The sequence below is a fragment of the Chenopodium album genome, chromosome 14 (assembly GCF_948465745.1).
Source record: "Chenopodium album chromosome 14, dcCheAlbu1.1, whole genome shotgun sequence".
Classification (NCBI taxonomy): Eukaryota; Viridiplantae; Streptophyta; class Magnoliopsida; order Caryophyllales; family Amaranthaceae; genus Chenopodium; species Chenopodium album.
The window spans coordinates 44109655-44181743 of NC_137847.1; the positions used below are offsets into that span (position 1 = coordinate 44109655).

Consider the following 72089-nt stretch of genomic DNA (forward strand, 5'->3'; position numbering starts at 1 on the left):
TCTAAGGCGGGATTTGGGCTCTGGACAACGTCGATCCTAACCATAACCTACTTGGGATCTCATTGATTTAGATAATCTACTATTATTATAATTATTTTTGAAAATTTATTAACTTACTAATTAAGTAATAATTAAGAAAAAAAATTGGGTTTCGGTTTAGTGGAAAGCTTTGAAGCACGGTTGTAAGATCTTTCTTATCTTTATCTTGTTATTATTAATATTATTTTAATTGTTGTTTACTTGTTAATTTGTTATTAATATTGTTATTAATTTGTTAGTATTACTAGTTATACTTATACTTGTTAATTGTTATAATTTGTTATAATTTGTTACTTTGTTAGTGTTATAAACTTATAATTGTTAATTGTTATAATTTGTTATAATTTGTTACTTTGTTAGTGTTATAAACTTATAATTGTTAATTTGTTATAATTGTTAATATTGTTGTTAATTATTATTTATTAGTTAATAATCTTAATTAATCATGACATCAAACCCGAACCAATCCTCCTCTAAAAAAGCTAAATCTAAACGATCATTGGAAGGCTCTTCTATGCCCCTCCCTACAATGCAAATCCCTACTATGCAAATCCCTACAATGGCCAATCCCACCCACCCCGGGTTTTCTACCGGTTTTTCCACCGGATTAGATCAACAAGGGGCATTCCAACCATGGCAAAGGACCCAATCTCCACCTTATTATGCTTCCGCACATGATATGCCTTTTGAATTTAACTATCAAACAACTCAAGCAAGCAACACACAACCTGCCGGCTCTAGTGACCCATCCGTCCAAAATACTATTCCCCCATCTGATAACCCATTCATTGAATGGTACACCGAAGAAGAAATGACCCTTTTGAAAAACCGAAAGAGTAAATGTTGGCAATATTTCTTGTTAAGTAAAGATGGTGAAAAAGCCAAGTGTAAAACTTGTGGTAATGTTTATTCGGCTCCAGCCAAAGGCGGTACGGGGCACCTAAACCGACACAGTGAAAAATGTGGTGCCCCTAGTACTGACCCAACTCAACCAAAAATTTCTCAATTCCATCCTTATGGCTTCACTTACAATTATGAGAGGGATAGGGATGAACTTGGGAGAATGATAGTCCAAGCCGAACAACCTTTTCTTTTTGCTGAAAGTGATCCGTTTAACAATTACATTAAACGAGCACTACAACCCCAACACAAAAAAATCTCCCGAAAAACCGTTAAAACAGCTGCCATGAAAACTTACTTAGAATACAAAATGAAATTAATTGAAGAACTTAAAACTCTTACTTCAAGAGTTTCTATAACTTCTGATGCATGGGATGGTGGTTATGGTTTACATTATTTGTGTGTTACTTGTCATTGGGTTGATAGTGAATGGTTATTGCAAAAACGTATTATTTATTTCAAAATGCTTGAATACCCCCATACGGCCTTTAATATTTCTAATTGTATTATGAGTGCTCTTGATGAATATTGTCTTAGGGACAAAATCATGTCCATGACGTTTGATAATGCAACATCCATGACAGCTAGTGCTAATCTAATTAAACCAAACTTGCATAATGTCATAATGGATGGAGATGCATTACATATTAGATGCATTTGTCATGTTTTAAACTTGTGTGTTAAGGATGGACAAGAAGCAATTGGTCCATACTATTCCAAAATTCGAAATGCTGTTTTGTCTATTATGTCTTCTAGCAGTAGGTATCAGGAATGGAGGCGATATCTTAAGCAAAATAAGATAAAGCCTATTAGAATAAAAACGGATTGTCCAACTAGGTGGAACTCCACCTATGACATGTTGAGTCAGGCACTTTCGTATAGAGTTCCATTTTCATTGTTTTACAATAATAAGTATCCACAATTCATGATAGCAGACTCCGATTGGGATAATTGTGAAAAATATATGCAATTTTTACAATTATTATATAGTATGACTCACTGTTTTTCTTCTGTTTATGTTCCTTGCATTCATTCTTTCCTTCAAAATGCATGTTTATTTGCTCAACTTCTTTATGAACATCGATCACAACAAGATTACAATGATTATGTTCCACAAATGGAGGCTAAATGGCGTAAATATTACACTAAGCTTCCTATGGTTTATATGTTTGCTTCTATTTTAGATCCTAGATCAAAGTATGATGGCACATTTATGCTAATTGATATTTACTATGAATGCATGCAATTCGGTGATGGTGTCGAAGAATATAAAAATCATGTGAAAGATAAATTTTTTGAGTTATATAGAGTTTATGAATCTAAATATGGAACCGTCACTCATTTTGCCCCTTCTCAAACATCCAAAAGCGTAAGTAAAACGGGCAAAAGTTTGGCGGCCCAAGCTGCTAACATGTTATCTAAGTTTTCAGGTAGTGGATCATCATCAAGGCGAACACAAAGCGATGTTTCGGAGTTGCAAATGTACTTAAACTACGACTTCATGAAAGGCTTGGACGAAGATTCGAGGTTGGGGATGGACATCCTAGATTGATGGAAATCCCAAAGCACAAAGCATCCAATTTTGGCGGCAATGGCACGTGATATTTTCAGCATCCAAGCCTCCTCCGTTGCCTCCGAACGAGCTTTTAGTGCTTCGGGAAGGGTTCTAGACGATAGAAGTACAAGTTTGTTGCCCGAAACACTAGAAATGTGTGTTTGCTTGAAGGATTGGATGGATGCCCAAGAACGCATCCAAGATCGTACTTTTACGGCCAAGGACAACATCGATGGTTCCGATCGTTCTGGTTCAACTAGCTCCTCCGCATTAGCTAGTGAACATGAAGCCGAAGATGAAGACGAAGAAGATAATGAAGACCTTGATTGAAGATTACCAACAACTCGAGAATTAATATTAATTAGCGAAAATTCTAGTATTTCCTATGTACTCTATTAATTAGTGAAAATGTTAGTATTTCCTATGTTGGCTATGTACTCTATTAACATTAGCCGTATAATAAAATAACAAAATAAGTTATTCATCAATTATTGTTAGTTGTACACTTGTACTTCATATTATCTTTTACTTAATAAATTTTTATGAATGAATTTTTTCAACTTTTAATTTTATGGAATATGTTATATTGTTATTTAATTTTTGTCTAATACTTATATAGTTATATGAATAATATGATATATAGTAAATTATGAATGAACAATAAATATTAATATAATTTAAACAATATTTAATATAACTTAACTCCATAAAAAATTTAATAATTATTAAATTCAAATATTAAATTGTATAATTATTCAATTCAATTTTTTCTTTCATAAAAAAAATTCAAGTTTTTTTAAAGTTTTTTTTTTTTTTTTTAAAAAAAAAGAAAAAGAAAAAAGGGTAAGCCGTGGGCCGGCACGGTGGCCGGCACGACGGCCGGCCCGGCACGGCACGACCGGCACGGTGGGCCGTGCCGTGCCATGGACACGGAAGCTTGAAGGCAGGCACGGCACGGCACGGCCCGCCTCCACCGTGGGCCGGCACGGCCCGGCACGACACTGTTCATGGCCCGCCTAGGCACGGCCCACGGCAGGCCCGGCACGGCCCATGCCCACCATTAGTTTCACCCCATTTTCTGGCATAAAGGTATGGTTTTGAAAAAAAAAATTGATTAAAGTGTGTTTTTGCAAAAAAAAAATTATAATGTGGTTTGTTGCAAAAAATTGCTTATAAAAGGTGGTTTTTTTTACAAAATTTCCTTTTTTAAAAAAAGTTTTATTTTTGGACCTATCACGTGTTGACACGTTCTGGTAATTTGCTATTACAAGTTGGATGACCATTGGGAGTGATAAAAATTAATAGGGTATAAAGTTGGGAGTGATAATAAATAAACGAAAGTGATTAATAACAGCGGATGAAGCAAAGTTGGGATTAATGGTTGCAATTTTTCTTTGCCGAAAACCACATGTCAAAACCCCTTTGCAGCCGACCCACTTTACTTAAAAACAACCACCTCAAAACCTTAAAACCCCAAAACCGAAACCCAAGGCTTGTTTTCCATCATTTTTAGTTTTTAGTTTTTTGTTTTTTGAAAATAATCCAAAAAACCAAAAACAGGAAACAAGAAAAAGATATTTCGTCTTTTTTGTTATCAGTTTTCAAAATTATCATGATTTTAATAATTTTGACTAATTTTTGATTCATTATATGACATATATCATATGGTTTTAGAAAAACAAAAAACCAAAAAATAGAAAATCACAATAATGCCAAACGAAGATTCTTGTTTTAGGGTTTCAAGGTGGTGATTCGGGGGGAAGAAGGTGGAGATGGCAGGGAGGAGACAAATAAAGTTTGCCCGCGCGAGAAAAGGGGTTTGGGTGGCCGGCGGATCGGGAGGGAGGGTTTTTCGGGGGAGGAAGGGGGTTTTAGGGTGAGAGGAGGGTGGTTCAAGGGAAGGGGAGGCCGTCGACGAGAAGGCCAGGGTTAGGGTGGTGCCGCCGCGAGGTTCAAGGCAGGAAGTACCGGGGTAGGGTGGTCGGGGGTTGGAGTTATGGTGGTTGGCTGGGCTGCGATGTGTGGGTGGGTGAATTTTTTTTTATAAATAATTAATTTTTTAAAAATTAAGATTAGTTTAACAAGAATCAATCATATGTTGTCATGTGGCATAATTAGTCTTAATAACTAACAAAGTTAATGTTAGTTATTAGTCATATGGCCATTATTGGCATTTTTTGTTAAACTCAGTGATATATGGTGAATTTGAAAATTTTGATGGTTATACAGTGACTAAAGTGAAAACTCAGGAGTATATGGTAAAAAAAAAAAAAAAAAAAAAAACTATCAAATGAGATTATATTAATAATTTGTACTTTCCAAACATGAAAAATTTATGATTATTTTAATTACAATTATATATACACAAGGACACATTAACATAAATTTTTTAAAAAATGTAATCTATTCTAATCTTGACTGGTATGATCATTTGTGAAGTAAACAAATTTTGCTTAATGAAATGAACCAAGTAGTTTCTATACTTATAGTGTATATAAACCAATCGTAATCTTAATCATAAACATAAGTTAAACCTTTTGGTTGATATAGTCATTTAACATGGTATGTTATCAAAGTCATGTTAGTACACATCCTTATAACCTGATTCAATAATTAACATCATCGTTGGCTAGTGCTTTGAGAGGAAGGGCATGAGTAGCATAATTTTTATGATCAACTAACCGAACAAATTAGTACAAATTGTGTTTCAGTTGAAAACAATAGGACCTTACCGAAGGTCTAGAGAAGTGGTGAAGACTGGGCTCGGTCCAAGTAATGTTGGGCCGAGGGTTTCCTGCACAGCAAACACACATAAACTAGGCTCGGGGGTGTTGCCGAGGAAGGCCCCTCCGATGCTAAAGTCAGTACAATGTGTAGAGAGAGAAGCTATGCAAGAGAATTAATTGCTTGAGGCTTTGTGTGAATCAATGTACAAATGTGATATTGATGGCTTTTATACCTTTGCATATATGGGAGAAGCGGGCCTTGGCCCAATTGACTTGTCTTGTGGACTGATCTTGACTTTAGCTTAAATGGAGAGTTGAACCTTGACCTTGGGCTTTTAATTGGATCATTTAATGACTAGGCCCAATTGGACTAAATTGGACCCAAACAACTTGCCCCCCGGACCCGATTTGGAAGTATGATGGGTCGGGTTTAATTAATCAGAAAAAGGAGGGAAGTAAATGATTTAATTAATCCAAAAAATTTGAATTTAAACCGCAATTAATGAGATAACGGCGGCTGGATGGATAATGGCAAAAGTTGGACGGATAATGGGCAGTTAATCAAGAGGGAACGTGTTTAACGGTTACTTAGTGGGGTATTTAAGAGAAATTAAAGCGCGGACTCCCAGAATTCCCATTTCTGGAAATATAATCGAAAGGCGCACTATCTCTCCTCACTTCTTCACAAACACTAACCCAGAACTCTCGAGAAAACCCAAGAACCCGCATCGAAACTTCACAAATTCCCCGAGCATTAAGCTTAGAAACTGAAATTCGTCATTACCAACTTGTAGATCGGCAAATTCCGCTTCAGATTAAGGTAATTTCCTTTGATTTTAGTTTGTTTTTTTTCAAATTCGAACTCTTTTCCCCCTTTTTCGACTTTTTCTTCGAAATTCAACAATGGTGAGAGGAGTTAGAGGTAGAGCCCGTGCTCCAAGAAGAGCAAGGCAAATTCCCGATCCCAGGAACAGGACTGGGACATGGAATGGACAAAGAGTGGGGCCTGACTCTGCTGAAGGGATCAGGGCGACTCCAATTTCTTCGGCGTCTCCTGAGGGAACGGAGGGGCCGAGCACCTCTGGGCAGGACGAGGGTGTCCCTGCTGCTCTTTGGGATTTCCTCCCTGGACTTACTGAGTGGGAGGATGCTGAGGTGGCCTCAGCTATGATAAAGAACAGTCCCTACCCATGGTGGGTAGAACATGCTGAAGAATATCGGTTTGCCGAGCAGATTGAGCTGCAATACAGCATTATGGAAGCCGATGGGTATTGGTGCCGAATGCTCGTGGCATCGGATAGGATTCATCGTCCACCCCCGGGGTACGTGGGGGTGTACACGAGACAACTTCAGTATGGGCTGAGGTTCCCCTTGGATGAGTTCATCCGAGACATGCTCATCCATTACAAGATCTCCCTTTGCCAGCTAACACCAGTCAGCATCCGAAGGGTGATGACTTACTTGTGGGTCTGTAAGTTTTTCAGATATACCCCAAACATGCACTGCTTCAAGAAAATTCATCGGCTGGTGCCGAATACTCAAAGTGGGCATGGACATCATGGTCCTGGGTGGTATCGGATTGAGTCCCGCCCCCAGTACCTCACAATGTGGCCGAATGACTCTTCGGACAAAGACTGGAGAGGTAAATGGATCTAGGTTAGGGCGCCCACAGATCCAAACCACCCTTACGTCTTCAGCGCCCCCCGATACCTCTCCAACCCTGACCCAGAGATGCTCAGCCTGGGTCCCTTAGAAAACGATGGCCAAGGAGACTTCAATCTCCATCAGGCCAGTATTTTTGGGAAGATGGATAACCCAGGGGAGATTGGCCGAATGAAGACCGTTCCTGCAACTTGGCTCCCTGACAACCATTACGTCTTTAAGGAGCATATGCTTGCTGCAGTCGGCCTCAGCCGAAAGTTTAAAGATGGTAAGCTCCTTCGGCTGGGGCCGAAGCCTTTTCTTTTTATATATTATTATTTTTTTTTTGCTTTCGCGTTTATAATTTATCCAGCATCTTGACGTTGCTGAACTAACTTTTACTCATTTTCTGTGTTCAGAGCTGAACGAGGTCACTGCCAGAATAGACTACGAGCGTCTCGGCGTTGACCAAGGGAGGACCATTCTGACTCGGCCCCCCTCCATCACTGAGCCGAAGGATCAAGACGTTCATCTGGACTCGGCTCACTTTCAAATCGAAGCTTCTGCCCCCTATCAGCGGCAGAAACCTTGGTGGAAAAAGCGAGATCCTTGGTGCCAGCTGTTGGACGAGGAGCTCGAAGCTGCTCGTACAGCCGAAGAGGTTGCACGGGCTATCGAAGCTTGTGAAGGAGGAGAAGGATCCTCCAGGGCAGCTGAAGAAGCAGCAGCAGCAGCTAGGGCCGCTGAGGAAGAAGACGAGGCTTTGCTGAAGACCTCGGTGAGTTTTTAGACTTAGCTTTTCAGCTTCTTTTTCTTCTTTTTTTCACATTCTTCTGCCCCCCTGTCTTTTGCAGTCTGAAGAGAGCAAAAGACAAAGAGAAGGGAAAGCCCCTGCTCGTCCCGAAGATCAAATACAAGAAGAATCTGAAGAATCAGACATGGACGAGCAACCTCTTCTCAAAAAAAGACGAAGGATGGCCATCATTGGCCCTCACGATTTTCAGACGAGGCCGAGGCCCGTCGGCATCAAAATAAGGGAACCTGAGGAAGGCGGTGGATCGCCGAGGGTTCCTCAGCCACCACCTCAATCACCACCGAAGACCCCTTCACCACCTCCTGAGATGGAGGTGGATTAGAAAACTCCCGATCCGAAGGGAGGGGTCCAAGAGGAGGTTCAAGAGAGTGCTGTTGAGCACAATGCTGAAGATGCTGTGAAGCCCGATGCTGAGGGTTTCACAGCTGATATTGCAAGAGAGGTTATGGCTTTCGTCCTCACCCCTGAAGAAGAAGCAGAGGTCAAAATAATTGACTCTGCTGAGAAGAAGGAAGAAGCTGAGCCATCTAAGACTCAGGAAGCTCCATCGTCCTTCTTTCCTTCTTTCCAGATGCTGCAGTCTGGAGAAATAGGTTTCTCAGCCCCCCGAATTCCAATTCCAGATCACATCTGGGACCTCATATGGGGCCAGAACCGAGAAGGTGCTGCAGCCTACTTCGGCAATTTTACTGGCCTATCCGAAGTAGATAGGGCGAGGATCTGGTCGCTGAAGGCCATTGCTGGGATGGGCGAATCCAGCAGATCAGTTCCAGACCCAGCCAGGTCTAATCAACTGCTGATGATGCAGGTAAATCTCCTTCCTTGCCTTTATCTCTTTTTCAGTTCAGCTCTTCACTTCAGTTTTTTTTTTTTTTTTTTTTTTTTTTTGCTGACTTGTGCCTCTGTTTCCAGTTTGTGCACAATCAGACTCTCACTGTAGAGCTGATAGATTCCCTACAAGATAGGGTAGATGCCGCTGAGTATGACAAGAAAGTGGCAGAGGAGGAGCTGAAGCTTGCTAAGCTGAAGCAAGCAGCAGCTGAAGAGAAGCAATAGAAGGGTGAAGAATATGAGAAAAAAGCTGCTGAGGCCCTTCAAACCTTCTGCGCGGCCATGGAGAAGGAAGTTTTTCCCCCACTGATAGAAGGGGAGAAATTCCTTCGGGAGCATATGGGAGTGGACATCTCCAAATTCAAGGCTGCTATTGAGAGCAGAATCAGAGAAGGAGTTGCTGCGCAAGTTGAAGTGCAGCAAAAGTTGGAAGCTCTTGAAGCCAGTAGAATGGCTGCTGAAGAGGTGTTCCAAACTCAAAATGTCCAACTCTTAGAGGCTGTTACTGCTGCTGAAGCTCAAAGAGTTAAGCTCCAAGAGGTTGAGGATCAGCTGAGGGTCAAAAAGGATGAACTGACCCAGGCTCAGACTGAAGCTTCCCAAGTTCAGCAAGAGTTGAACGAGCAGAAAGACTCCTCCTCCAAGCTCGCTGATGAGCTGAAAAAATCCAAGGAAGACTTGGAGGAGACAAAGAAGAAGTTGGCTGATGCTGAGGCTCTACTCAAGGTCCGTATCTACACCCAAGAAGAGTACGACATGGGTTTCAGAAACGGGTTCAGAGTGTGCCGAAGAGTCTGCCTACATGCTGAGCCGAAGCTGGACTGGTCCAAATGTGCTGAATGGATCCAGGATCCCGAAGACCCTCACATGAAGTATCCAACTCCAATCGAAGCTGAGATCCTTGAGGCTGAAGAAGCCGAAGAAGAAGCTGAAAGAAAGGAGATGAAGGCTGAACGAAGGGAAAGGGAGGCTCAGCAGAGTGCAAAGCCTGCTTCTTCCGCTGCTGGGACTGAGGCCACCATGGGACCCAGTGATGCTGATCAGTCTGATCCTCGGGCTGAAGCATAGGAACTCGGGCAATCGTCTTCAGAATCTTGCGGTTCATCGTGCGCTTAACTTTAGACTTGCCGCTTTCTGAATTTTTGCCTTGTTTTTTGCTTCAGCTTGCCTTGATGTACAAACTGCTTTCTTGTTTTTGTATGTACCTCAGCAGCTGTAATTTTCCGCTTGTGGGCGGCTGCCGATGCTTTATTATGTCCTTTGAACATTTGAACTTGTAGCTCGTTTTCCGAGTATTAATCTCATTTATCTAATGCATTTTCCTCGATTGCTTTGCCTTATTTTGAATGCTTTACTGTTTCTGAACTTGAAAGGTTTTCGCAAAAATTTGCTAAGTACAAAGCTTTCATCTTGAAGAATTCTGCTGAAGATAAACTTGCACTGATAGTGCCTCTTGCCCCCCCCCCAGTAATCTGAAGACTCAAGTCTTTGGATTGCTGAGTTGGGTTTTGTTTCTTTAACTTTCAGACGAAGCTGAATAAAAAATTTCTAACAGTTGCTGTTACCCTTGATTTTCTGTCTATCTTTAAAAATGGATATCTGAAACACAAGGCCAACTGAAGGCAATGTTTCAGATAATGGCTTTCTGGGATACAAGGCTCAGTTAAGGCAATATCCCAGACTTGTCCATGGACTCATGTCTTTGGAGAACAAGTCTTACTGAAGTTTGACTTCAGCTGAAAGACCAGAGTTCTTTAAAAAGACGATTTTGTCAGCAACCTGAAACCCAGTTACCCGAAGGCGAAGGTTTCAGACGAGGCTGAATAAAAACCCTTAAAGAGTAGATAGCATAAAGAAAACTTGAGAGAATAAAAAGTTGCAAATAATTATAGAAATAGTGGCTCTGAGGCCTTTCATTAATAATTCAAAATGTACTTACAAAGATTGTTCTGCCCCGAAGGGTTTACACATGATATTTCTTAAGTACATCAGCATTCCAATGATTTTTCAGCTCAGTTCCATCTAACTGACGAAGTCGGTATGTCCCTGGCTGAAGCTCATCATAAACTTCGTAGGGTCCCTCCCATGCAGCTGAGAGTTTCCCATGGATTCGATTTTTCTGAACTGCAGCAGCATTCCGAAGGACAAGGTCTCCAATTCTGAGAGGCCTTGCATGGACCCTTCGGTTGTAAAATTTACTGATTCTCTGCTTATAAGCAGCCATTCTGTCTCGGGCTGAGTCTCTTACTTCATCGAGGAAATCGAGGGATTCCTTCATAAGTTGCTCATTCTCAGCCGAGAAGTGGTGCACTCGTAAACTTTCAGAACCGATTTCCACTGGAAGAACGGCTTCGGCACCATACACCAGCTCAAAAGGTGAATAGCCCGTTGCCTCCTTTTCAGTTGTCCGAAGTGACCAGAGGGTTCCTGGAAGTTCCTCTATCCACTTGGACTTTTGATCTTCAACCCTTTTCTTCAAAGCATTGAGGATTTGTTTATTTACAGCTTCGGCTTGGCCATTACTTTGTGGATGACATACTGCTGAATATGCCAATTTGATGCCGAACTGATCTGTGTACCGCCTCAGCGGCAGATTATCAAATTGCCTCCCATGATCGAAGACAAAAACCTTCGGAATACCAAAGCGAGTAATAATGTTCTGCCAAATAAATTTCCTGACAGTTTGCTCTGTGATATTCGAAGCTGCTTCAGCCTCAATCCATTTGCTGAAATAGTCAATGCCGACTATTAACCATCTTTTTTGGTAAGGTGCATCTGGAAAGGGTCCCAAAATATCCAGCCCCCATTGGGCAAATGGGAGTGGATTAACGATCGGCTGAAGGTCTCTAGCTCGCTGATGGATGACTGGTGCAAATTTTTGACATTTTTTACATTTTCGGACCAGCTCCTTAGCATCTGAGATCATGGTGGGCCAGTAATATCCGGCCCTCAATGCCTTGTGGGCTAGGGTCCTTCCCCCAATGTGATTTCCACAGATGCCGAGGTGAATCTCCCGAAGGATGTAATCTGCATCTGTTGGTCCCACGCACTTCAGCAATGGGGCTGAGAAGGACTTTTTCAGAAGCTCCCCTCTGAAGACGATGAACCTTGAGCTGGTTCTCTTCAGTTTGGAGGCCAAAATTCTGTCTTCGGGAATTTCTCCCCGAAGCTTGAAAGCTAGGATGGGGCCCATCCAGCTGGGTTCTGGGTCAGCGCAGCACACTTCAGGTGCTTCGTCGACACTTCTTTCTCGGCGCACTTCCAAATATACAGACCTGTTCAGCTCGGTGAGAGTTGAACTGGCAAGTTTGGAGAGTGCGTCGGCTTGAGCATTCTGACCCCTTGGGATCAGCTGAACTTCAAAAGTTCTCAGCTTTGCAATGACTGATTTGATCTTGGCAAGATAAGCTATCATGGAGGGCTCTTTGGCCTCGTAGCTGCCACCGATCTGATATGCAACTAGCTGAGAGTCTATTTTTAGGCAGACATGCCCGGCTTCCAAAGAGATGCACAATTCTAGGCCAGCGATTGCTGCCTCATATTCAGCTTCGTTGTTCGAAGCCTTGAAAGAAAATTTGAGTGCATACTCAGAGGATTTGCCTTCGGGAGAGGTTATCACTACCCCTGCCCCCAAACCATTTACGGTGGAGGATCCATCCGTAAATACGGTCCAGATTTTCTTTTCATCGTCTAGCGTCTCTTGGTACGAGCATTCGGCCAAGAAATATGCTAGAGCTTGAGCCTTGATGGCTGCTCTCGGCTGGTAGCTGATGCTGAATTCGGTGAGCTCAAAAGCCCACTTGGCCAGCCTGCCAGATTTTTCAACTTTGCCGAGAACTTTTTCCAGCGGCTGATCAGTTAAGACCACTATATGATGGCAATCAAAATATGGCCTCAGCTTCCGAGCAGCTACCACTACTGCAAAGGCGACTTTTTCGAGTAGAGGGTAGCGAGTCTCGGCATCCGTCAGAGTGTGACTGACGAAGTAGATCGATTGCTGAATTTTATTTTCTTCCCTCAGCAGCACTGCACTGATGGTGGCTGGGCTGATAGCCACGTACAGATACAAAGTTTCTCCCTCTACTGGGCAGGCCAGTGTTGGGAGCTGAGTCAGATGCTCCCGAAGCTGCTTGAAGGATCCTTTTTGCTCTTCTTCCCAAACGAGCTCTTTTGTTTTTGGGAGCTTCAGGGCTTTGAAGAAAGGTAACCCCTTGTCCGAAGCTCTGGAAATGAACCTCGAGAGGGCTGCCATTCTTCCGGTGAGCCGCTGAACATCCCTCTTTGTTTTTGGCTCAGGAAGATCGAGCGCTGCTTGCACTTTGGAGGGGTTGGCATCAATCCCCCTCTTGCTGACCATGAACCCAAGGAATTTCCCTGACTTCACGCCGAAGACACACTTCTTCGGATTCAGCTTCAATTGGTGTTTTCTTAATTGTACACCCCGGCATTCGTGACGAATGACGTCTTTGCTCGGTCGTCGGGGTGCATGAAGATCTGATGATACCCCAAGAATACGTCCATGAAACTAAGCAAGGCATGGCCACTTGTCGAGTCAACTAGCTGATCGATCCTCGGCAAGGGATAGAAATCCTTCGGACAAGCCTTATTTAGGTCCGTGAAGTCAACGCACATTCTCCAGGTACCATTGGCCTTCTGAACCATCACCACATTTGCCAGCCACTCCGGATATTGGCAGGGTTCGATGAAGTCTGCATCCAGCAACTTTTTTACCTCGGCTGCGATGTCTCGGTTCTTATTTGCGGAGTAATTCCGCTTCTTTTGCTAAACTGGCCGACACGTTGGGTCGACGTTAAGCTTATGGGAGATGAGGTCTGGACTTATCCCAGGCATATCAGCTGCCGAGAAAGCAAACACATCTCTGTTGTCCCGAAGGAGTTGAATAAGTTCACAACGGGTGCTCGGATCGAGGTCCATCCCGATTGTTACACATTTCTCAGCATCTCCTTTGGTCAACTTAACCGTTTCAGCCTGCTGGTCCAGGTCCATTGTTGATGGGCCGGACTCTTCACAATCTGGCCTGCTGTCTATGTCAGCAGGCGTCCCAGACTTTTTCTTCTTCGGCTGGCTCTCTGAGTCTTTCGACTTAGATGAGGAGCTAGCCTTTTCTTTTTCTGGCCCTTTTTCTTTGGGCACAACACCTTGGGGCGAAGCACTTAGGCCTTTCGGCTTTTTTGTGCTCGGCTCTCTTTCTTTTTCTTTCTCCTCCTCATCCTCCTCGTCGTCGTCTGGGCGACTAGTGGATGGCTTGAGGTAGTTGCACCTTCGGGCCTCCTTTTGGCTGCCCTGGATCCTTTCGGGGAAGCCGGCGTCTGAAACGTAGATCATCAGCTGATGATAAGTTGAGACGACCCCTTGGATCTCGTGAATTATGGGTCTCCCCAGAATCACGTTGTATACTGAAGGAGCGTCGATGACCAAAAATTCAGTCATGACGTTCCTAGCTGCTTCATCGCAGCCGATGGTGACAGGAAGCAGAACCTTCCCATCAGGATAAGTTGAAGCCCCATTGAATCCGGATACTGGATAGGATACCGGCGTGAGGTGTTTGGGCTTCAGCTTGATTTGATTGTAGGCCTTTTGGAACAAAATATTTGCTCCGCTACCACCGTCAATTAGAACTTTGCTGACGTCGTGGTTGGACACCGTGGCGATGATCACCAACGGGTCCTCGTGAGGGTACGTCACCCCCCGGCAGTCAGTGGCTGTGAACGTCATGTTCGGCACCGGTGAATGGGGTGGCTGGATGTCAGCATGGTTCACCTGATGGGTCAGAGCCCTGAGGTGACGCTTGTGCTCCCTTCGAGAGCATGCTCCTCCCGAAATAACATGAATTGGAGGGAATTTTCCCTCCGCAGTTTTGCTGTTCTTTCGGGGGAAGTCGATTTCCTGCCGAGAGTCCTTTTCAGACTTCTCAGCCTCTTTTTTCTCGCGGTGATCCGCGATATATTTTTTCAAGTACCCCTTCCGGACCATATCCTCGATTCGGTCCTTCAGCTGGATACACTCTTCAGTGTTGTGTCCCGGTGATTCATGGAACTCAAACCATTGATTTTTATTTTTCCGCTGATACCACTCTGGGAGTGGTCTCGGCTTTCTGTAACTCTGCTCCTCCTTCGTCACACTGTAAATCTTAGCGCACGGAAGATAGAGCGGAGTGTAAGATTCGTATCTGCCCGCAAAAGGAGCAGATTTTTCCTTCTTCGACTCGTTGGCCGAAGATTGCTCCGAGGCTTTCGCCTTTCCCTTTGCCTTCTGGCCTTGGCCTTCAGACGAGGGTGCTTGTTTTTGTTTCCCTCCCCCAGATTGAGGTTGGGTTTTTGTTTTGTTCCACTCTTTAGCTCGGATGAACTTATCCGAAGCATTAAGCGCCTCCTCCAAGATCCTGGGTGAATTCATGACCATGAAGTCGGAGAACGGTCCAGTTCTGAGACCGTGCTGAAAGGCGAAAACTGCCAGCCCTTGGTCCAGCTGAGAGATGCTGGACGACTCGTTGCTGAAGCAAGTCAGATAGTCTCGGAGGCTTTCAGGCTCCCCTTGCTGCAGACCCATAAATTCTGCAGTAGTCCTCTCTCGGCAGTTTGCCGTGGAAAACTTGCTCTTAAACTTGGAGGACAGATCGTCCCACCCGGTGATTGAGCCTTCTTTCACTCCCTTGGAGATCCACGCTTGCGCGACCCCCTTGAGAGTGGTTGGAAAATATTTGCACCAGGTCGCTTCGGATCTGGGGCAAAGATGCATGTGTGCCTCGTAAGAGGCGATATGGTCCTTCGGATCCGAAGTTCCATCATAAGTAATGTGCGACGGAATTTTAAACGTCGGCACATGGGCTTCCAGTATCCATTGCTCGAATGGAGAGTTGGAAGGCAACATCACAGCCTTACCCTTATTCCCAGCCGAAGGGACCGCGCTCCGCCCTCTTAGAGAGGTAGAAGTGGTTTTCGTCCCTGGCTGGGAGGTCTGGGCCTTGGCTACAGGGTAGGAGAGGCGGTTGTGCACGCTCCGTTCCCTGTCGCCGAGACGGTCATGAACGCTTCGACGAACAGTTTCTGGCCGAGAGGCAAAACTGCTGCTTTTGTGGGTCCTGCTCGCAGTGAGCTGAGTGGAAGGTTCCCTGAAGAAGTGAGAGTTCCTGTTTCTCTCCCTCTCGGTTCTTCTGGTGTCCTCCTCCCATTCGCCGAGCTCCTTGAAAGAGGAGGGTTTCCCCCCCTCCTGGCCGAGGTTTCTCCGCTGATTCCTGGTTTGCGGAGGAGTTCGGTCGCGTGGAGGCGGCATGTTCTGGGCCTTCATGGCTTCCATGAGGGCCGCTAGGGCTCTCACTAGCTCCTCCGAGTTGGGCCCCGTCAAAGGTGTCCTCGGCTGAGAGCGAGAGTGAGTGTGAATGCTCCGGGATTGACTTCGAGCATGAGATTGAGTCCTTTGAAAGGACCGGTTATCCTCATTCGACCGAGGGGGACTCGGCGGATGATTGGATTGAATTAAAGGAGATTCGGATCTCTCCCTAGGCTCTCCTTGAGAGTCGGGTCCCGCGGAAGGGCTCCGATCCCGAGGAGGAGATGGACTAGGAGTAGGGCGTTCTAAGGGACCCCCTCCTAGTGATTTTCGGCGTTTTCTCAAAGGAGAAGCACCGTTGCTCTTGTTCTTGAGATTCTTAGCCATTGGAACTAAGATTGAGGTAGAACTAATGAAATTAGCTTAAAGATTTTTTGAAAGTCTTCCCCACAGACGGCGCCAAATTGTTTCGGTTGAAAACAATAGGACCTTACCGAAGGTCCAGAGAAGTGGTGAAGAATGGGCTTGGTCCAAGTAATGTTGGGCCGAGGGTTTCCTACACAGCAAACACACATAAACTAGCCTCGGGGGTAATGCCGAGGAAGGCCCCTCCGATGCTAAAGTCAGTACAATGTGTAGAGAGAGAAGCTATGCAAGAGAATTAATTGCTTGAGGCTTTGTGTGAATCAATGTACAAATGTGATATTGATGGCTTTTATACCTTTGCATATATGGGAGAAGTGGGCCTTGGCCCAATTGACTTGTCTTGTGGACTGATCTTGACTTTAGCTTAAATGGAGAGTTGAACCTTGACCTTGGGCTTTTAATTGGATCATTTAATGACTAGGCCCAATTGGACTAAATTGGACCCAAACAAATTGTAAAGCAAAAAATCATAGGCTAACAAACATCCTATAAAATGGATTTAATATTTTCAACTAAATGACTACTTAGATTTGACAAACTAGCTATTCGGATTTGGTTGAGTCGATTCTCACTAACCGATTTTACTAATTGTTTTTGTTGGCGCTAAAAACGTTAATTCTTGTTGTGCATCAAGATTCAAGATGGCCTTTTGTCTTTTTTTTTTTCCTCTCTCTCTCTTATTTAGAATAATATTTAATACTCTTTTTTTTTAAAACAAAATATTTTACAAATTTTTATATGTAGGTAGCCTATATTGTCTTACCAGTGTTACTTATTCATGGTTTACTTATTTTGGGGAACTTATTCAGGGATTTACTCGATTAGTTAGGAGTTACTTGGTCATGGGTGACTTATTCAGGGGTTACTCAGTCAGTCAGGAGTTACTCTCACACAAAAAACCGCGCAAACCGACTTAGTAACCCCATGATAAGTAACCCTTAATCAACTGAGCTATCCTATATAAGTAACCCTTGAATAAGTAACCCCCGGCGAAAACGTGTTAACCGACTGAGTATCCCCGAAATAAATAACCCTTGACCGACTGGGTAAACCCTGAATAATTAACTCCGCCCACACAGTGTGGTCAGCTACACAGAAAAAGTACCAAATACTTTATATTATTCTTTCTTTTTTTTTTGAAAAAATATTTAATATTTCTAAGCTAATATAAATTTAGATAACTAATATTTTAAAAAAGACCTCAAAAAAATATTTTAAAAAAACATATACAAGTAGGTTCTTGTTTATTTTGTCTTGAAAAGTAAATTCTAGATATCATTATTTAGATTTTAACATGTTATCAGCTCCCAACGTGACACAAAGGCCACGGCTAGAGGTGGGCAACGTGTTGTGCTGGGCGCCACATGTCGTGTCTTACCGTGCCTAGAGGTGGCTCGTGTCGTGCCTGCATCTAGGTGTGGCGTGCCAGGCCACCATTTAGCACACTCTTGCCCACGGCACGGCATGGCCCACGTGCTTGCCGTGCCGGGCACCCAACCGCCCATAGTATTTTTAATTTTTTTTTAGCAACATTTAAAATGGATATACTATTTAAATAAGTTTATTAATTTATGTTTATATTTTTTTTATTATTATATTATTATTGTTCTTTTCATTACTCTTATTTTTATTATTATAGTTCTTTATTATTATTATGTTATTTTATGGTCGTGCCTGGCGTGCCGTGCTAGCGGGCCAAACTACTGTGCCGCCCATTGGTTCGTGTCGTGCTCGTGCCGGATTCTTGAAATTCTGTTTATGGCACGGCCCACGGCCCACTCCTCAATCACCGTGTCGTGCCTGGCCAATCTCGTGTCAAGCTCGTGCCACCCGCGGGCCGGCACGGCCCGTGCCCACCTCTAGTCATGGCTTTGAATCTCATCCCACCTCATCCTTTCAAAATCAAATATAATCGTTGGGAATATTAATTGGTGTTGAGTATGATCGGTCACATATTCCATCTACACTTCAAACCCAATGAGATTTCATGTAAAAAAGCATAATATAGTATTTAAACCAATGATGTGTTTCAATGTCATAACTTTAATACTTCCTCTGATTCGTACTTTTTTACTTGATCCACTTTGGCTTTTACACTATTTACCACCTCTTCTTTGACCGTCTTTTATGAATTATACGTAAGGAAAAACATATATACTCCCTGACATTGTTTTTAATTAAAATCCCGATTTAAATCTTAGAATCTTATGATTTTACGATTTACGTATATCATATGATTTGATTTACGATTCTACTCGGCGATTCTACATATTTCTCTTAACTAGCGAAAACCTTACAAGTTTAAAACACGCATACAACGTTATTTAGAAATATATATTGTCAATTAATGGCTGCTTAGTGGATAAACAACAATTTTCTATTAATAATTAGGTTTTAAACTTAAACTTAGTGGAACGTTTTTTAATATATAAGTATAGATTACTAATTTTTGGCCCGAGCAATGCCCCTGGTCTTTTTATGTGTATTATAAATAAGCTTTTATAATAAAAAGATTATGTGATAATAGATTAAATTAATTAGTTACTTCAATACTCGTACTATTTAAATATATTTTTCCAATCATTGTTGAACATCAAAATATATTACGGTGTATCTAATATCTAGTATCTAATTTAAAATTATTAATTTGCTTTGTTCGACTTCAAGTTTATGAATATGATCAACTATTTTTAACAAAACATTGTAGCTAGCCATGAGATGTGTCATTGGAATAGTGGCTGAAATTAAATTATAATAAGCATGAGGTCATAAATTCGAACATTAATGCTAACAATTCAATATTTTTGTTTAATAAATTTATAATAATTGTATGGCATGGCGCCACATCATATGCCTAGTCATGATGACACGTGGCGAGTTCATATCTTCCCATTGAGTTTTAATAATATACTTCCTCCGTTTCTTTTTAGTTGACACGTTTCTTTAGTCAAGTTTGCCAATATTCAATCGTTAAATTATTGAAAATCAAAAATTATAAAAAGTTGATATTTTGAAATTATATATCGTGACGAATCTAACAAGACCCCACATGACTATATTTTTCATTACGTATAAATCACAAAACACGGTCAAAGGGAAGTGTGTGAATAGTGCTAAAGTCAAAATGTGTCAACTAAAAAAAACGAAGGTAGTATATATTTTTTTTAATATTTTCAATTAAATTTGGATATGACGTCTTGATTATGCATGTCCGTAGCATCTTACAATTCTATGATTTGATTTTACGATTCGATTATGAGAGGTCCTTCCGATTCAAAGTAGAATCCCGATTTTAATAACCTTCACTCCTTCCGTTCCATAATACTTGACACACATTACTAAATAAGGAAGGGAACCACTAATAAAATAATATTTTCTTACATTTCTCTGTCCTTACTACCCCACCTAATCCCCACTTGTTATAATACAAAAGATAATTTTTTATATAAAAAAAACAGATGTTTTAAATAGACCCACTTGTACTTTTCTTAAACTACGTATCCACCTCAACGTTTCAACTATTATAGGACTGAATGAGTATATAAAATGTTATCGGAATCGTCTCAATAAGTAAAATCATAATATATAACTTTTATAATTATTACTTATGAATAATTAAAGTCATTGATGATTAATGTTTAATATTAACAAACGCCATAAATAAAACAACTCAACTAAAAAAGAATTAAGTAAGTTTTTGGTTGAGATAACTTTAACGTAAACAATTCATGAATTCAAGGAGACGAGACTCATGACTCATGAGATTATTAGAAAGTCAATAAGTTTTTACAAGTTTTATTTACAGTGACACCTGTCATTGTAGAAGAGACATTCAATCCACTTGGCCATCAACACTAGTATTTTCACATTTGGAAGCAACATGTTCATCACTTCATAAAATTTCTGTTTTATAGGATTCATGCATTTTGTTGTTACTTTTACTTTATATAATAAGTTCACTTTTTTGCTCCTGAATACTTGCAAAATATATGGTAAAGTATATATTTTTATTAAATAGAAATTGATTTTTTTGAAATTAATTAGAAAATAATGCTCTAACAATAATTTTTTACAAATGGAGGTGTAGTGAATCATTGACCAATGGGGTGATTAAAAGGTAGGAAATGTGGCAGAAAGAGAGTGTTGGCGTGGCAGGAGTAAAGAGTGGTGGTATGCCATGTGGATTGACAAGGTGACTCGTGGCTTAGAATGGGTTTCAAGGGTCAACCCATTTACATAGTTTTTGTACCCTTTTTGTTTTGTTTTAATAAAAAGTTGGTGTTTTTCATTGGCTAGCTTCATGCTATGACTCACTATACTCTTGATTCCGGTGGGCTAGTGATTAAAGGCCGGTCAGATTCATCTTGTATTAACTAACTAGTTAGTCCCTTGCGATATACGGTTTTAATAATAAAAATTTACTCGTAAGTATGAAACATAAGTTTTTAAGAAACTCCTCTCGTTAAATATATTAAGCTAAAATGAAAGACATAAATATTCTAATTAACTTCATAGGTATAAAAATTTTTTAAAAATGTTAGCTTTACCTTAAAAAAGGAATAAATGATGTCAACAATAATTTTGTAGGGGAAATTTTTTATAAGAAGTTGTCACGTGAATAGTTATGTTGTCAGTTGTAATTACTTTAGTTTTTTTTTTTTTTTTTTTTTTTTGGTGTTTAGAGAGCCACAAGGGCGGGGTGAGAATCAATCCTAGGATCTCCTGGAACTGGGAGGGAAGCTCTCACCAGTTGAGCTATCCCTCAATCTCGGTAATTACTTTAGTACGAAGTATTAGTTATAGATTTTGACTTATTTCAAATATATTTTCTGTTTTTTAAAGTGTATTATTATAGTTTGACTATACATCTGTCAATACAAAATTTTAATTAATAATGTTTTGAATTTACTAATAAATATAAATCATCAAAGTTGATGTTCGAAAACTATGCATTGAGACGGCTCTAACAAGTATTCATATAATGTATTTGATTTTATATATAAACTACAAATATATTAGTCAAAGTGGTGTATTTGAATAGTACAAAGTTAAACCAGACACTTAAAAAAGATGGAGGGAATAATAATTTTTTTCCAACAATTTTGAAAATAATCATACAAAAATAAAACAATTTTATTAGAAAAATAAAAGTACTTTTAAATAAAATCATTTCAAACAAAATATCATGAATCAACCAAGACCTAAATTTGAATTGGATCAATGTCCATGTCCAGTTTAAGTGACATGATCAACCTATTTAATTTCCTTATTGGGTTTGATTCGGATTAGGTTGAGTTAGAGATTATTTTAACTTGGGCAATATTTTTCTATTGAGACCCTCTAATCCCTCTGCTAACATGACTACGGAGGCGCAGATTTTTAGCTAAAGTTGTGCCGTGGGTGGAGTCGTGCAACACAAATGAACATTTACTAGAAGAAAAAAAATGAATATTTAGTAGGAAAAAAAAATGAACATTTATTTCTGAACATTGCAATATATAAAAATGAACATTTATAATATAAGAGTAAAATAAAGAGACTATGAAACTGAAATGAAAGGATTGTACATCTAATATTACATAACTGAACATTTCACTTGTAAATAAAAATGAACATATAATGTTATTGCTTATTCATCAACATTTTTTTAAGCTTCAAGTGAAATACCTTGATTTATTCAATTCTCTTGAATGGGTATCTTGCAATTCGCTGAACTATATAATTTAATACCAAATAAATAAATCAGCAATGTGTTTTTTTTTAATAATGAACAAAATGCTAATCTAACATTATTAATGCTAATGTCAATTGAAAATCCTTTACTGTAAAAATGAACATTTTATACAACTGATGAACAAACACAAAAATTTGTATGTATTAATTAAAAAAAAATTGAACATTTATTTTATAATAATGAACATCATACGGCATAAGAATGAACATTAACTCTATAAGAATGAACATTATATGGCATAAAAATGAACATTTGATTTTTGAAAAATACAAAATTATTGTAAAATATGTTCAAATAGAAAATGTCTATTTTTGTTATAGTAAATGTTTATTATGGTAGCGACTTCATATATACGTAGCCGAGCTCGACCTCAGCTATTAATGATTGCTACAAAAGTGGCCATATTAATTGCTGGGCTGGGTTTCAAAGCAAGTTGAACGAGAGAATCTGAATACATGCCCAGACAGTCTCCCCAGGCCGCTCGAACTTGTGCTGGGTCACTGAATAGGTTAGGCTCCATATAGGTCATAAATTTGTCAGTTTTTTTTGGAATGTATGTAATAAAACCTACTAAGGGTCTGTTCACATTTACTTAATTTCAGTTCAGTTCAGTTCAGTTCCAATCAGTTCAGTTCAGTTCAATTCAGTTCAGCTCTTAATTTCCCTCTCACATAAAATATTCATTTCAGCTCAATTCAGTTCAGTTCAGTTCAGTTCCAATCAGTTCAGTTCAGTTCAGTTCAGCTCCAATCAGTTCAGTTTAGTTCAGTTCAGCTCAGTTTAGTAAATATGAACAGGCCCTAAATCAGTTTAAAACTTTGAACAAGGTATCTAGTGAGTTCAACCCACAACCCTTCTGCTAGGTGGATCAATCCAAGGGAAATTGTGCAAGGGCCAAAATCAAGGCTAACTCTCTCAGCTTGGTTGGTGCCTGGCCGAGTGTGACAAGCTTGGATCAGTCAACCTAGCCCATAGGTGACCTTTTTGTTACAAGACCCATGAGGACAAGATACATGCCTCCCATCAAACAAGGGCATAGAATGTACCAGTAAGAGGAGATGAATGAAAAAATAAAAAAATAATCACAAGAAATTAAAGAGCTAAAAGGTAGAACCGCGCATATCCTCTTGTACTTCAGTTGGGGGGTGGGTCTATTTCTCTTGCATATGATTACAATACAACAAGCAAGGCACATCTTGGAAGCATACAAAGAGAAAAGTAAAGGACAGAAAATTAAGATGCCTCTACAGACAGGATTTCTAGTTCAGCCCACCAAAGGGGAGAGAGCCGGGGTACTGCAGCATCAGGTGTAATAGGAATGGCTTGCCTCAATTTCGTGGTGACTTCCTTAATCGTGGGTCTACATGAGGGTTCAGGTTTAATGCACTGCAAAATAACATCGCATATGACATCTAGCTCATTAGTCTTGACGGACTTGAGAATTGGATCGATCAGGTCCTTGTTATTTTCCCTGTCATTCAAGTACTTCAAAGCCTGCAAGACCCAATAGATATAATGTGAGCAACAGCGAGTCTAACCATAGTCCATTATTTAAATTGTATGGATATAAAAACGGATTGGTGATGCAGACAAAGCAATATAAAATCCGAGGTATTGAACAGAAATATAAGTCTCACCTTTCATAACAAGGATGATATGGAAAATCAAGAATATACAAATAGTGTAAAAATATTATCTTAACAAGCACGCCATATAAAAATAAAATTTAAAAAAACTCATGCAAAAATGACTCCTAGCTATTCCGAGGCATGATAGTGTGAATATGTATGATATGCATCATCATTCTAAAATTGTCAGTTATACCAATGTTAAAAATAAGGTGATTGGAGATAGTAGTAGACGATGATTAGATTTGGATCAGAACTATACCCAGTCTACCAAATAACCCTGCTCTTCCGAGTATGGAAGCCTTCCTGTGATGGTTTCAAGCAACAATATGCCAAACTCATACACATTTTGCCGTAGATCAGCAGTTTTAGTCGATACAGAGGGCTTTGAACCATCTTCACCTGACACCTTAGCTTCAGGTAAAACATCAAATGGCTTCTCCACAAGCTGGATCAACAAAAGGAATGACATAAAAAAATAAAAAAAAAAAAATAAAAAAAAAAAAAAAAACCAGTGAGAAAAGGGAGACAGAAAGCATGGCATACGTGCAAGCAGATTCATTTTTACATGTAAAAGGCAGGTGTACCTTGGCTGCATAATCATCAGTCAAATAGATTATAGAGGACCATAAGTTCATATGGGCCACTGGAGGATTTAGGTCATGATGCATGTATTGGAGACAATAGGCTGCTCCCATAATTACCCTCATTCTAGCATTCCAGTCAAGATGCTCAACTTCTTTAACTACACACACGCACAAACAAAAAAAAAAAAAAAAAAAAAAAAAACACAGAGTGAGAGTAATAAAAATGAGGCCCAAATTCTAAACCTTTCACAAAGTATCACAGGAGAGACAGGACAACATTCAAATTTTGGCATAGAAGGAAAGTTACCGTGGAGATGCTCAAAAAAGCTACCACTTGGGGCATATTCAAGCACCATCATTCGAGTGAAAGGTTCATTTTCTTCACAATAACCAAGAAGATTGACATAGTTCTTGTGATTCACTCGTGACAATGTTTCAATCTGTAACAAGACAGTGTCAGACGATGAACACTATTGACAAACATAGTCCCTCCATCCCATTTGTTGTTTTTCATTCCTTTTTATGATGTCTAATTCTTCTGCATAATTTCTTCAGTTACATTAATTATTTTCCCATCATAATTGTAGGTATCAGTTAATTTAAGAGTGCAATAGTGGATTTCTAGTTCAAAAGATTGCATCAAGTTGAGGTACTTGTTAATTACAAGAAGAAGAGATTCAATAAGCATGTTTTGTCAAATCACGCACACAATTCGCAACCAAGGAATTAGATAATAAGCCTAGAGCTTCAGCATTTTCTGACAACAAACCTTCTTCCGGTATGCCAATTCTGCAGCATCTGACCAATCAGTTGAAGATTTGACAAGAGTTGATGCAACAGCAATTTCAACTCCACTTGATAAGGTTCCTTTGTATATTGTGAAAGCATCGAAAGTAGCGATTATATTGCTGAAGTCCTCACATGCTGTTTCCAGTTCCGATCTATTTAACTTAGGGACACCTGTAGCAAGATAGCCATCCCCAGATAATCTTTTCAGAATACAACCAAAAAAAAAAAGTGATGAAAGATGCAAGAGGTTCAGCAGATTAAAGGCCATATAACTGAATGTAAGCTTGACAGAGGGGAAAAGTGGAAAACTTTGTAATAAGTTCCTTGGACATACAAGTACTTGATCATTATCATATCATATGTAGTCAAGAGAATTATCAGCTTCCTTTTTTTTGAGGGAAGAGAATCATTAACTTTAATATATATTACTCTGAGAAAAAGTAGGATTATTTTCATTCCTTTCTGTCATTAGTTCACCATTTTTTTGATGATATGTAAGATTTTGAGTTTGCAAATAACATTATGCCTACACTAGAGACCAGACTCGGTCAGCTGCCTCATACTGTAATCTCCATTTGATGGTGATGCAGCTGATGCTAATTAGACCCTTAAAAACAAAGCCATGTATTTTAGTACAAATGCCCATGAAAAGAATAGAAAAGTTCACCTGTAACAAATGCCTTTTGTAATTGCCCACTAATGCCAGTCTTAAAGGGGCCTATAGGCCTTGCACCTCGACTTCTCCACATGAAATACAAAGCAGCAGCAACGGCAAGCAAAAATAACACTCCAAGACCAATAGCAACGAAAACCCAAACCTTTTGAGAAGGCTTTTCTGTGTTGGCATGGGATTGGGCAGTTTGAGCAGGTGTTTTCTCCTGCTGTGAGTTAGGATCAGAAGGCACTGAAGAGGGTGGTCGAGACTGGCTCTTCTCCTTGACTAAGGCTGGAAAAGATCCACTACTACTTAGAATTGGTTGAGAGGTTACTTGAGAAACGGGGCTGTTTTTAGCCGGTAAAGCTTCAACATTTGACTGATCAATTAATTTACGACGAGTAACAGTAGGTAGCACCTGTACATTTTGAAGCATGTTTGGCTCATATGAAGCTGATAAACACAAGAGAAAAAACCTTGTCAGCAATTTAATGTATATAAATTAGATCAGGACTGAGGAGCTTACGTTGACTTACTTTCCAGATTACCAATTTGGTTACTTCCATGACCAAGCCGAGACTCCATCACAACTTTTGGCCTTGAAATCAGGGGAAAAATATAAGGTCAGTTCGATAAATATAGTGTTCAGTTACTGCAGAATGCAATCCTTATGATAGCATGAAATTGCAAGACTGAGAATAAAGAAAATTGCTCACAAAGGCAAGGAACCAAATGGTAACACGGCAAATATCTAGAATGAAAATGGGACGGGTGTGTGTTAAAAGGAACTGAAAATTTATACATCAAAACAAATGGGGGCCTCAAAGTAAATAAAAGTGCCAAAAGGTACAGAAAGGAAAGGAGGCAATACACTGATGCAGAAATTATACATAGTACATTTTTAGTTAGAATCAGCTAGTGCGCACATTGGAGATTAGGCAACAAATTAAGCGCATGCCAGCAAATAAGAGATTGTACAATGGAAACCATGTAAACAAAGTAAGAAACCCTATTTCTAAATTACCCAGTTTATCAAAATACGAAACAAGTCATTTGATGACTACTTTAGAGATGTGCAAAGTATTAATAATTCACCACAGAGAATCTTGATCTGTATGTAATTCTTACCGGAGGCCAAATTTTCTGTTGGTAACAGATGCAAGGTGTTCATCAAATTGCAGCACAGACAAGCTATGCTCCTTGAGCTCAGGAGGGATGGTTCCTTCAAAGTTATTGTCAATAAGCAATCTGTAGCAATAAAAAAGAGTATGGTTATTTACACTTCAAGCCAAAAACTTATCTCTAGAACATTTCATTAAGGCACTTACAATCGTTTCAGTGACACCGAGTTGGCAATCTCTGCTGGAACCACTCCAGTCAAATAATTCCCACTCAAATCCAATACTTCAAGCTTGGTAAGACATCCAAACTCCGCTGGAATGGCACCTGAGAGGCGGTTTCCTCGGAGTATTCTATTCAACAAGGCAAACAAAATTACAAATCTTCCAATAGAATATAAATAAACCAGCCCTTAAAAAATGGTGACAACTGGAAATCATTCTGAAGTTTTTGATCATTTGAACCTTAATACAAGGATTAAACTACTCACAGAGATCTTAAATTGTCAAGGTACCCAAGCTCAGGCGTCAGAGTTCCTTCCAGAGAAAGTCCACTCAGGTCACTGCAAGGGAAAACAATTCATTCAATAATAAAAATACTTTCCTCCCTACTAACACTAATAATGTCGGTTGAATACATCACTTCAAACTCTAAGGCAATAAATCAGACATATAGCATCGATATAAGCCAAAATGATAATAGTAAATACAACTGGAACTTACAGCATATGCACTTTACCGTCGACACAGCAGACACCCTTCCATTTACATGGGTGATCATCTTCAGAATTCCAACTTGCAAGGGAATTATAGGGATCTGAGTCTATTCTAGAACGGAATTTTAACAAAGTTGATCCTACAACAAAATCATCAATTTTAAACCTAAAGCCAGATTTCGAACTTTGCAAAATACGTAGTAGAGATCATAAAGCATCTTAAGCTTACCTTCAAGATTGAGAGATGAGGAGCCACGAAACCCCAAACTGAGAATCAAGACCACAAAACAGGTATAATGAAGCTTAAAAGTCCTCCATCTTCCGCCCATCGCTTGTTCAACACAACGCTGGAGCGGTGGGGCTACAAATAACATCCCCCAACAGCCAGCACCTATCCAAAATGCTATTGTACAAAATCGCCAGATTTCACTTCAATGACCAAGAACTGGTCAGAAAACAAAAACTAACTAAAGAATTATACAAAATCTACAACCGGCTGCCACGACTAGTACAAATGCTACAATGAGTTGCAATTACAAAGTATGAACAGGCTAAAGAGCTGCAATATGAATTCGGAACACCGGCCTCTTCTTGAACTTAACAAGTATGTCTGTGCCCCTCATTTTTGCAGTCTAGGTTAGACAAAGAACCATTACTCGGTGAACAATACGACCAGCAACTCGACCGATTTCACCCCTAAGACAACCACCAATATATGCATGATCAGAGTAAAATTATGCATAACAAGCATCAAAAACAAAATTAAACCCTTATCAAATTGAACAAAAGGGTATCACAAAATAGCTAATAAACCACATTCTAGGATCAAGTTAGGAAATTGACCACATTTGGGCACATTCTGCAAACAAGGTAGGGAAAAATGTGCAAGAAAAACAGATTAAAAAATAAACCCTTTTCAAATTTATCAAATGGGTACCACAAAATAGCATCAAAACCACATTTCAACATGAAAGCAAGGAATCATAGAATAAACCCATGAACAAGCAATCCTTTAAAAGGCAATAAAAAAAAAAAGACAGAATTTTTAGGGTATACCTGAATTCAGGGGGCCACAAGGATAACCAAGATTGAAACTTTTAGCTGCTTCCTTCAATGGGCATGTCTCAATTTTTCTGGGGTTATCATAAATTAATGAAATTTTGGAAAATTTACGAAGAATAATTTTATTTAGATATTGTAAAAATTGAAAAAAAAATAAATTAAAAAATTAAAGAATCTGGTAATACTGCCCTTTGATGAAGACTCAAAATAAAGAAAATGAGCCTTCAAAAAGGCTAAATTTTTTCCTCAATTTTGTTCTTATTTCTCTCTCTAACTCCCTTGATTTTCTCTCTCATCCTCTAACAATCTCAGGTCGCTAACATGATTTTCCCTTATTTTCCCATTTTTTTTATTTTTCATTTTTTTAAAATTTAATTTAATTTTATATTTCCCTTTATGCCAACTACTTATATTTTTAAAATATTAAATTTGGCGGTCCAAAATTCCAAATGGCAACCTTTTATCAAAAAATATATTAAAAATCCATTATTTGAGTAGTAAGGTGGGTCCTACACCCACGTCTTGCCGCCGGCGTTTTTTTTTTACCGGTTTTAACTGTCACCGTCGAAGGGAATTTGTAGCCTATTTCCCGCGATTTTTCTCACTGCATTTGGTGGAATCTAAGTAAAAATTACCTTTGGAATTTCATTCTAATTATTTACTTATGAAATTATGATTAAGTACTCCGTAATAATTTGTGCATCTTGTTGTTGACTATTATCCCTTACTAATTTCAAGTTTCAAGTCATTGGCGTGCGTCCCTCAATTGTTGCCAAAATTTTGACTCATTTATGTTATCTTTCTTTTGGATTACGCCATTGGTCATTACTCATTAGTCATTCTCATTAGTACTCGTATATTGTATTTTATGTTATCGGTTTTACAAGTAGTGTTACTCCCTCCGTCCCTAAATTACATTCCTCTTTGGAAATTTACACGGGAATTAAGGAGGAAAGAATAAGACAAATAACAATAATTAGATAATGCAATGGGAACTACAAAGATAGATTAGTTATTACTCGTGACAAGTCATCAATCCTTTGCAAAAAAAAAAGGACCAATCACATGCTCCTAATTAAAAATTTTTAACCAATCCTATTCATTGTAATTTGGCACAAGGATTATGAGTGAGATTAGGTAAGGATGAGTGAGAAAGCATTAAATATAAAACAGAAAAAGAGAGTTGATTTACTAAAAAAAACTTACCAAAAATAGAAAGGAGGAATGTAATTTTGGAATACCAAAAATAGAAAGGAGGAATGTAATTTAGGGACGGAGGGAGTACTATAGAGTTTATGATGTTTAAGGATATTCATTAAGAAAGATAGTATAGTATCTATATAAATAGGGAGGTTATACTTATAGTATGAAGAGTTTATTAAGTTAATTTTTTTTTGATGCAAGTTTATTAATTAAATTAAACATTATTATAGCATTTATAGGGAATTAAAGTCATGCCAGTAAAGTTACAAAGCCTCTTTTGGTTTTTGCGCGGGAATTACAAAAGTTGTAAATTCTTAAAACTAATGATTAAAAGTACATATGTGCATGTGGGGTTAGAGATAGATAGATTGAATGAAAAGGTAGTTGGGAATAAGTGGCATGCTTGGATTTGGGGTAACATATTAAGGAGGTAATAAAAGTCAAACTTGAAAAATATAAGTAAGGAAAATTTATCAAAAAAAACCTTTTAAAAGCACCATTTTGCGAAAGAAAACCTTTTAAAAGATTTTTGGTTTAAAAAAATCACCACATTTATTTTTTTTTGCGAGAAAAAACCTACTTTCCTAATTACCCTCTAATTAACATAATTAAACTCTAATTTCTTCTAATTAACATCTAACCCACAAAATTACAATAATTAGATTTAATTAATATATATATATATATATATATATATATATATATAAAACCACCACCCCCTCCTTCTTTCTCCCTTCCTCCCTCCCCTTACTCCTCCTTCCTCCTCCCATGGAATCAACCCCTCCCCCACCGGACCCGCTGTTCGGATCCTCCCACCTCCGGCGACCTCCTCCACCGCCAGATGACCCTCCCTTTCCCCCTAATCACAATCCAATAACCATCTCCTTAATTTTGAAAAACCCTAAAAAATTGATTTGGGGATTTTAAATTTTGTGCATCTTATTTGCAATTGATGCTTGTTTTGGCTTTGATTATGTATGTATGTGATGCTAGGGTGATTTAAAAACAAATTGGAATTGATTTGGACTTGATTTGAGCATGTTTGAGTATATAAGATCCAAAAATTCGAAGGGAAGTGGTGGTCGTCAACGGGGATAAGGGGGAAAGGGACGGTCCACCTATGGTGGAGGTAGGTCGCCGGAGGTTGGGGGGGTCTAAGCGGTGGATCCGGTGGGTGAGGGGGTTGCTTCAAAGGGAGGGGGAAAGGGAGGAAGAAGGAGAAGGGGTGGTTGGTTGGTGGTTGGGGTGGTGATTTTTTTTTTTATGTATAAATTAAATATAATTATTAAGTAATTGGGTGGGTTAGTGGTTAATTAGAAGAAATGGAAGGAAATTAGAGTCTAATTAAGTTAATTAGAGGATAATTAAGGAAATAGGTTTACTCTCGCAAAAAAAATGAACGTGATGGTTTTTTTTAACCAAAAAACTTTTAAAAGGTTTTTTCGCAAAATGCTGCTTTTAAGAGTTTTTTTTTTTTTTTTTTTTGACAAATTTACCTATAAGTAATTAGAGATGGTGTTGTAGGAGACTAGGGATTTACAAATAAAATAAGATAGTTGTGTCATGAGGAAAAGAGAGAAACGGAGGAATTATTGTCCTCATAATGAAGGTAATAATTACCCACCCTCCCCCTAGTGTAACTATTACCCCAAAATGGGGTATTAGTTTCTCTTTCTTCATCTCATACCACACCATAATTACATAATTTTCCTTTCCTTACAACCAAACCATCAATATCTCCTCCTTCCCTATATTCACTTTCATTTTGCTTAGTTTGACTTTTATTGCCTTAGTAATACATCTCTCTCAATCCAAGCATGTCCAGTGTTGGAAATTAATGTTAAAAGTCCAAAAAAAAAAAAAAAAGGAAAAAAGATGGCAACTTATCAAAAAGAGGATAATAATGTCAAAAAATACAACCTTTAAATAAAAAAGAGAAATTGTATTTTGGGTTACCCAAAAAAAAAAATGAGAATTTGTATTAGGGGATGGAGGGAGAACTAAACATTACTACCATTGGCAGATGCAAGCTTGGTCATGGTGGGTCATAATACCCACCTTTTTTCTCCTTTTATAAAAAAATGTACTTATACATAATACTCCAACTAGCACTGTCAAAACGGTTTGAAAGTTCGGTTTCGGTTCGGTTTGAAATCGGTTCGGTCTTCAATCGGGTCGGTTTGGAATCGGTTTAATTGTCTCACGGATCAGTTTTGGTTCGGTTTAAATAGTTATCGGTTCGATTCGGTTTCGGTTTATTCTTAAGCGGTTTTAATTCGGTTCGGGTTGTAAACAGTCCGGGTAGTAAACGGTTCGGTGCAGACGGGTTGCGGTTTGTTAACGGTGCGGTGTAAACGGTTTTTATCCCGGTTCAAACAGTTTCGGGTTGGAAACGGTTAGAAATAGTTCGGTTCTTTTTTGGTTCAGTTTATAACTGGTTCGGTTCTTTTTCGGTTCAGTTTTTAACTGGTTCGGTTCTTTTTCGGTTTAGTTTATAACTGATTCGGTTCTTCGATGGTTTAACCACTTTAACGTTATTCATATCGGTTCCATTTCAAGTTTACTAAATTACGGTTCGGGTCGGTTTTCGGTTTCAAAAAATAAATTGTTTATCGAGTTGTTTGGATTCGGGCAGTTAAATGGTTTTGGTTTGAAATTTGATAGTACTTGCTAACCTTTTGTGTTCACAAGTTTTATATAAAGTCGCGAATCATTTCATATTTACTATTTAGGCATCATATTCTAAACAAATTCTCATTGATTTTATAAATACATATTATGTTCTGTTTCAAGTTTAGTCATACTGATCTTACTAGTTTATTACGAAGTAGATTATAAGAGTTAGTGTATTAATGTATTATTGTGTTTACAATTAGGTTATTATATGCTTCTTATTTAATAATTTATATCCATGACTAGAGGCAGTAGTGTTGCTAATAGTTTGAGGTAGGGCCTGAGCCTGCTTGTTTTGCTCTTGTGTTGTGAACACTGATTATCCTTAATGAATGATTTGCCTTGCTATTTTAAAAAAAATATTCTAAGATTTCTAATATTTAATCCATTTAATTATATTCCCGTCAAAAAAAAAATCCATTTAATTATATAAAAAAGTTTGTAAACGGTTCGATTTAAAAGCGGTTTGGTTCATAAACGGTTCGGTTTATAACCAGTTCGGTTTACAAACAGTTTGGTTTTTAAATGGTTCGGTGCAAACGAGTAGCAGTTTGCTAACGGTTCGGTGTAAGCGGTTTTTTTGCCAGTTTAAACGGTTTCGGGTTGGAACCGGTTTCGGGTTAGATACGGTTCGGTTCTTTTTCGGTTCGGTTTTCTTTCAGTTCGGTTTATATTTGGTTCGGTTTGTTAACGGGTTCGGTTCTTATACGGTTTAACATTATTCGGGTCGATTCGGTTTTGGGTTTACTAAAATACGGTTCGGGTCGGTTTTCGGTTTCAAAAAAATCAGTTTTTAATCGGTTCGGTTCTCATTTGGGTCGGTCGGTTTCAGGCAGTTAAACGGTTTCGGTTTGAAATTTGACAGCACTAACTCCAACCATACATGTTCCTACTTGCCAAGTTGCCATAAAAAAATGTCATTAATTTTATGTTCAACTAGTTATACGTAGTATATCCCATCCTTTATTACCTTGTCTTCATTTAATGAAGGTAATTATAAACGTAATACTTAGGGTTCGTTTAGCATCACTGTGGTTTTTTGTTTTTTAAAATATATGATATATGTCATATACTGAATCAAAAATTAGCCAAACTTATTAAAATCATAATAATTTTTAAAACTGACAACAGAAAAGTGGAAACACCTTTTTCTTGTTTCCTGTTTTTAGTTTTTTATTTTCAAAAAAGCTGAACCTAAAAACATGAAACAATGTCAAACAAGCCCTTAGTTACTTACGAATTGAAGTATTTTATTTATTATTTAAAAATAAAAATTATTTCACTTTAAATCATGATTAATAGTTATAACACCAAATGTAGATAATAAATATAACAGAGATAGAGTAATATTTATTACGGAGTGCTTCTATTTTTTTTTTTTATAATTTAAACAATGCATTATTGATGATTGGTATGTTATTGGTGGACAATAGTGACCCACCACCCACAAAATCCTGGATCTGCCACTGATTACTACAATTCAATATAGTTAAACAAGGGTGATGACACGTAAGTGATACATGGTGTATATGTGGCACCAAATCATATTGAATAAAGGGTGACACTTAGCGTTAACATATTGTCCCTATGAGTTTCAATAATATTATTGATTTATACACTAATTACTTTTAAATAAATTAGGGTAGCTAACGCGCACGATGCGAACACATAGCTAACCACATCCGAAACTCTTTAGATTTGATCTTACATCACAAATTTAGTTGTTGTTAGCAATAATGATAGGAAATATGTAAACAAATATATGTAGGGATATAAATGTCCACGTACTATTCTTAAGAGTAAAAAAAAAGAAATTATCATGAATGAGGGTAAATAAGTAGATAAATATTATTTTCTCAAAAAAAAAAAAATTAGAGGGTATAATTGTCCAAATACTATTGATTAGAAAAAAAAAAAACTTGTACATTCTTGTCCCCAAAAAAAAAAAAATTGTACATATAATTAATGAGGCATATACATAATACATATTTTAAAGGGTATAATTGGTAGCACACTATTCATAAGAGTAATCTTGTACTAATTATAAGGTATAGGGATAGGGATTAGATATACAATAAATATTTTACGTAACTAGTTGTTGGCCGGCGCGCAACGCGCGCTTTCCCTCAATTTGATAATTTATACTTGGTGATTAATGTGTAATTATGCGATGCTATATGTGCAGGTTATCACTAATGTTTTATTTGTAACGAGGTTAGGTAATAGTTGTTAGCATTGATCAAAGTTGAAATCTGATGGAATAGATTATGTTGCTAAGGAAGTAATGTAATATATGGGTGTGTTGATTGAATTGAATTTATTGCATTATTTTAATTTGGTGATCTTAATTTGTTATTATTTTGTAAATTGTTTGATTATATGTTGATTTATCACTTGTAAACATTTGTGTTAGTTATTGTTTGATTGTTTAATCGCCTTATATGTGATTAGTAAGGTAGCTTCAACAAATTACTCACGATTTATGTTAGTAATTTTTAGTAGCCAGTGCTCCTTTAATTTCATGAAATTAAATGGGAAATAAAAATTGTATGATTTGTGATTGTTGCATCGGTATTTAATATATACATATGATGAATGGGGCTAGGTGCGATAAGGACGATTGGAGGATTGGCAAACTGGGTGGTGCAATCAAGGCGACTGGAGGATTGAAAAACTGGGTGGTGCGATCAAGGTTATTGGAGGATTGACAAAATGGATGGTGCGATCAAGGTGATTGGAAGATTGAGTGGAGGATTGGCACACTGGGTGGTGCGATTAAGGTGATTTGGGGATTACCAAAATGGATGGTGTGATCAAGGCGATTGGAGGAATGATACACTGGGTGGTGCGATCAAATCGATTGGAGGATCGACAAACTGGGTGGTACGATCAGGGCGATTGGAGGATTGGTAAAAGGGAAGCTGCTTGCATCATTTTAATGTAAAATACCAACCCTTACTCAAATTAAAATGAATATAGACAAGTAAGTGTTAGAATCCTAATTTTAGGATAAGTATTTTGTATATAGTACAAATACTTATTGAGATTAGTGTATAGCATAAAATTTGAATGTTAAAAACAAGAGAGGGAGGTCGTAAGAAAGATGGAGATAGAGAGAAGCCGGGAGAGATAGAGTGATTAGTTTCCTTCTTTCTTTTCTCTTAGCCCCCCCCCCCCTCTGTTTCCCCCCTACTCCAATCTAGCACAATATCTTTTTAAAAAGTGCTAATATATAATTCATGTTGATTACGAGATAGTCAATAAGTTTATCATAATTATAAGTTTCAGTTGTTAAACAATTATCTAAAAGGTTTTTCACATATTATAACATATATATCTTGTTATTGTATTATTTTACAAAATAGGTCTTAGGGCTATAACTAAAGATGGGCACAGGCCGGCACGACACGGCACGGCGGCCCACCTGTGGGCCGTGCCATGAACAAAAATCTGGGAATCGGCACGGGCACGGTGGCCGGCCCGTGGGTCGGCACGCCGGCACGGCACTCGTAATTTTTTTTTATTATATGTATTGTTGTTTTTTTGCTAAATTAATAGAATTATTTATATAAACTTAAACATAATTAGATAAATAATTTATATAACCTTAATTAAAATAAAGTTGTTCAAAACAAAATATATTAACATTAACATAAACATAAATTAATAACATTATTTATATAAAATTAAGTGTTACTAACATATATATATATATATATATATCGTTTTTTATTTACATTTATTATTAAAAAAAAAAAAAAAAGTGGCACGGTTTGGCCCGCGACTCGGCACGGCACGGCCCACGGCACGACCTCGTGCCGTGGGCTGGGGTGTGCCAAATTTAGGCACGACACGGCACGCCCACCACCGCGGCACGGCCAGGTACGGCCCGCGGCGGCACGACACGACCCGTTGCCCATCTTTAGCCATAACCAGTGAGGTAAAAATCTTCTATTTATCCTATTTATTTACTTGTACCCTATTTACCTTCTTTATTAATATCTTTTATTTAGTAATATCTTTTTAAGTGGTCTCTTTCTCTTTTTATTTGTTTTAACAAATTTCAAAGTTTATAGTTAAATCCTACTTGCATATGTACCTTATTCATTTAGATTCATGTTTATAAGAAATCTATCTATCTCAATTTTATTACCGGTTATACTCTCTCTCTCTCTCTCTCTCTCTCATAAAAACATTAATGTACATATCTAGCATGATTCTGCTATAGTGTTGTTGTCTTTTGACCCTACCTTACCTCATTTTCACTTGTTTCATTGCTTTCCTTCTCCTTTACCTTCTTCCTCATTTTCTAAAGGTTTTACAAATTTCAAAAACTATTTTTCAATTTGATTTTTCCCTTCCCTCATTAAGTGCATTTCGTACTTATCTTTTATGATTTTGCATATTTCATAACAAATTTCATTGCTGGTTTTCCTTTTTCTTTGTTTTCCATAAAATAAACCATACACTATTGACGACATTCTTTACAAAAATGATCAATATCTTGTCTTCAAATTTAAGGTCATAACATTTTTTTTTTCTTTTTAATAATCTTTTTCCTAGTTTTTAGATTTGTTAATATTATAAAGTCAATCTCCACATACTCTCCTCCTTATCTCTCCTTTTATCACTTATTTGAAATATGTCCATCTTCTTCTCCTTCTTACCTTGAATCTTCTTTTAGATTGACATGGTTTTGAAATTATACAGATTATTTCATATTCTATACAAAATTGTACTATTTCATATTGCAAGATAACTTCAAAATTAAAAATGTTAGGAAATTCTGTTTGGTAACACTAAGTTTTCACCTTTTCTCTTTGGTAAATTAGATAAAAAGTTATTATCAGTGGTAAGCTTGTATTATAGTTATTATATTAATTATAGCATTAATGACATTAAAACCCAATTATTAAACTAACAACTCTTAATCATGGTTAAAAATAGATGGAGTTACACAAATACCCTCAAAAAATTTCCCAAACCACCCTAACTAACACCTCCCTTTTAATAACCCAAGCTGACACATTTCCACCACCGTGGTCTTCATCTAACACCATCATCTTCTTGACCTTGAAGCTTTAACAATGGCGAAATTCCTACATAGAAAAAACAAATGGAGTTCGAATGGCTAGAATGTAATTTGAGGCAAAAAAATAAGAAACAAGCACTTATGAAGAACCACAACCCCTCTTCCCCAAAACCTCGTAGCAGGCATTTTCATGAAAATGAAGAACAATCCGATGATAAAGCCGGAGGACACTACCATAGCAACAAACTCCCACCTCGACCGTCTATTTTCGTCTTCTTACTCGACGGCCCAGCCCCTCCCTGCTCTCTCTTTATCCCTCAATTTCCCTTCATCTTCTCCAATTAGGATTAGAACTTAACGCCATTTTCTCCATTATCACAATTTGAAGGAGAAATTGCAGAAATTAACCAACAAATCATTCAAAATTGCAAAAGAAATCAGGCTTTTGGAGGGTCAAATTAGGGAGATTTCAAGCCAAATTCGGCAGATTTCGTTTGAGGAGGAAAGATTGATCAAGGATTTGAGGGATTGTTTGGGGAGGGTGTACGGGGTGGTTTAGGGGGGTGGAGAGGTGGGGCAGGGGTGGGGGAGGCCGGCGCACGGTGAGAGAAGGGCTAAGCACGGGCGCCGGCATGGGGGGGGCGATGGAGAAGTTGTCGTAACGTTCTAGCCAATGTAGGAAGTAGCAGCGAGTATTGGTTACCCTTGTGGTTGCTAAACTAAAATCAATACATACCTAACCTTGTCCGATGTATCAAAGAGGCGGCGCTAAGCAAGTTTTCCAAGAGGTGCTGGATGTGGACGAGTGAAGGTGGCAATTGGGTGGCGATTGAGAAAGGTGAGGAAGATGAGGAGGAAGAAAGAGGAAAGGATGAAGATGATTGAGGGTATTTTAGGAATTTGAGTGTATTAAGTGAGGATATTTTAGAAATTTTAATTTTTTATTTAAAAAAAGTATTAACAATAGTTAAGAATTAACTAAAGTATTTCATTAATTTTACCATTGAAAAATTATAACTAATTAATGTTTACCAATTGGATAATAAGAATTTTTAAAATTTACCACTGAGAAAAATAAAAACTATAGTGTTACCAACGAGAATTTCCCAAAATGCTTTAAATGCTTATTACAAGCTCATCATTAAGTTGATGACAATGCTAAGTAAATAATGATCTTTAAGGCTCTTCGTTAATTATAACATGACTAATTAGTTGAAACTTAAAACTGATTGATTGGCTATATATGTATTTTTTTTCTTCAAACTTTCCTCATTTTATAAACAAAAATATCTTCTAATATTAAGAATTATATTTAATTGTTCAACGAATGAGAAAAAGGGTTAATTTTTAACAACTTACATAATAATTTTTTTTTTAAAAAAATAAGAATTTATTGAATTGAACAACTAAGGAGAAATCGAAAAATTTTAAAAGTTGTTTACATTACTGATGGCACATGTTATTTACAATTGTTCCTCAATTTTTCAAATTGAAATCTACAAAATTTCTTTTATTCAATACAATCTGACATAGTATAATTTAAAGCATTTTTAATTTTGACATTGACACCTCGTGGTCGCTCAATTAAATCGACAGAAGAATGCAAGTAGAAAAACCTGAAATAATGCAAGAGTCAATTAGTCTTATGTAGCCACAATATAAATTAGGAAACTCCAACTATTGACCTTAAGAATGGCTTAAGACATACTTCAACCACTAAGTTGTCACTGAACAATTAAGATATGAGCCTTCCAAAAAAAAAAAAAAAACAATTAAGATATGTTGTTAGCTTTTACTATAGCTAGATATCCAGAATTGATTGTCCTTATTCATTTCCATAAGGAAGTAAGATATTGCTGTTCAAAATTCCAAAATGAAAGCAAGTTTCGAAAAGAAGCGTCCACGCACATAAACATATTTTTTTACCAAAAAAAAAAAAAAAAACTATCAGCTGAAGTAAGAAAAAGCTCTAGAATCTAGAACTTGTGAACCAGTTAATAATTTTAAGAACATTAAGGTTAGTAAGGTGTTACCTTTTTCTCTCTATGTTTTTATACCCCAAAGCCTGGTTGTATCATCACCACAAACAAAAGTTAGCCTTTTGACTCTTACAGACACTTGGATCCACCTATACACATTTTCAATCACACAAGTACTTAATCTTGAGAACTTAGACAACAACCCTATATTTGTCTATCTTACGACATTGCGTGTGCTATTAGAGCAACAATACACTTGTTCCTGATTCCAATCTTTGAATCACTTTCGTTGCTTCATAGCTAACCCATCTGTGTCATATGTAGTCACAAGCTAGTATATTATCGGAAATAAGGAACTTATTAACTACTCTAAATACATTGGATAATCAGAATAATTCAATGGAGTGTATTACCTAACAATCCATCAGAATAAAGTCAAATGGAGGGAAGTTCCGACTTAGAGTTGGAGTTATACTTGCTGCTCCTTCTGGTAAGCTAGGGAGATGTTGTGCAGCATTCTTCGGCCTTTAGAGAGGATTTGAGAGTGTTTACTGCATGTAATCCACATCCGACAGCCATCAGTCCATCTCCTACTTTGTCTAGCATTATTGTAGCCACTCTTTGAAGGAAGATCTATGAGGCTTTCTTTTGTTCACTCAAATTCTTTACAAAATGCAAATCCTTCCTTTATTATAGTAAATCTTATTGTGGTAGGGCTCCATGTAGGGTGCAGAGTCTTGAGAAGGCCAGCAACCTGCTAGGAACTGACATAATTGCTTCCTTGCACAATCCTAGATATATGAGGGCAAAACATGATTGTAGGAAATACTTCAAGCATCCCATACTTGAGCCCCACTGTGATCATACACTTAAGCATGGTGGCGTCCAAAGGGAAGGAAGCTAAAGCAAAAGAGTCGCCAACAAGTTTTAGGAACTTGTAAACCGTTCACAAAGTGAAGGTTACACCCCTTCACGATCCATGAGATCGCTAACTCCATAGTGGTCTGCAATCATGACTGGATATTCGGGGATGAAGGTACAAATCCAACCTAAAAGAGATTGAACTTGTCCTAAAAATAGGCCTCTACTTTATTCTTCTCATATTCATGTGCGCTTTCTGACTAACATAGAATCAATAGATTAATCCTAAAACCTATTTATCTATGTTGGTTGAATATTAATGTAATACCCCGTATTTTCATACGTATTTTCTAATTAATTAATTAGGAATTATTTTATAAAAAGGGTATTTTAGTAAATTTATTATTTAGAGCCAAAATGATATTTGAATTTTGGCGCCAAAAGTATTTTGAAATCTAATTATTATTTTGGATAAAATTTATTATCCATTTATCTTATTTTAAAAACCGGATTATTTATATATTTCGGATATTTTAATTAAAGCAAAATTATATTTTATTAATTATATTAGATGGCCGAAAATTCCCAATTATTTAGCTAGGGATTTCGGATTTTCTAGGTATAGAAAATATGATTTTCTTAGTTAATTATTGGTGAATAATTGGTATTTAATTAATTATTTAATTAATTATTCTATATTATTTACACAATTATTTTTTGTTCCTTAAAACCGAGCAAAATCTTCCTAAATACTACTAGAGAAATCCGAAAATTTGAGCTATGGAAAGCTCATGATTTTCGGCGCTCTTGAATTATTTTGGGGGAAATTATTTTGGTAAATTGTATTTTTAATTATCTCCCAAAAATCAATTATTTTCCTTAATTCTATTTTTCCATCTTCTTAATATTTGTTCATCATATTTTCCTACCTTTTATTCCTCTTGATTATTCTCCAAGTAATCTTCTTTACCATATTATTTTTCATGACAAACATACGTTCCATATTTTATTATATACAATCACCTTAATATCAAAACTTTCCATATTTCTTTCATTCACTTCTCCAAGTAATTCCATAAACCCTACTTGTCATAATTCTTCCCACATTCTCTTGCCCTAATTCTTGCATGAGCTAGCCTATAAATACCCCTCCATACCTCTCACATTCTTCACACCAGTTCTCTTCTTTTCTTCTCCTCTTTTTACACAAATTATCTCGTTTATCTTTGAAGCTAATTTTCGGGCACTTCTGGTCAGTTTTTGGGGTATTGACGTTTCACAGAAGATTGTTCCTCTCGAAAAATCCTTATGAAGACTCAAGAATCGTCCAATTCTGAGTTATACCGAAGGAGTTACAGCCTCTGCAAGTTCTACCTATTCTTTCTAACGCAAATCCAATTCTTCTCTTTTCCTTGGTTTCTTATCTTTTCTTCTTCTCTTCTCTTATTCTATTATTATTATTATTATTATTATTATTATTATTATTATTATTATTATTATTATTATGGGGGATTTTTAAAAATTATTATGAGTATTTTTAATTATATAAAATCAGATTTTTAATGATGTTTATGAGAAATTAATTTAAAAGGTTCATGTACATATAGTTGGGGTGTTTTTAATTTAATTATTGTGATTATTTGTTAACCTTATATTGATTACGGTTATATTTATTTGTAGGGTGTGTTTGATCAAGATTCTTGAGGTTCCTTTTGTGTGTTTTTGCTAAGCAAGGATCAAGGTACATTAGGTGGCTAGATACCTTGAAAGTGATTGGTTTGAATAAGCATCTTTGAATGATTTTATGATGATTGAATTAAATTGAATTGAATATGATTTATGAAATAAAAACATGTTTAAATAAATTGATTTTGATAAATAAATTGGAGTATTGATTTTATATCATGTTTTAAATAATTAAAATTATTATTCATGTTTAAAAGGTTTGATTTTGAAAGCATGTGGAATTAAATAAAAAGGAGTTTGAATTATTATTATTAAAGGTTGGAATTATTGGATTTAAAGAGGATTTATTGAATTATCATTATTAATGCTTTACAAGCATGTTGTTAATCCCACTATGCGGATTTGGTTTAATGATAAGGTCTTGGACTTTGTACGACCGGGTCTTTCCTCAAGGATAGCCTTGTAATATAAGAAGACTAGCTTGGGGGTGTGCATTCTTGGGTGAGGAATTGGTTTTAAAGGAATTGGATTTTAAAGAGGAATTGGTTTATTGAATTGACTATTGATATTGATTATTGAAATTAGTTTTGAAATTTTGAGTTGAAATTATTGGTCAAATTATTGGAAAGGATGGAATTGATTTCAAAAGCATGTTTGCTAATAAATTGAGTTTAATTATCTTGCACTTATCGTACTTAGCATATTTTGATAATCCGTATTTCTTCTTTTGTTTTGGTTCGCCTTGTTTACCTTAATGGTAAGCATTGTTGACTAATTTCAGGTGGAGTCAATAATTGAGCATATGGAGTCCCGGGAATGGTTTCACCTAGATTAGGAAATGTTAGTTTTGATGTTTATTTTTTAGTACTCATGACAATGGTTACTATTTATATTATTAATAAGAGAAGAGTATTGAAGTTTTTTGTTGCAAAGTATTGGTTTTGTTTAGTAAGTTTGAGTAGCCTTGCATAATCACGCACCGGTAATACGCCTAAATCTATCTCTACGGTATAATTATATGTATTATACTAGTATTTCCGTAGAGGGAGATTTGGGGGTGTTACAATTAATGCACAAACAAAACTATTATTCGCGATCACTTGAATTATAATCATATTGGCCTAAACAAGATTATTAATTATCTTGTTAAGCGTGATTACAAGTACAAATTCCCTTTAAACCTGCATGAGAGGGCGTGATCAAGCAATAACAATAATAATATCAAGCAACATGATAACAACAATCATCATCATAATAATATCAATCTCATGAAAGCATAATAATAATAGCAAGATTCTAGACATGATACTAACAAGATTAATAACAAATCGTAGCATGTCGCTAAACAATAAAGATCAAGGTTTTATCCCTAACATGATACTAACATGATAAAAGAAATAGAAAGCAACCTAAGCATGATGCTAGAAAACAATAAAAGCATCCTAACATGATACTGGGAATTAATATAATCTAGGCATGATTTTTATATCAAAAGAATAATTAAGCAATTACCTACTTCGATGCTTCGTATCTCTTTCTAATAACAAAATACACGCGTTAGTAACTTCAAGGAAAATATCAAACAATTAATTCAAATAATTGAAATAGAGATTTGGGACCAAATCCTCAGAAATTATCGACCTTTCACGTCTAGGGCGAAGGTAACTTCGAACTTGGCTAGGTGTGTCTAGAACTCGTGAATGCGGAATTTTGTAAAAGGGAAGGTTTAAAAAGAGGAAGAAGAATAAGCTATTGCGTTAGAGAATTAAGGATGATTGATGATTGTTGATGATTCTCAGTGAATGAAAAAACGGGGAAATACGACCCTATTTATAAAGAAAAATAGTCCGAAAACGATAGAAAAGAATCAGAATAAAACTGACCCCTGTCGCCAGCGACAGAGCCCAGCGCGAAACGACAAGCATCACGCATGGCGACAGACTCTGTCGTTTAGCGACAGACTTGTCATTTGGCGCTAGTTAAAAGATAAAACTCGCTTTTGTACGAAATCCTCTCCTTAATATAATTAAGCAATTAAACTTCGTGTTTATCAAATTTAAATCAGATTTTATCAAAATAAAACACTTGTTTTATTTCAAATCAAATTCATTATTTTTCAAAAGATAATTATCAATCATGACGTTATTAGAACTCAAAATAACCTTCTAGACTGCTCTAGAAAATTAAAATCAATCCTAATAATTTTAGGAATAATAATTAATGGGCCCTCCACTAGATCATTGGACCATAAAACCATTTTAGACCCAATTTAGTATTTTGGCCATAACTTCCTCATTATTCAACGGAATTGGGCTTATAATATATCATTGAAAAACTCTTTGCGGGCTCGACCCAACTACACTATTATTGGTCCCCTGTCATGGACCAAGCTAAATTGGACTAGCTATTTTCATAAATAGAGAAGATTTTCGAAAACCAGAAGAAAAATTTTATTAAAAATAACCGCATCACAAGACTTTTCACACTTTCACCTTATTCGATAATCAAGTGACGTGAAAGGTACTTATCATTGGGTTTGGTTTTTGGGGAGACACAATTGGGTGTCTACAATGATGTACCCTAGTCTAATGTAAAGAAAACTTTTACGCTTATCCCATGGCCTTCTGTTAGACTTACAGCTTCAGAGTATGCAGCTAAGACACTCACTCTTGGTGCTTTGATATCAGGCTCCAAAGCCACAAGAACAATTACTTCTTTGACACTTTGATATGGGTATGAATATTGAATGCTCAACACTTCCGTTTATATCAAAAAACATGGAATATTCATTCATATCAACTGTAGTATGACACTAAAAACTCGTGTCATGGTTAGACATTATACCTGAGTCCAAGTAAAATGACAAAATGTCAGCCAAAATTAAAAGCCGAGGATTTAAATTATTATGCATATGTCCAACTTCAATCAAACTAAAGTTTTTCAACAATTATGAGATGAAAGAAAGACAATAAGATACATGACTATTTTTGTTGTTTGATGGATTTTCTTCAAAGACATCAAACAGAGCCTCAAAGCCCTAGAAATCATACACTAGCAAGTACAATTAGACCATTCATCAATGAGCACAAAAGACCATTCCTTCTATCAACCTAAATATAATTTGGCTAATCCTACTTACAATGCCTTTCATGTTAGCGCGTTTTTTTCCAAATCCCTAACAAGGCTCCTAGTATCACAAGGCACAACTACTTCTTCAGAGAGGCTTTAAACCTGCATCAGTGACAAACCTTAAGATGAACATTTCAAGGAAGTTACTGAAGATAGAGGAGCTTCTTAACATTTCAATTTCAATTTTGTTTGTTATATATTCAATATTATGATGTAAAGGCCCATGGTCATCATTAGAGTTTAGACTACTACATGAAACTCAGATCAATCGATCATCTGGTTCTGTATGTAACAAAAAAGTATATCAAATAGACCATCTAGGCATCTATGTTCTGCCAGTTTGAAGGTTAATTATTTAAGCACGAGGGAATAATGAAGTTATAGTATAAGCATACAACAACTTATGTAGCACCTAGGCTGATGAGAGGATCACATTTGCTCTTTGTTCTATTCCAGACAGTCACATCACATCTACACCATGAAGATCACAATGTCACAGCAATAGAAGATAAAAGCACTCAGTAGTACATTACAAGTATCCTTTAAGCTTTGTAATGATTAAAGTCATTCGAAAATCTAGCAGATTATTCATGGAAAGACAAATGAAGATTATTTCAATCAGCAAAAAAGCCTTTCTTTAAAAATAGGAATACGATTCTTAAACAGAATGAGCAGTGCGTCATGAGCATTTAGTAATTAACAGTAGAAGCTAAAGGACACTTTGTCTTCCATACACACGAGGTGATTCAAACGCAAAATAACCGAGTGAAGGATGTAACCAAGGGCTGAGGTTAATCATTGAACATCTAGCTTTGAGAAATAAACTGATCATTTTAATAACTACATACTTGAGAATAAAATCCATCATTTTGATCTATAAAACTCGAGCTCTGGGACAAAATACTTCATTCTACCATGACAAATTTATATAGGAATAGCACATACAATTCTCACCCGGCCTTAATGAGATTTTGGGCCATTGGAGAACCCATGATTCCCAGACAAAGAAACCCAACACGATCTAAAAAACATCTGCAATTATACACATTGATATTCAGTATTGGTTAAAATTAATAAAATCATTATTCATCAACATAATTGAAAACATCTATAGTGAAATTACTCAGAACCTTCAAAAGAACATTAATTGTATCGAAAAATTCTGATTCATTTCAAAATATTCAAAAACAAATGTCCAATTTCATTAGGCAGTCAATTTGTTGCTCATGCATTTTCAGGTACCAAGATCTGAACAAGATTTTATTTTAAAAAGAATTAAGCCTAGCATTTTAGCTGCCTGAGATAAGAACTATGCCAATAACCAAACTTTTTCAGAAAAGAGAGCAAAAGGCAAACACACGCAAGGAAATAAATGTGTGGGTGTGGAGCTTCACCTTCAGCAATGGAGCTTAGACAGTGAGAGTAGAGGCCATGGAACCGGTCCTGCTCTTACGGCTATGAATCTCCGCGATTGAAATTGTTCGACTTTCCTCCCAAGTCATTATCTGAGTCACCCATCAGTCAACTCGGTTAACTCATCCCAGTTTGAATTCTTCTACGACTTCTCTACTCTACAATTTCGCGCAAATTCTGTGAAAATACAACTTTGGTAGTGAATTTTTCTACCTAATTCTATAAAATCTGTGAAATTAAGAGGTAAAATTATGCAATCTCTAGCTAAAGATACATAATTGTACATAAATTGAGCTTGAATATTGTCGTAGAAGACAATCAAATTTTGGAAACAATCACTATTATTAATTCAAAATTTCTACCTTTTTTTTTATCAAAAGAACATCTTACCGAAGATTTTATTCAGTTAATTACCTTAACAGAAGGAAAATTTGATCGAAAATCAATTAGATAAAAAGTTTGACTGCTAGATTTCTTGTGATGTTTTGAATCAACTGCTACTTTGAATTAAAACACCCAACTTCTCTCTTTATTGAAAATGTACAATGTGGAATCTTGCCCACAAATATACAGTGTGGAATCTTGCCCACAAAATTAGACTCCTATCAAATCTTTCTGTACAGTTTTGGTTTTTGAAAGAACTTGTATAGTCTATTATGAATTCACTAAACAAAAAAAGGATGGAATCTTGCCACACAATACTCAATCTCTATAACCCCACAATGAGCACAATTCCACATGCCCATAACCCTCCAGAAACAAAACAACAACAAAGCAACCTAGACAAGCAACTAAAGTATTAAACTCTATAAACGAATGATCAAATAGAAATAGTTATAAAGATTTCGAACAAAAGGCAACACTATTTACCGGAGAAGGTGGTAGTAAATTTGCAATAGTAAGGGTGCTTGGGGCTTTTATACTAGTGTGTGGTTCTTACAGGCTCCTGTACGGTGCATCGTACAGACGTCTCTCGTAGAAAAACATATTATACAAATGTAAAGAATGTACAATTGTAGTAATAAGAGCATACTATTAAAATGTAATGAACATATACCTAAAGTAAAAAAGAACATATTTGCACCAAAAAAAAGAGTAAAAAGAACATATGTCCATGTTCTTTGATAGTCAGTGTAATGTACTTTTATTTGTGATATAATATTCATTGCTTATTGTGAAATGTTCTTTTAATTTTGTCTTTAAATTATGTTCATTATATATTATTATCATGTTCTTCATTATTATTACAGATGTTCTTTAGATTAAAAAAATAAAAAAATAAATAAAAAAATGGATGTTCTTTACAAAACAGTTGTATGTTCTTTACAAAACAGCTATATGTTCTTTCCGCGATTTTTGTCTGTACCAAGTAAAGTACAACCGCCTGTACCTTAAAATTTTCACTTTTATACAGGTTAAAGATACATTAACTGTAATTTTATTTATTTTTTATTTTTTTTAGAAAGAAAAAAGTGGATTTTATTCCATTATATCAAAATCCGCAAAGTTTGGAAGAATAAACTCATACAAATATGTTTAGGGTTGATGTCTGTTTTGCATCTAGCAGCTAAGTGGATAACTGTATTTCCCGCTAGTCATACAAGAACACGCTTAAAATATTTGAAAATACACATGTTAGCAATGATGTCATCACAAAATAAGAAAATAGGAGCAACCCCTTTTTGTTTATCATGTATTACACATACAACATTCACAACATCACACTCAAGCACCACTCTCGAATAGCCCATTCTCCTTGCCAACTCTTCTCTAAAATTAAACGAACAGTGGGCAGTTGTTTGTGTCACATTAGGATGCCAGTTGCATATTGTTCTCTTCACTGCCACCAGCAAAAGAGCTCCATATTCATCCTTGATAGTTGCACCAAAACTCACCCCTACATGTAAACCACTTAAACATGTGTATATACATTAACTTTAACCTATCCTTGGCAGGGGGACTCCACCTCATGCAATTGCAAGGCTACAATGACTAATGCTTATTGTGGGCTTTGTGTAACTTCTCAAAATGAGGGGAAAAAGAGAAAGAAAAATGTAATAGAATTAGGACACGTGTTTTTTAGGATTGTGTTTTTATATATCAAGTACTAGATATATATTGTAAATTTTTATAGATGTTACAAATTAGTACTCCCTCCGTCCCTAAATTACATTCCTCCTTTCTATTTTTGGTATTCCAAAATTACATTCCTCCTTTCTATTTTTGGTAAGTTTTTTTTTTTAGTAAATCAACTCTCTTTTTCAGTTTTATATTTAATGCTTTCTCACTCATCCTACCTAATCTCACTCATAATCCTCGTGCCAAATTACAATGAATATGATTGGTTAAAAGTTTTTAATTAGGAGCATATGATTGGTCCTTTTTTTTGCAAAGGATTGATGACTTGTCATGAGTAATAACTAATCTATCTTTGTACTTCCCATTGCATTATCTAATTATTGTTATTTGTCTTATTCTTCTCTCCTTAATTTCCGTGCAAATTTTCAACGAGGAATGTAATTTAGGGACGGAGGGAGTATCATATTTTTTTTTTTGTTGGATTTTGTCATATGTGTATTTTCATACTACTAATAGTCAAAGTTAGTTGTGTGTTGTGAGCCTAATCTATGTAATCTAACCTAGACCGAGACAAGTACTCTAACCTAGCCTAAGACATGAGGTGCAATGCATGGGATAAGTAGGATAACTCTTCTACAAGGATTAAGAGGCCTATGTGTTTTTGAGGTCGCTATAAGTAGGCCTTTTCTTAGACGACCACTAATCAAAAGCAAACCAGGGAGTGGATTTCCTCCTAGCTCTTCATAACTTGGAGTCTTGGACATACAATCACCAAGAGTATGATACACTACACGAGCACATAATTAACTACATATGTTATGTTGAAAATTACCAACTTCATATCAACCCGACTCTTGACGCTAAGGACTCTAGGAAGGATAATTACCTAGGTATATACCTACTTTTAGACACCTGATTGTGTTTCCCCAAAATCCAAACCTAGTAATGAGTACTTTTTACGTTTTTGATTAACGAGTTCAGTAAAGAGTAGAAGAGTTTTGTAAAGTTCTCTTAAGCCTTGACCATATTTTTATCTTTCCAAAAATTTTTAAACCCAAAATAATTCATTTCGTGCCTTTAAACCCAAATCATTCATTTTGTGCCCTTGAAAATCATACAATTCGTGACCAACACATAAAAGCGTCCAAAATAGATTATTTTGGTCCATAGTCTCAGTCCAATTATTTCTTAGTTGGATGGGGCTTGAAAAGAACTTTCCAACGATATATTATAAACTCAAATCAGACTAAAAACGAATAATTTATGGCCAAAATATGCAAATTCTTTTATGGACCCTAGTCCATCTAAAATAGCTGGACCCTACTAAAACGCGGTTTTATACAAATAAAACGCAGCTCCATTCTCTTCTTCTTCTTCTCGCCATCTTTACTTCTCTTTCCTTTTTTTTTGTTAATTTTTTGTTTCCTTTTTTTAGAGAATCTTTCTCTCTCTTCTTTTTTTTTTTTTAATCTAATCTCTTTTTATTTCTTTCTTGATTTTAATTCATTATTTTTTTTTTCAAATTTTTATTTTTTCTCTCCTCTGTTCTTTGATTTTTTTTTCCCCATTCATTTTTCCATTAATTTTCTGTATTTAACGTGAAAGAACTAGTTTAAATTCCCGAACATATCAATCCAGATTAGTTATTATGAATTCATTGTGATCAATATTAATTTATTTTTTGATTTTGAGATGAATTTGTGGATGAAATCATTGTTTTAATATCAATTGAATCTATTGAAGCTAATTTGGTCGATTTCAATTCGTAATTGATTATGATCGATTTCAATTCGTAATCGATTATGATCGATCACCTAATTGTTTTTATTGTTCTCATTAATATGATTGATTAATTTGATTGTTCTAATTAATTTGTATGTATTTTTTATTTTGAGATGAATTTGTGGATGAAATCATTGTTCTAATATCAATTGAATTTGTTGAAGTTAATTCGATCGATTTTAACTTGTAATCTATTATGATCGATTACCTGATTGTTTATATTGTCCTCATTAATTTGATCGCTTAATTTGATTGTTCTCATTAATTTGTATGTCCAATTTGCTGAATATCACGCCTATACTTTTGAACATTTAGTAAAAAAATATGAACAATTGCAAATTTTGAACATTTAGTTAAAAAAATCCGAACATCACAAAATTTGAACATTTAGTAAAAATATCTGAACAATCGTAATGTACCATGCCTATACTTTTGAATATTTAGTAAAAACAATATGTACAATCGCAAATTTTGAAAACAGATTGCAATAACATTCCACTTATTGGCGCATTACTTCAGTCTGTGACGTCGACATTGGTGTCTAACGCGCCGTGACATCCTTGTCGCCCCACGTTGATGCCAACGCCGCGCGATAGTTCCATCTCCAAGCGATGTTTCAGCTGCTTCTTTTCGAGTCTTACTATCACGATTAACCAGTTTAATGTACATACGTGGTCTTTAACTAGTCTTGTTCGAGTCCAACCACATATCTAGTCCCATGGTCATCACACGAGTCTTGTAAATATCACCTTCACTCACGAGTTTTAGCACACACTTTGTACATTTTTTCTGTCACACCGTGACCATGCTTAGAGTCTTGCATCGTTGTTTTCCGTCATTTTTTTAGGGAGTAAGTTGGATAGTATCCTCCCAACACAAACTATGTTGCTTGAAAACCTTGTCTCCCTTACTAATTCCCACAAAATATGCACCATTTTTTGTTTTTCAAACCGATAAAGTACGAGTCGATTAGAGTCAAGTCATTAAAAGAGTCCACGGTTTAATTTTTACAACATTTGGTCAAGGAAAGAAGGGCGCTTAATTCGAGATAACACCTTCGTACAAGTACTCCTTTTCTAGAACACAGTTCGAAGAAAGAAGAAACCAATGGCAACTAAGCAAGAAGATGTTGATAGAATCCAAAAGACCGTAGATGATCTGGTTGAGCTGGTTAAAGGACTTAGCACTCGAATGGAGAAGACTGAAGACCCTGGTAAACACATTCCACCTGAGACAATGAAGTTCATCGAAGAAAGCCTAAGTCAAGTCTCTAAAGACTATAAATTCCTTGGCTCTAAGGGACTCTCAATGGACAAAGACCTTCTTTCGTAGAAGTTCTTTGCCAATGACATTCCCAAGTTTAAAGCTACTGATAATCCTTACTTTCACTTGAAGGCTTTTGAGACAATCATGGAGATCAAGGTGATTGACAAAAAGATCTTCCCCTTGCTTTTCTCCCTCTCCTTAAAACCAATATGTCAACAATGGTTCTTTTCTATAGGTTCTGAGAAAATTGCTACTACCTCCGTTTCATATTATTTGCAACTTTTGTAAAAAATGGATGCTACACATTATTTGCAACAAATGTTTTATTTCCTTCTTAGGTTAACAATTCTCTCTATCTCTCTCCTTATCACATGCATCCAAAATATTCTTTCTCTATTTTACACTCACAACCAAATTTTTTCGAGGAGGGCGTGCACCCTCTAAAGTTCCAAATTAAATAATGAAATGGAGGTAGTACTTGGGATAGTACGTTTTACACATGTTTTCATTGATAAATACAAATGTAATATTCAAGTAAAAACTAATCATAGAGAGCTTGAAATTCTGCCAAAATGATTGACGTTCCAAGTGAAAAAGAGTGTGTGAGAATGTTCATTAAGAATCTCCAAGAGAAATACCAAAAACATCTAAAATATTAATGCAATTTGAATACTTTCAAAGATGTCTATAACATAGGCATTCAAATTGAAAATGACCTTATAAAATAGAAAGCTACTACTAACAATAGTAACAACGGTGGCTGGAAAGGAAAGAAGAACGACCATCCAGTGGCAGAACCAGAATAATTATATTAGGGAGGGCAAGGTTTTTTTTTTTTCAAAAGCCAAATTACTTTGGATATAGAGGGCCAAGTTAGGGGTGTCGATTCTAGTGTTCGGGTCAAGTCTAATTTAAAACTTGAGGCATGCTAAATTATTGTACCCATACGAGTCGAAATTTGAATCGGATATTTTTCATTTCAGTTCCGTATCGGTTGGTTGGGTTAGATTTTGACATCTGTAGACCAAGCTTGAAAATGTTTTTTTTTTCTTTTTAAAAAATATTTTTCTTATTACACTACACAAAGAGTTTCAAACGTTAATACTAAGAAAAATGAAAATTCATCTATAAATCCTAAAGCCCAATAACTAGATTTTTATGGTGATTAGTTTATGTAGAATGATTTTAGTTTAACTTAAATAGTTAAATTAACAATACAAGAAGGATAAAAAAAAAACGAAAAACAAAAAAAAAAAAAAAAACAAAAGTGAGAAGCAGGTTTCAACATCCATTCTAAAGTAATTACAAGCATCTCTTTGAAAACACCAAAAACCAACTGAGCTAGAAATAACAATTTGCAAAATTTATTCAAAAATTAAGCCAAGGGGGAGGTCATGGCCTACCCCAGCCCCCCTGGTTTTGCCCATGCGACCATCCTTCTTCTTCCAAAAAACACCCACTCTAGTAACAATGTTAGTACCTACAATCTTAATGATGTCTTAGCCTTGGACAACTAAGGACCAAGAAGGCAACTAAGGAAAGAATTCGCCCCTATTGGGATGAACTATGACACTGCCTTCAATCGTCTCCATGCCAAGGGGCTCATTACTTCCATTAGACCCATTTAAGATTCAGCACCTGAAATAAGGTCACCTAATTGGAATCTTAATGCCCATTGGAAGTATCATCAAGGTAGGGCCTAAGGGCCACACTATCGAGAGTTATTAGAAGCTAAGGAAGCCATCTAATATTTGATCGATCACAACAAGCTTCCGATGCCTCTTGCCAGTAAAAAGCCAAGCATCAACACTTCTCTACGACTTTTTGACTCCTTATCAAACCTCTTTTGATCCATCACTTCTTATTAAGCCTATTGAAGAACTTTCCATAGAGGAGGTTGCTGCCATTGAAGAAGAAGAGGAGGTTGTCTATGATGCCATGACCTATATCCAAAGTGAGACTACCAATGAAGACATTACTAGTCTCTCCCAAAAGGCTACCAATAAAGAGGATATCTTGGGTCTTTGTAATATAGCTCATGTTGAAAATCAAGAACTTCTTCTTCTCCTGGACTAAATGCCGTTGAAAGGAAGCCATTTATTTTCAACATTATCGAGCCATAAGAGAAAAGGAATAAAAAGACGTACACACCCATAAGCACCACTTATGAAAGAGCCTTTGACATGTTCCTTAGCAAGGGTATGGTCAAGCCTCTTGAACCAACGACATTTAAGTCTCTTAAGAGGATGGACAATTTTTATTGGAAATACAATCAATTAGGAGGCCACACAATTGAGAGTTGTTTTCGGTTCAAAGAATATGTCCATAAGCTCATAGATGAGGAGAAGCTCTTCATCTTACAAAAGAAAAACGTCCCGAAATAAGATTACTCTATCCCTACCTCCAATGACACCATTATTAATGGAATTTGGGACAGTGATGATGAATATGCATACCTTAAGGACTTGTTCGAATCACCCTTTGTTGCACTTTACCCATACAATGACAATAATGATATATGGGATGAAGATTCTCCAATCACAGTACTTACAAGGTCTGGAAGATTGCAGCAACCAGTTGCACTGCCTCCACTTGTAACTCAACAAGCTCCCATATCCATCATAGAAGACAATGGTATAATCTTGTAACTTAAAAAAAAAAACTAAAATAGAAATGAATGTATTGAAGCTTTCATCCTTATCTCATGAGCATAGAGTCGCAATGATGGATGCACTTGCAAAACTAGGAGTAGGTTTTGAGACTACTCTAGAGGGGTTAGCAAACTTTCTCACAAGTCACCTCCCTATCCCGAACAATTTAATCACCTTTTTTTGATAAAGACTTACCACCGAAAGGTGACAAACACAACAAAGATGTACACTTCACCGTGGTATGCAAAAGGATGAACGTGTCAATAACCCTTGTAGACAACGGTTCAGCAATCAATTTATTCCCACTTCGTACTTGTAGGCGTCGTTTGAAGCGCGCCTACATTAGCATGTTGTGAATATGCTAGGCACTCTTAGGAAGTGGGAATTGACACATACGATTAGGTATAAGGAAATTAGGGAGCCACCAACAAGTTTTTAAAGAACTTGTAAACCGTTCACGGATCATAAAAGGCAACCACGATAAAGGGACAACGAAAGGCAACGATGATTGACCCGTGAAGGTTACACCACATTCATAATCCATGAGATTACTAACTCCATATGGTTTGGAACCACAAAAGGAGGATCGGGGATGATGGTACGAAGTGAGTCATGAAGTTTCATTTGCCCGTATTGGCCTCTATTCGATTCTTATAGTGAAAAGTGATTCCTGCGATCTCAAAGGCATATAAACAAAATATTCAATTTGCTCCAAACTATTATTATGCTAACTTGGTTGAATATTAATGCAACATATAATTCTAATTATTAGTGGTCACTTCGATTAAATAACAAGATTAAAAAGGAACCTAAACCGGTCGTCCAAATTATCTTATTAAGCGTGATTTTCAATTACATATTCCTTTTAAACATGCAATATGGTGATCATAATAACAATAAAAAAACATTAATATTGGAAGCAATTTAACAATAATATCGTTAGTCAAATCAAATTATAATAAACCTAATCACGATACTAGCAACAAGAATAAAAATAAGAGTAATTAAGTGATTAATTACTCATTTTCCGCGTTTTCTTGAATTACTACATCATGAATAAACTGTTAGTAACTTCAATAAAAATATAAACCAAATTGAAACAATTAAATTAAATAAAAATTAGAGTTGATTTGGTCCAAACCCTCAGTCAATTCTACCTTTCACGCCTTGTTTAAGTATAGAACTTCGGGTGTTGTATGGACTCCTTGGAGTGCTTAGGGGAGGCTAGTGTTTAGGCTAAAGAGGAAGAAGAGAATGATTTTGTGATCAAGCTTGTTGAGATTGAAAAAAGGGTGATATGACTTCTATTAATAAAGAAAAAAGAAGGGTCGAAGAATTAAGATAAAATCCGAATTCGAATCGGAATAGAACTCTTACGATAGGCAGCAGTTTTTGCAGTTTTTGTTTTTATCATATTTTTTGATCCAGAAATCGGAATAAGATAAATAATATGTCGTTGAAAAGCTCTTGAATTCTACTTTATAACCCAATTAGAGTAAGAATAAAATATTTTGTAGAATAAAAGATATGGCCAAAATAGTGGGATAATGTCAGTTTCAGATAGAGTTTCGTATTTCTTTTATATCTTTTTCGTTATAGCTTGGAATTAATATTATAATATATCATTGAAAAGATAATTTCAAGAGATATTCAACCACATAATATTTGGAGAAAAAAATATGAGGCACGAAAATCATATCTAACTATCTTTGAATGTCTTTCAATTCGAATAAAATTAGGACTTTCAAAAAGAGGAGTTTCATTCATTTTCAAACTCTTTATCTTTTCAAAAAGGATAATTAAGATCTTTTAGAAACTTATACAAGCTTTTAATTAATCCTAATTGGTTTAGGAATGGGATTAAATCCTTTGAACCCTCACATGATCATTGGGTCGTAGGTAAGGTGGGCTTAATTAGGTTCGGTTTAGGCTCAGTTTGGTATTTTGACCATAACTTATTCGTTATAACTCGGATTTGGGATTATAATATATCGTTGGAAAGATTTTTTAAAGGCCTATCCAAACAAATAATAATTAGATCAAATTTATAAAGCCACAAAATCAGTTTCTCTCGGTTTTGTGATGTGGACACGAAAAGTGGAAAGTAAGTTATGGTTTAGGGAAATGAGCTAGGAATTGGATTGTTTTATGAAATGTATTGGGAATGAATATGGATTTAAGCACTCCAAAGGTTAAATACTCAACCCGACCAATAATGGCGGTGAAAGGGTGTTCATCATCGGGTCTGGTTTTAGGGACATTTTTAGGTGTCTACAGTACTGCTAGACTGTTGGGAATAAATGATGAGGACTTTACTCTATCCACATACACAAGGCAAAAGGGCTTATGACAACTCTCATCGCCAAGCTCTTAGAACCATCACCATGAATGTCACTATAAGAGTCATTGAACATAGTACCACCTTTCAAGTGGTGGACATTAAGGCTTCATTCAACTTATTGCTGGGACACCCTTGCATGGCTCCATGACTTAAAGTTCGTTCCTTCATCCCTCCATCAACAAGTAAAGGCTATAGTTGGAGATTCCTATTACAATCGATGCCTTTCCCATGAGAATCAAAGCGGTTAACAAACCAATCATTCATGTGGAGCACGATGAGCATGATGAAGATTTGTGGGGCTTTAATGCCGAAGAGGTCTCTTTTATTGACGAAGATGAAAATACCCCTCTTGAATATAACCCTCACTCAAATCTTGTCGTCAATGCTATTTTAAAAAGACAATAAAGCTTTCCCGAAATAACTCTAAGAAAGAAGAAAGAGATAGCCAAGCGCATGGGTCTACCTAGCCTCCCTAAGAGGGATACTTTTGGACTTGGATTTGAGCCAACTCCAAATTACCTTAAGCGAGCCTTGGACAAGTCCAATGTACAAAGAAATGCTCGTATCCAGAAAGGTGCAATGCTAATAGATCCATACCGTCTCACTTTGAATGGACAATTTATAAAAGAGGGAGAAGATTACATGTGCTATGAATTTCCCGAACCACTTACCAGGGATGGAAATTACGCAAGCTTGGGTTTGAGTTCTTATTGGATTGCAACTTTCTAGATGCAATGGGATTCCCAATCTTACCTATAAGGAACGCATACCCCCTTTCTTTGACGTCAATATCATGGGTCTTCTCTTTGAGTACGAGAAAAACGAGACTAAGTGTGTCGGCGAAAACTTCACACTTGTTCAAACTGTCTTACAAAGTGAGGACTTTAACCCCTCTAAGTTCATTACTCCAACGAAAGGATTACTCAAGGGATGATGTAAGACCGTGAAAGTGACTATACCAAGCGGAAAGAAGATATCCATAACTATAGGTGAAGATCCCGGGTTTGATGAGTTTGAGTCTTTTGGGCCCGAGTTTGAGTCTGAGTTTGAGTCTCCTTTAGAATCTTCTTTCTTTTAGTCTTCTAAGTCTCTTGTTGATGCCCCTCCTACTATCTATCCTACCTTAAAGTCTATCCCTAGAATAGTTAATAGCCAGGTCCCCGCAGACCTTTCTCTTTTTGATGTAATGGTTCAAGATCAGATTTTAATAATATGACTTCTTCCGCTTACTTTTCGTGTTACGTTATTCCCTTACACATGATGACGAGTATTGCTTTGCTAAATGAAAATGACAAAGAAATAATTAAAGCAATCAAAGCACTTGAGAATAAAACGACAGTAACTGAAGAAACTGATTATTAAATGACTCTAAGCAAGATGACAATCTCTTCTTAGTTTGCAAACAAGATCAACAAATCCAACCACCCTCATAGGTGAACTCTTTTCTCTTAAGGCTAGTCAATTAAAAGAATAAAGTGGTGAATCAACCAATAAAGAGAGTAAAATAGAACCACTACAACATTCCAAGCCATATAAATTAAACATGTATTATACAATCATTACAACATTTTACCATGGGAATATAAAGTCAACAAAAATATCAAAATGACAACACAATATTATGCCTTGAGAAAAAAGTTTGTCTTAAATTAACATGATTGAAAAGGGATATTTTGTTTGTAGATGTGAAATGGGTTTTAACTTTTAACTAGTGTGTGGCACAAGTTATGCCCCGATTTGCTAGTTTGTACTTGTTTAGTTTGATATGATGTTTGACTATTTTTTCATAGTGTTTTGATAATCATCTTAAAATTTTCACAATTTGGAAAAAGATTTGTAATAGGAGAACCATATTCAATATTTTGCATGGTTTGATTAAAGATATTAAACAACTACCGACTATTTAACAAAAAATATAAAACTATTATTTTTCATTAGATTAAAAAAGCTACCAAGTTTTTCGAACTTAAAAAAGTAAAGTTGTTAGATCGCCTTATGATCATTGCATAATGGGAACAAATAGCACAATTAAACGACACTAATCATCTTATCAAGTTAACTACGATTTTGTTGGACAAAAAAGCACAATAAATAGGTAGCTAAGGAGGTAACACTTTTAATTTAATACTTGTTGGTCTTGAGTTGCTAAAAAGGTGAACATGAATTTTAAATAAAACTTATAAGACCTAGTTCACTTAATACACTTAGCTTAAGTAAAAATAAGTTAAATTCAATACAAATAAGTTTTAATTAATCAATAAAAATCACTAAAATTTCAAAGAGTATATATAATAGAGAATCAATAAAAATATAATCTAATCAGTAATTTTAACTCAATAAAAACAAAGACAATTAAAGTTCAACATTAATTAAACTTCCATAAATATAATTTAAATTCAGTATAAATTATTTTAATTCAGCAGAAATAAGGTAAAAAGAACAGGGCCTAAAGACTACGTATATCATAGAAAAACTATGGAAATTTATATAAGTTTCCAACCCATATAGGTATGTTCTTTTTAAATTAATTACTACTACTACTGCTGTTGTTGCTGCTGCTGCTTTGTTATATATATGTTTTAATTTAATATATCAGTTCATTTCAACCCGATTCAACTCAAGAGAACAGGACCTTAGTCTCACTCCAATATTATCAGACTTATTTGAGCCAAATTATAATATTTTATTCATTTTTCTTTATTATAAATAAAATTTGGATTGTTTCTCTATTATATAAGTCGAGGGGGAAGGTTATGGGCCTATAATTTCCCCATGAAATGACTTTAATACCCCTCTCGGGTTAGACTAAAAGTGGTTAAAAAATAGTTCTATATTTTTTACCATTCATTCATTAATCATCAATCAATTATGCCCTTAATTGATTCAATCAATCAATCAATTTATCTCACAAGATTATGTCATGATTTACTAAAGGCAAAATTACAACCATTGACCTTAACTTTGGGGAGTGTTACAATTATTGACACCAACTTGTACCACTAGTTATATTGACACCAACTTTGAATAAAAAAAACAGAAATAACATTAATGATACTTGAGTGGGGTCCACTTGCCAGAAATTTATCATTTACTATATAAATATCGTTTTTAGTAATTTAAAATAGATTATTAAAACAGTAATTAAGTTTCATGTGTTAATTATAGTTTAATAAAAAAAACCCCAAATTAAAATAACAAAACCCCAATTTTTTTTTCTCTCTCCTCTCTTATTCAGCCATTCATCTTCTCTATTGATTCTTCTTCCGTTTCCTCTTCATTGCTTACATTTCCCCTCCTTCATCATCATCTTTCGGTAGAGATTTGAAGTCAATGGTAAATTATTGTAAATTAGTATGCTATTTTTACCAAATTTGGAAGACAAACAATTTTTTTTGAGGCTGATAATTAGGCTCTGCTTGCTGTGCTTGGAGCGTAAGTGGTAAGCTTTATGAAATGAGTTTTGTCTTTTTAGTCTACATTATATAATTCATCAACCATTGATGAAAGCTTGGTTATTTTAAGTGGAATTATGAATCTGTCCTAAGTTTGCAGCCATTTACTTTTTTATTTTATTTATTTATTTTTTATTTTTTTAATTAAGAATTATGTTTTGTTTGAATGGATTATTATGTGTTGTTGGGTTATGAAAATTTGTATTATGTGTTGTTAGGTTTGATTTTGTTTCAATTTTGTATTGAATTATGTTTTGCCTTCGTAGGTTGAAATAGGGAAAAAATGAGATCCCAAATGGATGTCAATAACTCACAATATGACCCACCTCGGCTCGGCTCGGCTCTAATGGTACAAGAAAAAAATATACAGTTAGGAAACAGGTTGTAGCTCCTATACTTGTATCATTGGGTGGGCGTGAACATGGCAGTGGACAGATGATAGACAAAGGGAAGGGAATGGTTGAGGAAGACACCCACTATGAAGCTGAATTGGACAGGGATTATTTGTCCACTAGGGACATATATGAGCATATGATAGAGAATCCTTACAGCGAGACTGAAATAGATATACATTCTGATTGGACTTCATCAGATGAAGAATGGTTACATTCTAAGAGCAAACTTAGGGAGTATACAATTGCTAATCCAATAGCACATTATCAGTATGGTGATCAAAACTCAAATTCTAAATATGAGAACTCTGAAGGTAGTGAGTGTGAAACACCATACGAGAGTAATTCAGACCCTGATGACATACCCAAACAACAAAATTTACCCAAAGTTGATGACAACACCGAGTTTAGAAGCCTTGTATGGAGGGTTGGAATGAAGTTTAACTCACCTGAGCTCTTTAGAGAAATGGTAAACAGATATGCTGTAATAGCTAGGTACAATATCAAGTGGACTAGAAATCTTAAGATGAGGAAATTGGGTGCAAGGTGCAAGGCAGGGTGTTCATGGAGTATTTATGCTAGTTGGAATGGAGATAAGTCATCTTTTGTGGTGAAATCTGTTAATCCTAACCATTCATGCAATAGGCAAGATTTTGAAAATATCCAATGTAGACCCAAATGGCTTGCTAGAGAATTCATGATGCAATACAAGATTGATCCTAATTGGTCCAAGAAAGCATTAACCAAAGTTGTCATGGAGAAATTTGGAGTGAAATTGGAAAGTTGGGCATGCTATAGAGTTAAAAAAAGAGGCTCATAAGCTTCTACATGGTTCTCTAGAGCATCATTACATGAAAATTGGTTCTTACGTGAAAGAGCTAACAAAAAATGATCCCGAGACAATGGTAGAAGTTGTGGCTATAGAACCAGAATCTGAGGGTCAACCAAAAGTTTTCCAAAGGTTGTATGTCAGTTTGTCGGGTTTGAGAAAAAGGTTTCTGCAAGGTCGTAGGCCTGTTTTATGTGTGGACGGATGTTTTTTAAAGAGATTTCTAGGAGGCCAATTACTAGTTACAGTAGGAAGAGATGGAAACAATCAAATGTTTCCAATGTGTTGGGCAGTAGTTGAGGGAGAGAACAATGATAGTTGGCATTGGTTTCTTTCAAATATAAAGAAGGACCTAGAAGGTTTCCAGGTTAAAGGTGCAACTATCGTATCTGATCAACACCAAGTATGACATCTCACCTTGCTGTAATTCATTTTCTCCTTGTTTGTTGAATCTAATTGATTTACTGCAATTGAACATCAAATCATATTATGTGTTTGCAGAGCATTGTAGCTGCCATTGCATCATTATTTCCCAATGTTGAACACAGGCTATGCTCAAGACATATTTATGCTAAGTGGAAAAAAGCACACAAGGGGGATGCATACAAGGATGCTTTTTACAAGGTAGTGAAAGCTCACAATATGGCATCATATGAATTAGCTTTGGAAGAATTAAAAGTGTTATCTACTGAAGCCGCATTAGATTTTGTGAAGGAAGGTCCCAAAAGATTTTGTAGAACCTTTATGAGAACAACTAGCAAGTGTAATTTGGTTGTCAATAATCTTGCAGAGACATTTAATGGATACATAATTGAGTCAAGATCAAAGCCAATTATTGACATGTTAGAAGAGATTAGGGTGCAACTCATGGGCAGATTATTTAATAAGAAAAGGTGGATGATGAAACAAGACGATGATATTTGCCCTAGAATAAGGAAGAAACTTGAAAAAAACAAGGAGTATGCAAGAAAGTGCACAGTTGTAGCTTCAATAGATAGGTTATTTCAGGTTTATGACAACACTGATATGTTGGTTGTCAATCTCCAGGAGCAAACTTGTAGCTGTAAATGGTGGGATCATTGTGGGATCCTATGTTACCATGCAGTTGCTTGTTGTAATTGGATGAGGATCGAATCTGAAATATATGTGCACAAATGGCTGACAAAAAAATATTACATGACGACATACTTAGAAGGGATCAGACCTATACAAGGCGAGGCATACTGGGAGAAGGTGGATTACCCACTTCAACCACCACCAATCAAGATAGGGTCTGTCAGGCCAAAAAAGAATAGAAGGAAAAATCCAACTGAGAGGGAAGCAGGTGGTCAGAAGAAGAGGATCAAACATGGGGTTGTGATGGTTTGTAGTTTATGCAAGCAGAAATTTCATAACAAAAGGTCATGCCCTCAGAAAGGAAAGCAAATACAACAAACTTCTTCAGCACCCAAAGCTCAAGAGAGGAAATGTGGGACGGGGAAAGGAACATCATCAGTTGCAGAACAAGAACCAAAAAAAAGTTCAAAAAAAAACAAGCACTAGCTCACAACCTACTCAAACAGTTAGAAAGGGCAGATGGAGACCAAGAAAGAAAACCAACACTATTTTACATGAACATGTATAAGTGGAAATGGTGTGTCAAAATAAAAACAAAACTCTAATTTGTTTGCTTTTGCTTACATTATTTATCTCAATATTTACTTACTTACACTTCTATTTTTGTGGTAATTACATACCAGGTTGGGCAACATGGAGTCGTTGATATGTCTCAAGCATCATCATCAGCTCCATAAAAGTAACAACAATTTTTGAAAGGGTTTCAAGATTCAAGATTAGACATGAAATAGATATACTTGCTCTTTTTTGGGATTAAGGTCAACGTTATGTAAAGTAGCAACTTTATTAAACTTAATTATTTTTTCGACAATTAGTGGGTATGCATATGATGTAGAGCAACTTTTGAGAATTTATGGAATGCTACTTACTCTTTTTTTGGATTAAGGAGATTATAAGCAAAGAAAATGGCTGAATAAGAGAGGAGAGAGAAAAAAATTGGGGTTTCGTTATTTTAATTTGGGGCTTTTTTATTAAAATATAATTAACACATGAAACTTAATTACTGATTTAATAATTTGTTTTAAAATACTAAAAACAATATTTATATAGTAAATGATAAATTTTTGGCAAGTGGACCCCATTCAAGTATCATTAATGTTATTTATGTTTTTTTTATTCAAAATTGGTGTCAATATAACTAGTGGTACAAGTTGGTGTTAATAATTATAACACCCCCCCAAAGTTGGTGTCAATGGTTGTAATTTTGCCTTTACTAAATAATCTTCAATCAATCCTTGTAATTTCATCAATCCACAATCACTGCATTTAAAAAATCAATCAACCCATAAAACCAAATTATAAATCCATTATAGTAAAGTTATTCCATCCATCAATCAAAATTTTCATCAACACAATAATAATTACCTAATATTATAGTATTTTTATATAATATTTAAATCAATTTTGATATTTATATATTATATGTTCATGCACGAATCGTGTGTAAATAAAGACTAGTTGTTTTAATGAGAAGTTGTTTATTTGAAGGATTAACCATTCATTTAAATTTCATAACCAATATAATATTATGTTAATGAAATATATTAGCTTTGTTTTTTGGGCTTGGTCTACACCTAATTTGGCATTTTGGGCCTTTTTAAAGTAGGGTTGGGACATGTTGGATTGTGATTGAAGGTTTGTAATGCTTTTTGATGTTCTAAAAGAGTTTTAAGCAATTCGTTAGCCCATTTTTGGAATATTGACTAATTAACAAGCAACAAGTCAATCGTTAAACATTTACTCAAGGATAGGGATTGAATATTTTTAGGTGTCAACAAGTATGTAAACCATTTCCTCTGATGGAATATACTCCGTAGTAAGTTAGTAACTATGAGATGGTACGGAGTAATAATGATATCATTATATTTATATACTACCGTAAATTTTAAACCACATTACAAACTTACCGTAAATCTTAAACCACATTATAAAGGTAGGTGATTAACTCTGGTAATATACCACATGTTACTTCAATATATACCCCTAAAAAAGGTTACACCTTTCCACTTTATCCTCATCACATCAAACTAGTATGTACTTGAAATTGGAAAACAAAACAACCAGATTCGTCTCCTGGCATCTGTTGGTTAGACACCAGCCCAAAAAGGAGCATACCATTTCAATTAAACTTATCAATTTTTACAACAAAATCCAAACTTTAGGAAACCAACCAAATTAGACAAGAGGTGCATCCCATTTTTGGCTCCGGGTCTGGGCAGACCAGGCACCTCTCTCTTTCTCTCTCCTAAATTTCATCACTCTTCTTCTTGCTATGGCTGTTCTTCTTCCCTGACATATATTCTCTCTTCTTTTCACACAAATTATAGAGTTTATAGTTAACTATTAACAAACCCCTCTTTCTTTTCTTGGTCATCCTATCAACAGGTATTTTTTATTTGTTGTTTTTTCTGATCTAATTTATGAATCAATCCATTTAGTTTAATTGTTTACAGTTTATGATTGTGTTTGAATAATTGGGTTCTGGGTTTTTTTTCTTATGAATGTGAAATTTGATTGTTAATATTTGGAAATTGCGTTTTTTTAATTATATTTTTATTTTTTTGTTAGGGTTTCTGAAAATCAGTTGAGATTCTATTATTTTCACTTTTTAGGAAAAAATTTAGATGAACCCCTTTTGTGATAAGCCGTCCAATAATGGAAATTAGGTAGAAATTGAGGTGATTTCTTGCTAGCCATTGATTAAGTATTGTACACGCACCTTTTTTTTTTTTTTTTTTTTTTTTTTTTTTTGCTTAATTGATTGTTTTTGAGTTGGGATGTATCTTGCTAATAATTAGACTATGATTTACTGCAGGACATATATTCATGCATTTTCTTTCTTGAAGTGATCGATAAAAATCACATCTTTTTGGTGTTTGGTGTTCAATCTTGTGAGTGGTGGGCTGTTTTTTGGCTTAAGCCCGACCACATCATGCCTGTTATGAAGAAAATATACAATGCTTGCAAGGATTCATTCACACCTGCCGGTCCAATCTCTGAGGAGGCTCTTGAAAAAGTTCGTGCAATTTTAGGTTCGCGAATCACTTTTAAATCAATTTTAAGAAATTTTTATGCCTTGTGATCAGTTAATATAGTTTGCCCCCACCCCCATGTGCTCATTGGGTACTGAACATGGTTGGAGTTTTCCAAGGTAGATAACAATTTTGGCATGGCAGCAACATTTTGATTTTTACTTGGATATTGCTTTGAGGAGCATATATTACTTTTAGTCTGTCACTGTAACTGAATTTGTAATTTGTTGCGTCGTTGAAACTTGATATAGCTAATACTGAATCAGAGTGCCAGCTGCTACATCTTTGTTTCCCTTCACCTTTCTATTGGACTGCTGCTAAAGATGATGCTTTTTCCTAGTAGCTTGAGTTTAGCATCTGATATACTTTTAAGCAAGTTACTTTGCACACCTTTCTACTTTAAGTGCAGCCATCCTGTCATTTCCCACTATTTGAAAAGTCTTGATATTCTTGGAGATATTCATGTTGGTCATGCAAAATCTGTGCTACAGCTTTCAATTCTGGGCATTGGAATCCTGTAAAAATACTTCTGCACTTTAGCTGCGTGTCTTATTGCCTCCTTAATCTTGTATGTAGATTGTAGAACCTATGTATGTTATATGATTTTACGGTAATACTGCCTACTTTAAATTGAATATTAGTTCTGAGAAAGAATACAGCATGTGCTTTACATTGCTTGTATTAAATGATTAAATCTTTGTCAAGTAGATGACAATCTTTATCTAGTGAATCATTTGGGCTAATGATACGAAAGGTGCTCTCAACCTTTGGTTACACTTCCTTTTTGATACTTTGAGGCAGTGAACCCCAAATTAGCTTCTCATACTTGCTCAATTATCAGCATTTTGGACATATGAGAAAAGCATAGCTGATTTGTAATTATTTGTCTGGCATACATTGAAGGCCCAAAAAAGTATTTTGAAGCTTGGGATCTGTCTATGTGGATTTGTTGCAAATTGCACCTCAATAAAGATGATTTGAGTTGCAAGGATTTTGAAATGGAAAAACAGAATCGCAGCTGAAATGGAGTCAAGATATAGAAAAAAATGAACTAATATATAAACCTTGTAAGGCTAATAAATAACAATGTCAGTTGAATTTGAAGTTTGGTTGGACAAATGAACAATTATTCATGTGAGAATTCATTCTAAATTATAATACATATATATAGTAATCAAGCCACTTAAACCTGAAGTTTGGTTGCTTAGAGCTTGTTACCACCTATAGGTCCATGGTTTGAGGCTTTGAGCACTGATATGTGCATAATTTTCAAAGGAATTGATGACTATGAAAGGATTGCATAGTGTTTGTCATATGGTGTTACTAAATATAAGTAACTTACCGAATGTATGTAGTCATTTTGCCTAAATTAGCTGAATGGACTCCTATGAAATTAATTTCTAGAACAACTTAAATAAATGCGAAAGATGAGATTAATATGAAAACTTTTTTAATAGCTTTGTCCTTTATAGTGTTAACATGCATACTTACTAAATAATGTGAAACAAATAATTCTGTATTGGATGGAGAATAAAGAATTATCAACATATCTTCCTTGGAGCTTCTGTCCTTATATACACGTCAGTATATGTTTTCTAGGTTTGTAGGTAGACCGTGCTTTATTCAATTTTATTCTCCTTTAGTTTCTTCAGTTAACAAATATTGGCTTGGCTACATTGCCCAGATATGGTTGCTACTATTGAGTGTCTCTCTAGATTTCACATGTTGCCATTTCATGAGAATCTTGCAAGATTTTTTCCGTAAAGAACTGTTAGGTATCCATGCCCCTGCTGCAGTGTTTGGTACTTCATTTCTTTTTACTTGCAACACACCATTTTGGCACATAATCTAAGAAAGTTATCTGACTAGGTAAACGGACAAATTAATTAAATAATTTTTTTTACTGCTGATGAGAAGAAAGTATTAAGCTTCTACTTTGTACGGTTTTTGGATTAATTCGTCCATTTACCTTTTCTAATCACTTTTCCAAATAATGTGGCAAGAAGGTGTTTTGGAAGTATAATAAATAGAGGAAGTATTCGGTGCAAGCTTTTTTTTGAGGTGAATCAAAGAGTTACAAGTTAGAGAAGATTTTGGAAGAAAATGTCGCAACAAACTTTCTTATAGAGCGAATGTAATTAGTGATAGGTGTAAAGTGTCTCTTTTTTGCCCCATTAAGTAAGCAATGCTTTGAAAACACCAAAAAAAAAAAAAAAAAAATGGGTCATGGTAATTGTTGCTTCATCTACCAAATTCATGAGCTATGCCCCTATCAAGTTCAATATATATACTACCTTTTGTTTTCTACAGTTCAATTCACTTTTGTCTTCATCTGTTTTTCTTTTCTATTTACTTTTAGTTTATTCCCTTCAGGACAATCTACTACATATTTTCTTCATATTCTATCCTATCATGTGGGACACTATTATATTTAATAAGTCTATCTCGCTCATCCTGAAAGTAATAAGGGTGGTTCCCCTTATGTTCTTGGTTTTCATTGCTATAGTAACTTTGTAGAACTTAGGAAAACAATGGTTTTCTCTTCATCTCCTAATAAAAGTCCCATTTTCGGTTTGTAGAATATTTTTGGAAGGTGAAAAAAGAAATAAGATAGTGGGGTTTAGTTGATTAATAGGGTTTGGTTGATTAAGAGTGAATATAGAAAGTAAAATAGTAAGGTTTGGTTGATTTGTAATGAATGATAATAAAGATGATATCGGGGTTCGATTGATTAAAAGTGAATAAATAGGACTTTAATGAATTAAGAGGGGGTACCTCATAAAATCTTGTTCATTGCTCCTAAATCTTTTTTTTTTAAATAAATTCTACTTTGCTCATGGTTAGACATCCTAAGCTGTGTGCGAGAAGTGCACTTTTAATCTTAATCATGCCGTTTCTTCTTTTCATCTACTACACTTCTGGAAATATACTCCATATATGTTAATGAATAGACTAGGTTAAGGAGCTTGATTTCTTTGGTTATATCTTCTCCCCTCTATTTTTCTAGTGTTTGTCCTATCTCCATTTTGGCTCAACCCTTTGAATTATATTTAACTACAATGCACCCGTGCCAATGCATGGGATGGATCAATTTGCAAAGGAAAATAATATTAAAATTTCTGAAAATATTTAGTGCTTGATTGATATTTATTGAAGATAATTTCCCTTTTTTTTTTCTCGCTTAATTGATATGTTACCAAAAGTGTATTTGATTTTGTTACTTATTATGTGATACGACGTGGCAAATGAGACGACACTTTGAGAGGGGAGTACTTGAGGTTGGCTCTCCTCTTATTAACTCCCACTTTGAAATATAATATACTTTCTCCGTTTCTTTTTACTTGCAACACACCTTTTAGGCACACAGTTTAAGGAGATGATTAGTTAAGGTAAACAAGCGATTTTATAAATTTTTTTTAAAGCGAGGATTAGAGTAGGGTTAGGTATCATGTGTAAAAGTTATTTTAAATAATTTATCCGTTTTCATTATAAATTCTCAACCTCATGCCACAAGGTTGTGTTGCAAGTAAATAGAAACGGAGGAAGTAGATTGCTCCAACATGGTTTAGATGTCCTTTCTTGGCCTGTCGTATGTTTATACGGAGTATCTATTTCTGATTTTAATTGTTCTTTGCAACATTAAAATCCTGTGTACTTGTCTTGCATTGGCCTTTTTTGCATCGTTATTCATACACTATATGTTCTCTACCAGATTGTTCTCTTAATAAGTGCTTTGTTTATATGAATATGTGTTTGTGATTTTCTCCTAAATATTTCAGTGGTGGTAATTGTTGTATTTCATGGCAGTGTTTTTTTTCCTTCCCCCCAAGCTTTTGAACTCCTTAGGCCTTTGATACCACATGTTGTCTTTTGATGAGAAATACCAAGCAAATTGATGTGTATATATATTTGTGTGGTAGAAAACAATATTGCTGACATTAAGTGGCATTGGCTAAAAAGTCCTATTATGAAAACCCACTAGACATATTAAGGCTGGGGACCTTGGATCCTTCCTCATACTTGCTTTTGAGAACTTGTGTAATCAATCTGTAGAAAGAAAAGTTAACATAAAAAAAATCCCACCAGACATACGTTAAAGGGCCTTGGCTGACTGAGTGAACATATATTGATAAATTTGACTTACTTGAAATGTTGTTTCTGAGTAGGATGTTTTGGTTATTGAAGGTCCTTATATGTAAGCCTTTTGCCTTCGTTGGATATACTTTGCATGTCTCAAGCTGCCTAAGTATGTATCTTGTGTCTGCCACATGATCTCTGCTTTATTGGCTCCTCATGCTTTTGCACCCCAGCGTCATTATGGACTGTCAAAAAGAGGTGGTGGTGGGGGTAGGATCCATATCTGTCTCCTCTGAATAATGTTCCCTGATTTTGAGGCCTGATTTCTATTTGCTTTCTAACTTCCCCTTTGATCTAGTGGCAAGGGGAGAGAGAGAGAGAGAGAGAGGGGGGTGGGGGGGAGATGTTAACACTATTGAAGGCTGTTTATGACCAGTTTGATCCAGTAACCTGCAGTTATTGTCATGTGGTATATTCATGCTTTGAAGCTTTATAACTGTCTTGCATACGTGTTTTTGGCTCAATATATCAATCCAATCTATATACTAAATTGTCGACTAGTTCAAATTTTCGTAAGTCAATTTCTTTTCCATTGCCAATATTAGTATTGAAGGATGCTGGCCAAATTCTGCTCATTTCAGAGTATTGTATTTTTAATAAAAAGTCTTCTCTCTTTTGGGTTATCACTGATGTAGAAGACCAACACTCTCTTGTAGGAATTCCATAAAATTCATATAAAACAGACATGACTGTTAGCAAAATATGCAGGTCTATTTATGCAGTGCTAGTATGCCAATCTGTGATGCTACTTGTCTTCTTTTTGCTGCTGGTTGAATATGGAAGTAAAAACAGTAAAACTGTAAAAGGAACTTTGTTGAAAAAAATGGGTCTTGATTAATGGGGGGAGGGGGGGGGGGGGGGGTAATATTATTCATTTTAATTATTGAATTAGCTTTCATCCTATTTCATACACCTATTTTAAATGCTGTCTGAATTGTGGACTTATACTCCCCTGAATAGTGAACTTGTGTACTTGAAGGAGTTAATTTCAAGTAGTTTCTGCTCGAATGTCATGTTGATCAGTCATTATTTGGCGGTGCTAACTTTTATTGAATGCTCTTTCAGATGACTTAAAGCCTGCGAATGTGGGTCTTGAGCAGGATGCAGTAGCAGCGCAAAAATGGAAACCTATTTCTAATGGTAGCAATGGAAGAAAAGGTCGCAGTGGCAACCAGCAGCAGTATCCTCCTCCCATAAAGTATCTGCACATACATGAATGTGAAAAATTCTCTGTAAGTATAGTGCCTCAGCTTCTGTGAATAAACTGCATTAGCCTTGCGATGTTTCAAGATTGTGGTAAATGATGCCTAAAGCAAGAACTTTTCCTTTCGCAGATAGGAATTTTCTGCATGCCACCCTCATCAATCATACCTCTGCACAACCATCCTGGAATGACTGTGTTAAGCAAGCTTGTATATGGCACCTTACTTGTAAAGTCATATGATTGGGTTGACATACCTGAGCTCCCTGAATCTTGCCGAGGTACGTCATCTTGTTTGATGTAATTGCAGGTTTCCTGATTCATTTTTTGTGTCAACATAGTAATACCTGTGAGTTAGATTGAGTATGAATTTTGATAGCATCAATACATAACTCCCCCATGACTCGGAAAGTGTTCTCCCCTTGTATGCTCCACTAATATATGGGAAGTTCTGTAAAATTATTTTAAGAAATCACCCTTTCTCATATCATATAATATCACCCCTTGACGTCAACTTTTACCTGATATAATTGACCCAAAACAGCAGCTTTTACGTCGTAATAGTATATTGATATGAATGGAATTGCTAAGAGAAGCTCCATATATTAAACCCTCCACTTAATAAAAATTGTGTAATTGTACCTGTTAGTTGCTGAGAATGATTTTCTTGATACTAAACCATTACTGCTGATGATTCAAATCTTATGTAAATTCCCTGTAAAATTGGCCTTTTTTTTTAGTAATTACACTTTTTTACCCAAAAAAAAAAAAAAAAAAAAAAAAAAAAGGTACAGGCTAGAGACATTCAGTATGTCACACTACAAAAGCCTCTCAAATCCCCCCTCCCCAAAAAACACACACACACACACACACACACACACACCTCCCTCGAAAATTAACGTCTTCATATTCGAAATCCATTTCATGTATACCGAAACAGGAATATTGAAGCAACAATAAACCCATATACCCATGCAAGCCTGCCACTTTTGAATTAATTTCCATCATTTATGAACTATTTTAAGCTGATAAATTGCTACTAAGCTGTCGCTGAAGTTTCAGGAGGTCAAAGAATATGAAGAGCAGAAGATTGGAACTTTGCATTTTCTGTTTCCTATTCCTTAATTTTGATGGGCTGTTTTGATTTATATCATCCAATTACTGATTGAAATCAACATCTGATTAGCAAATTACATAACATATTAGATTGAATCCAAAACATTTACTCTGTGCTGTTTTATTATTTATTTATTTTTTTTTTAGAAAAAATATCATTCTCATTTGCAATTTTACCCAACAATGAAGTGTGCAGCCGTTCAGGAAA

At 36.0% G+C, this 72089-nt stretch overlaps 3 protein-coding genes across 6 annotated transcripts in view; 2 read left to right on the forward strand and 1 right to left on the reverse strand.

Moving 5' to 3' along the window:
• Positions 1-22930: 22930 nt before the first annotated feature.
• LOC145579294 (protein MALE DISCOVERER 2-like) lies at positions 22931-28856 on the reverse strand. Of its 2 annotated transcripts, XM_081636546.1 has the most exons (13): positions 28506-28856; positions 27679-28145; positions 27457-27589; positions 27225-27296; positions 26944-27087; positions 26744-26863; positions 26152-26213; positions 25628-26068; positions 24941-25131; positions 24479-24611; positions 24172-24329; positions 23847-24032; positions 22931-23450 (listed from the first exon to the last, which is right to left on the reverse strand). In XM_081636546.1, the coding sequence occupies exons 2-13, from the start codon at positions 27821-27823 to the stop codon at positions 23190-23192; spliced, it is 2046 nt and encodes a 681-aa protein (XP_081492672.1). In that variant the 5' UTR covers positions 27824-28145; positions 28506-28856; the 3' UTR covers positions 22931-23189. The 2 variants fall into 2 exon arrangements, with proteins under 2 accessions (XP_081492672.1, XP_081492673.1); XM_081636547.1 differs by lacking the exon at positions 28506-28856 and having other exon boundaries at positions 27679-28461.
• A 30988-nt stretch (positions 28857-59844) lies between these two features.
• LOC145579295 (uncharacterized) lies at positions 59845-63055 on the forward strand. Of its 3 annotated transcripts, XR_014099109.1 has the most exons (5): positions 59845-60045; positions 60325-61682; positions 61781-61903; positions 62327-62912; positions 63019-63055. XR_014099109.1 is itself a non-coding variant. In XM_081636548.1 (3 exons), the coding sequence occupies exons 2-3, from the start codon at positions 61302-61304 to the stop codon at positions 62819-62821; spliced, it is 1422 nt and encodes a 473-aa protein (XP_081492674.1). In that variant the 5' UTR covers positions 59845-60045; positions 60325-61301; the 3' UTR covers positions 62822-63055. The 3 variants fall into 3 exon arrangements, 1 of the variants encoding a protein (XP_081492674.1); XR_014099108.1 differs by having other exon boundaries at positions 61781-62912; XM_081636548.1 differs by having other exon boundaries at positions 61781-63055.
• Positions 63056-64540: 1485 nt separating this feature from the next.
• LOC145579297 (plant cysteine oxidase 5-like) overlaps positions 64541-72089 on the forward strand; it is an 8765-nt gene continuing 1216 nt past the window's right edge. Inside the window, exons 1-4 of the mRNA XM_081636549.1 lie at positions 64541-64780; positions 65211-65427; positions 70630-70796; positions 70899-71046. Coding sequence (XP_081492675.1) covers positions 65328-65427; positions 70630-70796; positions 70899-71046 — 415 coding nt within the window. The 5' untranslated portion in view covers positions 64541-64780; positions 65211-65327. The remainder of the gene's footprint in view (positions 64781-65210; positions 65428-70629; positions 70797-70898; positions 71047-72089) is intronic.

Excerpts from the sequence above, each read along its gene's own strand:
- LOC145579294 (XM_081636546.1), bottom strand. The coding sequence starts at position 27,823 with ATGTTATTTGTAGCCCCACCGCTCCAGCGTTGTGTTGAACAAGCGATG. Across the intron at positions 27,590-27,678 it reads CTCATCTCTCAATCTTGAAG|GATCAACTTTGTTAAAATTC; the intron begins GTAAGCTTAAGA and ends ATTTTGTTGTAG. Across the intron at positions 24,033-24,171 it reads CTGATGATTATGCAGCCAAG|CTTGTGGAGAAGCCATTTGA; the intron begins GTACACCTGCCT and ends TTGTTGATCCAG.
- LOC145579295 (XM_081636548.1), top strand. The coding sequence starts at position 61,302 with ATGAAAATTGGTTCTTACGTGAAAGAGCTAACAAAAAATGATCCCGAG. Across the intron at positions 61,683-61,780 it reads TCGTATCTGATCAACACCAA|AGCATTGTAGCTGCCATTGC; the intron begins GTATGACATCTC and ends ATGTGTTTGCAG.